General features: G+C 34.6%; 3 protein-coding genes and 1 long non-coding RNA gene across 7 annotated transcripts in view; 3 read left to right on the plus strand and 1 right to left on the minus strand.

The window, feature by feature from the left end:
* Positions 1–5,289: 5,289 nt before the first annotated feature.
* LOC127878999 (uncharacterized) lies at positions 5,290–17,827 on the plus strand. The gene is made up of 4 exons (XR_008048879.1): positions 5,290–5,467; positions 15,219–15,367; positions 15,998–16,121; positions 17,558–17,827. It is a non-coding gene; the product is annotated as an uncharacterized LOC127878999 (long non-coding RNA).
* Positions 17,828–21,072: 3,245 nt separating this feature from the next.
* On the plus strand, positions 21,073–25,721 carry LOC127879475 (putative nuclease HARBI1). Of its 4 annotated transcripts, none has more exons than XM_052426324.1 (6): positions 21,073–21,192; positions 22,057–22,158; positions 23,025–23,228; positions 23,688–23,841; positions 24,494–24,594; positions 25,154–25,721. In XM_052426324.1, the coding sequence occupies exons 3-6, from the start codon at positions 23,197–23,199 to the stop codon at positions 25,374–25,376; spliced, it is 510 nt and encodes a 169-aa protein (XP_052282284.1). In that variant the 5' UTR covers positions 21,073–21,192; positions 22,057–22,158; positions 23,025–23,196; the 3' UTR covers positions 25,377–25,721. The 4 variants fall into 4 exon arrangements, with proteins under 4 accessions (XP_052282284.1, XP_052282286.1, XP_052282285.1 ...); XM_052426326.1 differs by lacking the exon at positions 21,073–21,192 and adding an exon at positions 21,332–21,373; XM_052426325.1 differs by lacking the exon at positions 21,073–21,192 and adding an exon at positions 21,615–21,808.
* Positions 25,704–29,710, minus strand: LOC127878457 (uncharacterized). The gene is made up of 6 exons (XM_052424982.1): positions 29,232–29,710; positions 28,505–28,664; positions 27,744–27,810; positions 27,328–27,454; positions 26,391–26,434; positions 25,704–26,169 (listed from the first exon to the last, which is right to left on the minus strand). Exons 1-6 carry the CDS (start codon positions 29,408–29,410, stop codon positions 26,042–26,044), a joined length of 705 nt encoding a protein of 234 aa, XP_052280942.1. The 5' UTR covers positions 29,411–29,710; the 3' UTR covers positions 25,704–26,041.
* A 24,531-nt stretch (positions 29,711–54,241) lies between these two features.
* The window catches only part of LOC127878458 (CD109 antigen-like), a 32,045-nt gene continuing 14,197 nt past the window's right edge, over positions 54,242–72,089 (plus strand). The window contains exons 1-12 of the mRNA XM_052424983.1: positions 54,242–54,380; positions 55,302–55,451; positions 56,559–56,596; positions 64,246–64,399; positions 64,879–64,949; positions 67,141–67,269; positions 68,215–68,263; positions 68,549–68,633; positions 69,036–69,138; positions 70,354–70,581; positions 71,163–71,423; positions 71,841–71,942. Coding sequence (XP_052280943.1) covers positions 54,242–54,380; positions 55,302–55,451; positions 56,559–56,596; positions 64,246–64,399; positions 64,879–64,949; positions 67,141–67,269; positions 68,215–68,263; positions 68,549–68,633; positions 69,036–69,138; positions 70,354–70,581; positions 71,163–71,423; positions 71,841–71,942 — 1,509 coding nt within the window. The remainder of the gene's footprint in view (positions 54,381–55,301; positions 55,452–56,558; positions 56,597–64,245; positions 64,400–64,878; positions 64,950–67,140; positions 67,270–68,214; positions 68,264–68,548; positions 68,634–69,035; positions 69,139–70,353; positions 70,582–71,162; positions 71,424–71,840; positions 71,943–72,089) is intronic.

The raw sequence follows: 72,089 nt of genomic DNA on the forward strand, positions 1-72,089 counted from the left end.
CTCTGATAATTATGATCAAATACCTAACCAAGTCTTTTGCTTATTATCCATGTATGCTTGTTCATATACAAGATACAAGCATGTTTAAAATATTTGGGTAATAGAGATCTACAAACACTTGGTCTCATTCTAAATGACAGACTGTTTATTGTAGTTTTATACAAACACATACACTCAACAATAACTGCCAGAAGACAGCGCGCTCGACATTTCGAGTGCTTGTCAGTATAACGTAAGCCATCATGGGGAAATTGTTCATGTTTAATAATGTCAAGGTAATATAGTCATATTCTAACTGGAAGAGGACCATAATTGAAAAACATTGATCGCTTATGTTTTAAAGAAGTGGTACATTATAGACGATTCTGAGTTCAGGTATATTTTCCACAATCTATTGAACATTTGTAAAGACATAAAACAAACTCATACGATTATATTTCAAGGTTGAAAGCATAGCTTGGGTGGGATTATTGGACGGTCTTTCAAAAATAAAATAGTCAAAATAAAGGATTTGTGTTTTTATACCATGTTTAAAAAAAATTCTATTTGTGGGGGGAGGGGTGGAGAGGAGGAATAATCTTTTTTTTTTTTGGGGGGGGGGGGGGGTAGATTCTGGGGTGGGGGGCGTAGGGGATGGTTTGGGTGGTATGTCAGGTAAGTGTTGTTTTGTCAAAAGTATGAACCAAATTATGATCCTAAATAAAGAAGTTATGGCAATTTAAGCAAAATTCATTTATTTTACTTGGAATTCAAGGTAATTCAAAGGTGAAATTCAAAGTCAACTTTCCAGGTACAGTACCCCCATGAAAGTAAGAAAGTATTTGAAGTTTGAAAGCAATAGCCTTGATCTTTAGAAGTTAGTGCATCTAAACACAAAATGTAACTAAATATTCAAAGTATCTAAGTCGAAAAAGGGGCCATAATTCCGTCAAAATTGCCAACCAGAGTTGTGCAGGTTGTCTTGTACAGTCCTCTAATGATAGTTAGTGAGTGTTCCAAGTCTGAAATCAATAGCTATGATACTTAAGGAGTAAAATGGACCATAACACAAAAACTTAACCATATTTTCAATTTGCTAGAATAAAAGTGCGTATACCAAATATTCACATTTTCATTTTCTAAGTATAAAAAGGACACATAATTCTTACAAAATGCTTGATACAGTTGTCTGCACAGCTCTTGTTTATAGATTGGGGTCATGTTGGTTAAGAAGTATGCAAAATAAAAAAGCAATATGACAAGGTATATAGAAACTATTTGAGGTTGTACGCAAACTCTAACATAAATTAATCAATAATATGCATATTCTAAGTGGAAATAGGGCCATAATTCTTACAAAATGGTTGTAACAGTTGCCGGCTCTTGTTTATAGAGTTGGGGTCATGTTGGTTAAGAAGTATGCAAAATATGAAAGCAATATGTCAAGGGACATAGACATATTTGAGGTGGTACGCAAACTTTAACATAGATTTATCAATAATATGCATAGTCCTAAGTGAAAAAGGGCCATAATTCTTAAAATATGCTTGTTACCGTTGTCTGCTCTTGTTTATAGATTGCGGTTATGTTGATAAAGAAGTATGCAAAATATGGAAGCATATGTCAAGGGACATTGACAATATTTGAGGTGCTACGCAAACTTTAACATTCCAACGCTCACGGGACGGGAAACGCCGACGCCGGGGTGAGTAGGATAGCTCCACTATATTTATTTCATATATAATAGTCGAGCTAAAATAGCAACATATTATCAATTTATTTATTGATTTCGTTTGATAACGGACTTCGTTTTTAAATAACAATATTTCATGAATACAAATTTTCATTAACACCTGAATACAAAATGGAAACACTAAATAAAGATCTAACGAAAATAGCACAAAACCAAAAGGTTACTACCCACCAAAAATTGTCAAGTGCCAGACATTGATGCATTCATATTAATCTGCGTGTCACCAAGAAGCCAGTGCCTATACTATTTGAAAAACGCTATATAGAAAACTGCTCCTAGAAGAACATTTTTTATTGCGCACATATTTGACACTCCGTTGTCCGACGATAAGAAACATGTCAATAGTCGGGTTCGTTAGGCTATTACTGACGGGATCCACACGTCTGAAACTCAAACAAACGAACCTTTAAATATATTAAAACGTAACGTTTTCATAAATTAACTACACGCGAATGCATTTATTTCATCGTCTCATGCTGTTTCGCAATTCAAATAAAGACGCGTTGGATTGGAGACAAAATAGCTATTTCGTGTACATGTACAGGCATGTATAACACACAATTGAGATTCGATTTCCATGAAAGTTCATTCTATATTGGTAAGTGTACACAAAAATTATATCAAGCATTTAAAATGAATTGTGTATGCCAGTCCATGACACATGTGTGCGTTATATTTGTGGCAGTAAGAATGTTGATGACAGCTATATACTTTTATTGTGACAAATGACCGTTTATTAAAGCCTTTTCGACAGGGTCTAATTACTACACTAACGCGAGACAGACAGATTGCAAAAGCGACGGTTTTACAGCTATGGCATTTAAATGTCGCGGCTTTTAAATTAATCAAAACGTGTGTCCTACATGCACTTGTTTTTGTAAATCATATATAATTATGTTCATGGTGATGTAGTTTTCAACAAAAACAATATTGTTTATTACACGTTTGCAGCATAACTGACAATCGTACAAGAGTCTTGTTCTAATGCTTGATGTAGTGTTCGCATGTAAGTAGTTTCAAAGTAAAGCTTAAAATATAGATAATACACAGACGAAGTTTAAGGTTGATACTCTTATAAAAGATAAAGAAAACGGACTGTTGAGGAAATCATTTATCAGAGCCCCCAACAACATTCTACAACTGCCCACTTGAATCTTGCCGACGAGATAAAAGCATTAAAACGAGATACCGATATAGGGAGGACTTTCGAAGCGCAACATGTCGGGCATAAGCGACACAATCCGAGTGACTTGAGGTTGGGATGGCAAGTACTCCTTCATAGTCCGCTTCTTCTCTGCAACATTTTATGTCATAGTAGTGTACAATCAATCTCGCGAAAAACTGCTTCGTTACGACCGCGTCGGCAAGACGCTTGTTTGCAGCATAACTAATACTTCCAATGTGGTGGGTCATTTCAGTCAATATTTTATCGTTATAAAACAGTGGTTATGCCAGTAAAGGATGTTCAACAGGACTTAAACAATTTTGTAAAAAGAATCTAGCTACAAAATTAGGAGCGGGTGGCGTAAATCTTGAAATTTGAGAAACTTATTATTGCCTTTTTAAAACATACTATTTCTGAGACCAAGAAACGATGAAATACTAGGACCTTTTGATATGCATGTCAATTCTACATTCATTTAAATTCTAAAACACTTTATAAATATAGTAATGTTGCTTTAATATTATGCGTAAATTAATAAATGTCGCATGTTGCAGTAGTAAAAACAATAATTGCATTATGTTTACTTTTATTAACGAATGTTCGGTCAATTTTAAGGATTCAAACTATTATTTAATATACATCTTTTTTAACAATATTTCTTTATAACACAACGATACTATTCTAAAACATAGCGATAGACACAAACCAGGGTTATAATACGAGTAGAGGACCACAGTGGCGGGGCGAACACCGATTACATAGGACAACCTCCGGGCATCAACATCCACACATACCGGCTTGAACGGAATCTACACATTGATAAAGCATAGCTATTAAAACATATACGTAAAAGGAATATACTTTTTTAACATATGTGTAATGAAAACCAGTCTACATATAAATGACAGAAAAATACTTCAATTTTCGATGTACACGATTAACAAACATTTTGAATCATAACCGGAGTCGATATGAAACCCTCTAACGTAACTCGTACACAATTTAGTCAAATGACACTTAAATTATGTCATTGATTATAAAACAAGTTATGCATAATATATAAATCCTGAATAGCAAAAATATTTAAAATATCGGTTTATTTAAAGATTATCTTAAATCGATGTAAGGAAAATGCGTTTTAACGATTTTCATTGATATTTAAGCAAAACACCGTTTACAAACACAGCGTTAAGAATACCTTTTACATTCAAAACCTGTGTGGTGTAGTGGTAGAACGTTAGCTTTTGTCTGTTTCCTTGTTATTTACATTTTTAGAAAATATTCATGATATAACAAGTAATAAAAATAATCAATTAATGGAGTGAATATTGCTTAAAATTCGAAAACCTAAATTCATTGAATGACATTTTTTAATACGAAAACCTGTTCATAAGTACCCCAAGAAAACAACAACGTATATTGACACCGCAAATGAAGATCATTTTAGTTAAAAATGAACCTGCATGTGAAATTCGAAAAGGTCTTCATACTAAGGCAAAAATCAAAAGTCAAGTATTCAATTAAGCGACATATTGTACTGACGATCAACTGCATGTACATGAATATCTACCGCATTAAAATAAAGTATAAGTCTCCCGCCAGCAAGCTCATTCCCTTTAAGATTGCCTGTAACGTCGACCTTGTCAATTTCTGGTTCAAAACCGGAAATAAATCCGACGTCCATAATGGCCATATTGCTTCCACTCTGGGGAAAATCGTACCTTAGAGATCACAGGAAATGTCTGTTTTTTGTCTCAAAATTATTTGGATGTAACATGAACATGTAAGTTTATCATATTCGATTATATATTTCTACACATTATTTCACAAATCATATTTACTGTTGTAATGTTTTTTAAACCATTTTACTCACTAAATCTATGAAAAATATACTGTTTTATCTGTAAGAACGTGTGTATCAACAAAATAACACCCAAGGGGTACACGTAGATGTAGTTCCACAACTTGGTAATACAGTAGAACGTGCTTTAAATTATATAATTGTTGTGGCTTTCTTCGTCTTTGTTTCGTTTTGCATAGCATGTGGAGGTGTTATTTTGTTCGCAGTACTAAACGTTTATAATACTTGGTACAAAAAAGGTAAACCAAGTTTTGAGGGAACGATTTGCTTTGGTTTTGGTTTCCAAAGCTACGCTGACTAAACGTTTCTTATTTGAGCATTAACCTAGCATTGTCTACATTAGAGATGCAGCCTTTTACTTACGACGCACACACCTATGGGATACCAAAGGGGTCGAAACTTTAACTTCTGCTCGAGCAGAAAAAAATGCTGCTCGAGCAGCATTTAAATGCTGCTCGACCAGCAAAATACTGCTCGAGCAGCAAATTTACTGCTCGACCAGCATTTTTTTCTGCTCGAGCAGAAAAATCCTGCTCGACCAGCATTTATTTTTAGATTATGGCATTAGCCAATCAGAACTCTTGTTATATTTGCCATTTGGTGCAAAACTGGCTTGTTTGGAAAAAATGGCTGCCGCCGTGATGGTGCCTTTTTCACATCTTCTGCAAGTTTATGTGACGATCTGTTTAAAGTTTAACATTGACACGCGGTAAGTGCTTTATATTTTGGCTGCAAACTAGTCGATCAAAAAATTGTTGCCATTCGCTTAATGAGAAAATCGATCATAAATGTCTAACGGCTGTTAAAACTTTTGCGAAAATCACGACGATGACTGATAAGAATTGGTCAATGGGTGGGTTCTCTGTTTCTATCGATTTACTTTCTTAATGATTCTTAATTATTGCTTCCGACACAGGTGCCGATAACCTGTGATTGTGCCTTTCTGGTTAACATTGTTTACGTTCTCGTTCTCCCCATATATGTATATCTGCTGTCCTAACTTTTACAATTATCCAAAATATCATGTCTGTTAACCAGTTCTCAGTGCCCCAGATAAGCTGCGTATCTGCGTCTTTCACCCTATTAAAATATTTAAAAATGCAAAGAAATACAATATCATGAGTATTGAAAACGCAACCAATTTGACTTTTACGCAAATTCGTTTAATTAACGATACAAAACTTCGATTAAAAATGCTATGCTCATTTTAGGTATTTTCTCTTTTGAATTATTATCATAACGCGGTGACGCTTACACTCAGCAAGCTTAGCAAACGGTCATAGTTATTCAAACACTATGAGTTTTCAATCTGACCTAATTCGTCGCTCATTGTGCATGTATTTGTAAAGCGTCTGTAGTTTCAGTTTCTATTACGATGCGAAATAAAAATAGCTAAGAGAGGTCGAAAGACGTCCGAGATTGTTGCGCCAAAATATCAGCTGATCGCAAACTTTTTCGAATCAAGAAAGCAAGAGCCAACAAGTGCCGAATCATTCGTGTTATCGATTTTGTTAGAAACTGTGCATACAGCATTTGAGTTGACATCCAAAAAACATGATGGAAAGTCTGTGACTTAACAAATCTGTCAAAAGTATAAAAAGGCATGTCATTGGTTAGAATTTCTCGACATTTTTAAAGTTTATATCATGGACAGTTTCAAGGATTAAAGATGTTACGAAACATCAGTTAATTAAAATGTATGATGATAGTTTACAGTTCTATTGAATCAATACAAGTGTGCAGCGTCAACGGAAGTAAATCAGCAATTATTTAAAGGTATGCATTTTTATTACTCATTTCACTCTATATGAAGAATGGAATCACCCTATTTTTTAAAATCAATGGTTGAAAACCCAATTTTCCCAAATAATTATCTGGGGCACTGAGTTCTCGAGGACTTTTCTCAATTTAAATGTACATTATTTTTCACCGAGGCCTATTAGCTTGTTCAAAGCTAACAACAGGTAAAATGTGAGTTGTGTCTGAATTACAAGTTGTTTAATTTTTCATATTGAAATGTTTACAATTTACTATTTATTGAATAACTTGGCAGTGCATAATTAAGTTCTGGGATGTTATTTTCAGCTCTGAACTGCGAAAAAAATGCATAATAATTACATTGGTGGCACTATACTGTAATGAGTTACCTTTCATTACACACTCATTTTAACCATGGCATGCTATTGTACAACATGTCTTGACGGAAATAATTTCGATAAAAAATATTTGCAGGAAATAATTTTTCCATTGCGAATCGTTTGTATCTTTTTATCTTTATTCTGAAATGCCCCTCTTAAGAATAATGTCATGTATAGCTGGTTTAGAATTAAGGATGATGATATGTCCTAACAGCATTTTGTCATGTCATTTACTGTACTTCTTAACCTACATGTATTTGAATATTCAGTCCCCATGTAACTACGCCCATATGTTGTGGACATTTTCATACAAGAATACAAACAGGAATATGTATTGGAGTTTGCTGTTTAAATTTACAGTCAATCGGAGGGTAACAGGTTTGTTTTTAACCAGAAGTGAGGAACTAAACGCAATTGGCAGGGAAAAAAATATCTCTTTATACCACTTAAGTATATTTGCATCACAGGAGCTCTGGTGTCATGAGGTTGAGGAAACTAGTGTTGAATCTAAAACATTTAGCATCATGGACTCAAAAGTGTGAAGCCAAGTCAGACACCGCAAAATGTAAAATAATCTGTCAGATGTTTGGTCTGACAGGCTACAAAATTCTGTCAGACTGAAGGATAATTTCTGGATTCCACTTATTAGCATACCTGATAATAGCATATTTCTGTAATTAGCATATAGCAGTGCTCCAGATAACATGTGTAAAGGCGTAAAAACGAATAAAATTTCTTAAATAACGATTTAGATTTAAAATCTTTGCATAAAGTTACGCATTGAAAAAATAAAACACAAATTCGACATTTTCGAACGTGCGTAAAACTTCCAGTAGCAAATTATATATGGTAAACATTTCATCCCGGTTCTGACATGTCGAGGCGCTCAATTAAAACTACAGCTTTAAGTCAACGTCACTTTGCTGTTAGGAAGGGCCACACTTAAGAACGGTCGAAAGGCCAAACAGTCTCGATTCTGTTCTCCTGGTATTACAGGCGAGTCATTACTGTTTATTGTACCTTTTTAATTACACTTATCGTAATTTTTATTCACAAGTAATAAACAATATACCTATTCAAAATGTCATTAAAATTAAATGTTAAATATATATTTTTGATATGACTTTAACGGCGACCAAAATGCCATTATGACCTAAGCCGAATTGACAGTTACTGTTTTAAATAAAAAATCAAAATGTCCAACCGAAGCGGTGTATCGAAGCGTGGAAGGCAAAAAAAGCAAGATGAGCAAGATAGATGTGGGGTCTTTTGAGCCAGAAAAAGCTGTCCGATTATGGGAAAGCAAGAAACAGAAAAGAAAGCCAGGCTTTTCCAAGACTATAAACCAAAATGTTGGATTGTTGATGTGTCAAAAACAATGCATAACAATTATTTGGTAATATAGTGTTAAGAATTAATTTTATAAATAGGGGGTAAAATAAGAATTAATTTGTGAAATAGGGAGTAAATAAGAATTTGACCAAATTTTTATCTGGAGCTCTGATATAGAATGTCAAAGCACAGATTAATTCTTAAATTTTAATGTATTTTTATTAACCAGGTTTTCCGAAGGAAAAAACTGGTTATTAGATTGGCGAATGCGGGCGGGCTGGCTGGCTGGCGGGCTGGCTGGCTGGCTGGCGGGCTGGCGGAACAAGCTTGTCCGGGCCATAACTATGTCGTTCATTGTCAGATTTTAAAATCATTTGGCACATTTGTTCACCATCATTGGACGGTGTGTCGCGCGAAATAATTACGTCTATATCTCCAAGGTCAAGGTCACACTTTGAGTTCAAAGGTCAAAAATGGCCATAAATGAGCTTGTCCGAGCCATAACTATGTCGTTCATTGTCAGATTTTAAAATCATTTGGCACATTTGTTCACCATCATTGGACGGTGTGTCGCGCGAAATAATTACGTCGATATCTCCAAGGTCAAGGTCACACTTTGAGTTCAAAGGTAAAAAATAGCCATAAATGAGCTTGTCTGGGCTATAACTATGTCATTCATTATGATATTTTAAAATCATTTGGCACATTTGTTCACCATCATGGGACGGTGTGTTGCACAAAAGAATCACGTCAATATCTCCAATGTCAAGGTCGCCACGACTAAAAATAGATTTATTTTAAAACAAACTTACAAAGGGTGTTAATTTTGTTTGTTCATTTAAAAAGTTCAGTTTGAGTTGTCTCCCTTTATCAGATTTTTTTTCACAATGAAAACCTGGTTTTGTGACAATTTTGTCCCTTGTTCTTCTATTAATAGCATAATTTTTAACCCCAATATTCAGAATTCACTTAAAGTCTTTATAGCATAGAACATTCTCAGAATGCCAAGAAAATATGCTTTAAATCTGCAAAAATATGCTCAAATGCAAATGCAAATACCTTAGAATACAATTCCATTTGATAAATAGTTATCTTAAACATCAATCATATACAATGTTGAATTTAAATTTCACTTTGACAATCAATTATTAACAGATTTGACTTATTGTATGCCCCCAGTTGCTATATTTATGCTAAAATGTGTGTTCCTGTTAATAGCATATTCCTGTTATTAGCATAATTTTTGCTGACATGGTATGCTAAGAACAGGAATCCACTGTAGCAACATATTAATCAAGAATTATGGTTTGAATCCGTGAACTATTATTTTTTATGGTGAAAGAAAATCTCCATGGCGCGTTTTCAAAAATTCCTAATCAAGCTTGATAAAAGAACACACAGAATAGCAAATTTATTACAGCGCCAACTTCAGGGTAAAAATGATTGATTTTTTTTATATTCCTTAAAGACAAGTGCCGCATCATGTCCTATGGGTGATTTAAAAAATAATGAAGCCTAAATAAAAATGCATTTATTTTCTTACCATTACAGGTTTTTTTTATCTGATTTTGAGGAAAGGGCCTGGCATTTTTTTAGGGGAAAAAAATCGCGCGAAAACGCCAGATTTTTTGGGGGAAAATCACACGAAACGCCGGATTTTGGGCAAAATAAGGAAAGTCTTAAATAATCAATTAAGCATATTTTACTGTTTTTAAAACAAATTCAAGAAAACAGAAAATTTAATTATGCAATATTTTTCTTTTTTCTACACTGGATCAGATTAACTTATATATTGAAAGGTTAAACAAAAAAAAAAATTTTTTTTGGAGGGGAAAATGAAATCTAGGGGAAAATTTACCAGCTGAGGGGAACAAAAAATCGGAGGGGAAAGGGCCGATGATCGGCGGGTCACAAAGAAGGGGAAAAAAACCTGCATTAAGCATGTTTGAGTTCTTTTTCTATCTTACAGAAGTGTTTCCATGTGAATAACTTAAATGTGAAAATTCTTCTCATAATTTGCTTCATTTACAAAATATATTGAAAAATATCCTTAAAATTGCCCCAAGTGTACTGGTTTTGCGTGACATTTTATGTAAAAGGCAATTTTCAATTCTATACTTCAATAAAACTTTCAGAAATATTAGGTATTGCCATCATTAAATGAATATAAAAATGCATATGCTTTAAGAAAAATAAAACAATGCTTCTAACTTAGGTTGATATCTCTTGTAGCAAGTGTTCAAAGCAATGATGTTCTTGTCAATTTTGTGCCACAATTTTCAACTCTCTTCACGTATATTAAGAGGTGGCATCATAAAGTGCTTCAATATTTATAGGCAAAAAGTGTCCCAAGTGTACATTTTGCAAGAAAGTTATTTTAAATTTTTCATAAGATAGAATTTTCAATGTTTTACATCATTTTCTTCAAACCATTAATGTTTATCACTAGATGTACTGAAAATTTGATGCCAAAACCTTGTGAACTTTTTTTGCAAGACAAATATCGCATTGTCCCAAGTGTACGAAATTTTTATCATGTTTGATGAACAGGTGATAGCTTTTAAAAAATAAACAAAGGCACCAATTTTCTGGAAAGAAGTACACAGAAGGGTGTAATCTCCAACAGAAAAAGGTGGTTTCTTCACTATGGGGGTGAACTACTCTTATTATATGGGTATGTCTCCATATTTTGTCTTCAGAAGAAAAATATAAGCATATAAATGATAATGTGTGGGAACTAGGGAAGTATATTTGACTTTACCATAACATTATTACAAAAATGCATTTCCTCTTCTCAAATTAATGTCAATTTTAATCAAAATGTTTCTCCAATAATCTTCAATGTTAGCCTGAAGTTGGTTAACAAATGTTGTAAATGTACACTTGGGACACAAAATAAATGTTTTTCTTATAAACCTCCAGAAAGTGAAAACAAACTTACATTATAGCAGAATTAATGATTAAATTTCGATTTAATAAAGCATTCAAAAGCAACTGAAAAAAAAAGCCAAAATAAAAGTTGAATATGGTCAAATGTCAAATATGATTGATGACAAAGTCTTTCAGACACTTATAATTAAACCACGCAGACTGTCACCCTTGTGGTACAATTCCTACACATCTAAACTAAAAACCATGTTAAAACCTTCGATAAACAAAGGTACAGCACTTATTATTATTTCATTCATTTTTAATGACACATTACCTAAATATATAGAGGATATATTGTATTACAGAGGAAGGTCAAGTAAGAGGACATCGTGTTTAATGTATAAAGTATAAAAAGAACAAGGTCTAATTTATAAAGAACAAGGTCCAATATATAGAGAATATAATGTTTAATATATAGAGAGCAAGGTCTAAATATAGAACAGTGAATTATATGTGTGTTGTTATGAGAAAACTGGGCTTAATTCATGTGCGGAAAGTCTAGTCCCTGATTAGCCTGTGCAGATTGCACAGGCTAATCAGGGACGAGACTTTCCGCTTTTACAGTATTTTTAGTTTGAAGGAAGTCCCTTCTTACCGAAAATCAAGTTTAAGCGGAAAGTGTCGTCCCTGATAAGCCGGTGCGGCCTGCACAGGCTAATCTGGGACGACACTTTACGCACCTGAATTTAGCCCAGTTTTATCAGAACAAGACACATATTATAGAAAACGAGGTCAAATATTATAAAAAAATATAAACATGTATCATAAAAAAGAAACTTCACATATATTTGAAGGCCATCCTATATTTTGATAAATCAGAGTTTTTACTTTAAGATACACTGCTTTGAGGCCAGGAAAAAAACTTTTAAGAGTATAGTTTTGAAAAATATGTGTTAAAAAACATGAAAATTTCAATTCTTCCATATTGTTTTTTTAAAACACTTCTGATTTTGTATTTAAATTTTTCTTAAGAACATACTGCATGTTGACAAAACACACAAAATATTGATAACATGTTTTAATGGGATTTTATTAAGTGCAAAAGACATGTACATTAATAAAAAAAATTCAAAACATTTGGTTAACATCTTTTGTTGTGAAAAAGTGATCACATCTGACAGAGCGGCCCTACTCATTTATAAAACTTGAACCCTTTGCAATACAAACAAAACTGTTGCCATAACTTAACATCTAAAATTTGAGAAAAGTTTTCATTTAGGTTTCATTATCCCCACGCTTTTCGGAGAAAAAGTAGGGATATTGTGGTTATCTCCGTTGTCCGTCCGTCCTGGCCACTTTCTCCTCCTACACTTTAAGCACTAGAACCTTGAAACTTACACACATGGTAGCTATGAGCATCTGTGCGACCCTGCACTATTTGGAATTTTGATCTGACCCCAAGGTCAAAAGTTATGTGGGTTTAGGTGGGGCCGGGTCAGAGATTTTTACTCATTTTTATGCCCCCGGATCGAAAGAAAGGGGGTATATTGATTTTGGCCTGTCTGTCATTGTGTGTGTGTGTGTGTGTGTCACAAAACTTTAACCTTGGTCATAAATTTTGCAATATTCAAGATAGCAACTTGATATTTGGCATGCATGTGTATCTCATGGAGCTGCACATTTTGAGTGCACCATACTACACTGAATGTCTTCAAATTGATACTGAACCTCTCTTATGGCAATACGGATAATCTCAACTACCGGTATGCATGGCCCCATTACCAACCCTGGGGTGCCCCGCCCACATTGGCCACGCCCACCCAAAATTGCCTTTTACTATAATTTCTTCATTTCTACACCGATTCACTTCAAATTGATACTGAACCTCTCTTATGACATTATGGTTAATCTCAACTATGCATGGCCCCATTACCAACCCTGGGGCGCCCCGCCCACATAGGCCACGCCCACCCAAAATTGCCTTTTACTATAATTTCTTCATTTCTACAACGATTCACATCTAATTGATACCGAACTTCTCTTCAATGCGTTCAATTTCAACTATGCATAGCCCCATTACCAACCCTGGGGCACCCCTGGGTCAAACATGCGGCGTGGGGATACACGTCGGCCTCTGACGCACCATTTCTAGTTTAATATTTTTGAAATCACCCATTTTTGTGTAAAGTTTGGAGAAAAATCAAGAAAAACATATTTTAACAATGAAATACATTTAAGTTGTTTGATGATATTTTCATGTATTTCAAATACCCTATTTGTACCCATTGAAAACCTTTAAAACTTTAATTTGCATTGTTATTTTGTGTTGGGCTTGAAGAAAAAAGATTGATCTGTATGCAAATGTTTACATTAAATCTCACAATCATAACAATTTCCAATTTATCGACAGTGGTGACCGGGTTTTATCATTATTATATGATTATTAGTGCTTGTGATCATATTTCAGATGCCCAGGGGCCTTTATGGTTGGGTTAGAGAGGGGTGCTCCCTCCCTTCCTGAATTGATTTTTAGCTCCACTGGCCAAAGGCCAGTGGAGTTTATGTCATGGTCCTGTGTCCGTCATGCGTGCGTCCGTCCGTGCCTGCGTGCGTGCGTCCGTCAGTTTATTAACTTTTCCTTTAAACATCTTCTTCTCCTAAACTACTGGTCCAATTCTGATGAAATTTCTCAGTAATGTTCCTTGGGTGAACCTCTTTTAAATTTGTTCAAATTATGCGCCTGGGGTCAAATTTGACCCTGCTCTGGGGTTACAAAATTGAACATATGCTTATATAAGGCCTATTTTGTGAAATCTTTCAAAATCTTCGCATCCATAACCATTTGGCATAGGGCTATCGAATTTGGTATGTAGAGACATCTAATAGTCCTCTACCAAATTTGTTCAAATTATGCCCCTGGGTTCAAATTTGAAACTGCCCCGGGGGTCACAAAATTTAACATATGCTAATATAGGGTCTATTTTGTGAAAACTTTACAACTCTTTTTGTCCATAACCATTGGGCCTAGGGCTACCAAATTTGGAAGATAGTGACATCTTATAGTCCTCTACCAAGTTTGCTCAAATTATGTCCCTGGGGTCAAGTTTGACCCTGCCCCGAGGGTCACAAAATTGAACATATGCTTGTATGAGGCCTATTTTGTGAAAACTTAAAAAATCTACTTGTCCATAACTGTATGGCATAGTGCTACCAAATTTGGTATGTATTGACATGTATTAATTCTCTTCTTAGTTTGTTCAAACTATGCCCCTGGGGTCAAATTTGAAACTGCCCCGGGGGTCACAAAATTGAACATATGCTTATAAATGGCTAATTTAGGGTAAACTTTAAAAATCATTCTTGTCCATAACCATTGGGCCTAGGGCTACCAAATTTGGTATAAAGTGACATCTTATAGTCCTCTACCAAGTTTGTTCAAATTATGCCTCTGGGGTCAACTTTGACCCTGCCCCGGGGGGAGGGGGGTCACAAAATTGAATAAACGCTTATAAAGCGCCTATTTTGTGAAAATTTTAAAAATCTTCTAGTTGAAAACCATTCGGACTATGGCTACCAAATTTGGTTTGCAGTAACATCTTATTGTCCTCTACCAAGTTTGTTCAAATTATGCCCTTTGGGTCAAATTTGACCCTGACCCGCGGGTCACAAAATTGAACATTATATACACTTCTTTCTTGCTTATTTCGTGAAAACTTTTAAAATATTCTTGTCCTTAACTCTCGGATCTAGGGCTACCACATTTTGTATGTAGTGAGATATAGTAGTTCTCTATGTGTCCAATAATTATGTTGATGAAGGTGGCAGTGGTAATGACTTGATATGTCTGTGAGATATGAATGCCAAAGTCTTCGTTTTACATAACATGAATTTTTATGTAAAAGTGGTGGTTCTTCATAAATTCTACATGTTCTTTGTAAATGATGACCTCTACAAAGTTGTTCCAGGAGTACCATATTGCCTGACAATCTTTTGTTTTATTGTTAACTTAAACTTGATTCTAGCATGCCACTATACTTCTTTGAAGTAATTTGAGCAAAGTTCTCACTGTTTAGTAATGTATACATTGTTTAAGGTACATTTTAATTTCACATTTTGTAGGTGGACTTCAATATGTATGATCTACTTATGCTGCCACAATGTAAAGGCAACAATCACTGGGTTTTGCTGGTTGCAAGTGTTATGTTCAGGACTGTAACCATTTACGACTCGTTGGGTGGTAACAACAAGGCCTTGTTCGATTTGTTCTGGTAAGGTTCAAAGCTGTAATTCATTTTTTGTCTTACCTGCTTGATATAGCAGTCACAGTAGCAGTTGGTGTATGTGCATTTTATGTGTGTCTCTGAGCTTATCCAAACTGTGATTCGATAATTGAATATGCCATTTTTAATATAGCTTACCACATATGTTCTCCATGTAGAGAAGCTGCAGAGCATGCGTTAACAAGAGATCAAAGGTCACATTTAGGGAGCTTTTTTGGCCAGTTCCAGTTATCATTCATCAGGCAATATAGCAAACAAGATATTCAAAAAACTTTGTAAATCTTATTTGTTTTTAACCAGGTTTTCCGAAGGAAAAAACTGGTTATCTATATTTGGATTTTTATCTTAAATATTAACTTGTAATGAGCACCAACACTTAAAAAATGATATAAATATATATAAATATATATAAATTTAAGCTTGCTTTCTTAGTTCATTCTTATTTATTATTGTGTCCTATCTCTCACACTTATGTGTTTCAAATAATGTGTTAATAGATTCACATATAAATATATGTTTGAAAACTGATTACCAAAACAATTTGGTATAGATAAAGTACCGCTTAAGTATATAGGCACATGATTTTTTTGATTTTTACCAACAAAATATTTGTTGCAGCCAGTTCATGTGTCAACGAGCGCAAATTGTGAAAGATGGCTTGGAAAAAATCAGTTCAGAGTTAAAAGCGCCACCTTGCAACAAACAGCGCCACGGAAACAGCTGTGGAGTGTTTGCATTGATGGTAATAAATAAGCTTTATATTTCTATATAGGTGTCACTTTGTCGTACTGTCGGTCGGTCTGTCTCGAAATTTCATCCGATCTTCACCAAACTTGGTCACAAGTTGTATCTTGATGATGTTTAGGCCAAGTTTGAATATGGGTCATGCTGGGTCAAAAACTAGGTCACGGGGTCACTGCATTAACTTTTATTCAACAAAATAATGGGAGAATGTAGAATATAATCATCGTACCTTTCTGTTGGTGCATTGGTTTTTAGAGCCTTGCATTTTCTTATAATTTATAAAGGACATGATATTTCATATGTATTATCATAACCTGAGGATCAAACTGTGTTATAGAGTCTTTTGTCAAATAACCCTGAAAAAAGGTTAAACAAGAAGATAACTCATATTTTAATTTATTAATGTGTCATATAATGAAAAAAAAGCATTCTCTTTGCTCCATTATATTGTTTTGTATGAAAAGTTGTTTTTCAGTGTCTTAATGTGATTGTATATTTATGATGCATAAAACATGAATACTTTTCACTGTCAAACTATCGTTCTTGCAATTTTATTTTCAGAAATACTATTTTTGTTGAACACTTAATCTAGTGAATATATATGCTTTTCTTATTGCAAACAACTGTTGTTGTTTTTATGCCCCCCTTCGAAGAAGAGGGGGTATATTGCTTTGCTCATGTCGGTCGGTCTGTCGGTCCGTCCACCAGGTGGTTGTCAGACGATAACTCAAGAACGCTTGGGCCTAGGATCATGAAACTTCATAGGTAGATTGATCATGACTTGCAGATGACTCTTATTGATTTTGAGGTCACTAGGTCAAAGGTGAAGGTCACAGCGACCAGAAATAGTAAAATGGTTTTTGAATGATAACTCAAGAACGCATACGCCTAGGATCATGAAACTTCATGGGTAGATTGATCATGACTTGCAGATGACCCTAATTGATTTTGAGGTCACTAGGTCAAAGGTCCAGGTCACGGTGACCAGAAATAGTAAAATGGTTTCCGGATGATAACTCAAGAACGCATACGCCTAGGATCATGAAACTTCATGGGTAGATTGATCATGACTCGCAGATGACCCCTATTGATTTTGAGGTCACTAGGTCAAAGGTCAAGGTCACAATGATCCAAAATAGTAAAATGGTTTTCGGATGATAACTCAATAACGCATACACCTAGGATCATGAAACTTCATAGGTAGATTGATCATGACTTGCAGATGACCCCTATTGATTTTGAGGTCACAAGGTCAAAGGTCAAGGTCACAGTGACCCGAAATAGTAAAATGATTTTCAGATGATAACTCAAGAATGCTTTTGCCTAGGATCATGACACTTCATAGGTACATTGATCGTGACCCGCAGATGACCCCTATTGATTTTCAGGTCACTATTTTAACACAAGTATGAATGACTTTTACTTTATTTCCAGACTGCCAAATGTTTGGTCATGAAAAAGCATCCCACAATGTTGTGACAGGCCCATGATTCAGTTTATCGAGACTAGTCGTGAGAAGCAGACTTCTGATTCCTGGAGTGCGGCAAACATATCTGTGCGACTCGATCACTCCACTGTAAAGACCCGCACTGCATTAAAATGGATATTATCAATATGTGTTGTTGCTCGAAAATATGTTTGTGTAGCAGGAAGTGCTTTGGGCTCGATTAATCTGAGAACTCAACAAAATATTAATAAAATCCTTCTGTGCCTTTTAGTTCTAAAAACAGAAGTAGCCAGTTGGTATTACACATCTCCTAAACAAGTACAGCACAATAAAACTTAAGATGTTATAATCCTAAATTTTTATAACATCTTTATATCCACACAAAAATATTGATGATTGTGGTGCTCAGATTGCAAAACCACCTGTTTGGCAAAAATAATGCAGATGGTCAGATTATGATAAGTGCAAGAAAAAAAGAATAACTCTGGAGATAATAATTGATATGATAATCATTGCTTGACAGAATCACAATTGACCTAGATATTTATTTATGTAGTGGTGTATTTTTCAATGAGTGCCTTAAGATTCCAAAAACATATTGACTTAAAATAAATAATCCCGATGGGGTAAATGACTTATCATTTCATGTTCATGAACCGGCTTTAAAATACTTTGTAGACTTATCTGCTAGGCGGTGAGGACTTTTAGACCACCTGATAAACTTCAACTTTATTTGCCCTAGTTCAGTAACCGACTAAAGATATGCTAACATAATACTGATGACTGATGAGTCTGTTGTGTCTTATATTCTCATTGCTACTTAAAATATTAAGTCTATTTCAACGTTTAGACTAATAATAAGCAAATTCGTTAAATTGATATCCCCGCCAAATAAATTTTGATTATTGATGGGTGCAGAACTAACAGAAAAGTTTATTTGAAGGGTTGTACCCTTATCTCACTTATTTAATAGTAACAACATAAAAAAACAATTGGCAATAACTCTTATTTAAGAAAGTGCAGGGTTATAGATTGTGTGCATGACACCTCTCCTCATTGATATCTTAACGTCCATTAAATTTCATCTTTAAATCGTGTATAGTATCTGTGATATAGTCCTGTAAAGTAACATCAGACATGTACATATGTACATGTACTAGGGTTATGTTTGTTGTGCATGGCACTTATTCTCATTGACAATTATACACCCATGAAATTTCATGTTGAAATCTTGTATTTATAGTTTCTGAGATAAAGCCCTGAAAAGTTACATCATACAAAAACAACAAAGGGCAATAACTCTTATTTAAAAAAGTGAAGGGTTGTGGTTCTTATGCATGGTTCTATAAATGAGATATAGCCCTGAAAAGTTACATCATAAAATAACAATAACAAGAAAGGGCAATAACCGTTATGTAAGAAAGTATACGGTTATGGTTCTCGTGCATTGATAATTATACACCCATGAAGTTTCATGTTAAAATCTTGTATAGTATCTGAGATATAGCCCTAGTTACATCAAAGAAAAACAACAAAGCGCAATAACTCTTATTTCAGAAAGCGACGGGTTATGGTTCTTGTACATGGCACCTCTCCTCAGCAATATTTATACACCCATAAAGTTTCATGTTGAATACTTATATTGAGTTTCTGAGATAGAGCACTGACAAGTTTGTGAGTGACTGCACTGACAGACAGACAACGGTATGTTTAATTACATTTAGCGTACCCGGGGTAAATTAAAGTATACTTAAGAGTACACGGGGTACTTTAAAGCATTACCCGAGCTGAAGCGACAATTGCCAATCAAGCTTATTGACATATTAAATAAATGATGATAGTGGTAACTATTATTGTACGAAATATAATAAAATAGTTTTCCTGAATTGAGTGTACATGTGAATTAGCTAAAATAATGATAAAAACACCGATTGGGATTATATATTTCTGGAACTGAATTTGGTTCATAATAAGTTTTTAACTTTTTTAAGCTGAAATAATATATATATGTTATATAATCTGAAAATATTTTCTTCAATCAATGTTATATCTTTGTATTAAAAAAGTGCAACACTCATGACTGTAAATTAGGCATTACCATATTTCTTTACTACGTAATGCATGTACATCATCGATATATATAACATTTAAAACGAAAATCGTTTTAAAATTCAAATGTTTGCATTGTGTTAGAACTACTGTTTCGATATCTTTGTTGTGAACATTGTGTTTAGGTTCAACGTCCGAAAAAAAGATGTCCGAAAATAACTGCAAGCTGTCAAAACGCGAAATTAAGTTGAATTGAAACAACAATGCGTTAAATATTATTTTTCATCGATCTGACATTTTTCACGGCGACTGATCGGAGCAATATCACGGAGGTACTGTGAAATCGTCAGATCTCACGATCTGACAATATTGACGCTACACCGGTCTATTTCGTTTCCGTAGAGATAGCTAATGTCGTCCGTTTGTAAGCACAAATTTGATTGGCTGACGGGTTCAATGGTTTATTCTAAAAATAAATGCTGCTCGAGCAGCATATTGCTTCTCGAGCAGGAATTTTGCTGCTCGAGCAGCATTTAAATGCTGCTCGACCAGTAAATTGCTGCTCGAGCAGCAATATGCTGCTCGAGCAGCATTTAAATGCTGCTCGACCAGCATTTTTTTCTGCTCGAGCAGAAGTTAAAGTTTCGACCCCTTTGGTGCGCCATACACACCCTCATGGTGTAGCTCAGCAGCGTCTCGTCAGAGTGGTGATATTAAAATCGAACTTCTGCGGTAGCGCTTCTTGTTTAATGTTGTAAAATTGAATAATCTGTGTATTTAACATAAAAGTAATTATTAAAATGTTCGACTAACACTTATTCAAGAACAAATGCAGACTTTGTACTACGATACATATGCAATACAATATACACGCATATAGGGTAAATAAAACTTAGACATAAGTTAACAATTGTATTGTGGATGGTTTATAGATGATTATATATTTATATTGAACGATCGATAGTTGTGCAGAAACAAAACTTCTAATAAAAAGTTCCACAAATATACATGAATCAAATGAATAGGCTCTAGGGCTGAAGTAGAAAAAAACATGCATTTACCGGTATGTACACTGGTCCAGCATATATTGAGAATTATTTAAAGCAGAAAAATAATGAACGCAGCGGTTTCACAACAAAGAAGTCACTAACATCCACAAGAGCAAGATCCGTACCAGCAGGGGACCGTTTTACTAACAGAGTTACGCTAGCGTATGTCTACGATTTTCGTAATTCCTTGCGTACGTTTGAAATTTTTGCGCAAATGCGTTTTACTAAAAAATGCGTACGTAAGTTTTACGTAAGTTTTAACGCAACTTTACGAACAAAAAAAGCATGCGTAAGCATTCAGTATTTTCGTAAATATGGCCGCGTTATTTCCGAGAAGGAACGCTCGAAGGAGAAATCCAAGGATTTTTAGAGATCGACCAAACTAGCTAAATGTTCTGACAGAGCAAGAAATACAGCGAAAGTATAGACTGTCAAAAACACAAATCTACACAGTCCATGAATTAATTAAGGACGACATATCGCCGCAATGTAACAGAAGTCACCCATTGTCGTCAATGACGAAGGTAATATAGATTAACATATTTTGATTTTGTTGTATCATTTGAAATGACAACTTGTTAGAGTGACAGTTTGCCGCATTCAGAAAAGTACGTGTCAATAGCGCTTGCGTCCTTGACATTGTCAACTTTTTATAAATAATGCGTTTGCCCTTTTTGGAACTGATAACGCTATTAAAATACACAAGTATTCTTTTATTTTGTAACATCTATGATTCATTTTCGAGTGTTTCTGAGTTTGTAGAACGCAATATTAACTGGATACATTTTCGAGTGTTACTGAGTTTGTAGAACGCAATATTAACTGGATATGGGGAACTACATATGTATTACTGTGAAAAGGATTTTCATCCGAAATCTGTATCCAAATAGTGAATCTCATCCCCCTTTGTTTGGAAAACATTCTCTGACAAGTTACCTATGGAATATGCCAGAGTTTGGTATATAACCTTGTTGAAAAGATATTGATCTCTTTGATCAATTTTACAAAATGCAGTAAGGTTATTTTATCAGATAATGGCATGTTAATAATGTAGCTTGTTGTGGCATCCAACGAAGACGATTTCACAATGAAATGGAATTACTGCAGTATGGTTTGATTCTGTGTACAGCAATTGAATTGGTATTGTTCAGATATGTTTTTAAATATATTAAGTATAAAACCCTACTATATCCGTATAATCATACATTAATTGTATTGTCCAGCAATGTGATTTTGTCTTAGAGATAATTTAATTTGTTCATTTGAAGCATAAAAAAAATCTGACACTCATTGTCATTTCAAACCATAGTTTATTAAACTCATCCAGGAAATTCCTTAGTAACTCTTATTTTTTTCAAAGTATATCACTATCTGTTACAATTTTTCAGTTGCTGATAACACTTCAATTTCTAGCCAAATCTGAGTTCTACAGTGAAGGTGGCATGACTCACGGTGTCTCAAGAAGTTCAGTTTGTAAGAGTATTTGGCAGGTACAATAGTTGAACATATTTAAAATCAAAATTGCTTTTTCGACATGGAAAATATATATGTTTTGCAGTAACACATAGTTTAAAAATATGTTCTGCGTACTCAACAGCTCCCTTAACACTTCACACATTTTTGTGTCGCCTTTTATTATTAAGTAGATGCGACATAAATGGATCACTTCTCCATCGTCTTGTCTGTCCGTCCGTCTGTCATAAATTGTTTCCGGCGCATAACTAATAAAGTATTGAAGATATCAAATTACAACTTTTTACAGTGATACAGCTCAATGAGAGGAAGAGTAGTGACAAGGAACCATAACTCTGGGTGGTCCCATTTTTTAGTTATCACCCATCGTTTGAAAATATACTCATTAGGTGAAACATCCGACTCGCGGAGTTCTTGTTTTTAAATTTTATCTATTCCTCAGCTGTTTCATCTTGTTTTCCATGTTGCTATATATATTTTCACATAGTTTTATCGTAAACATGTGCTATATAACTTATGGTCTCATCAAGTCATTCATCAACATAGCTCATAACATGTTAAGTGTCAGACCAAATGAAATATTTATAAGTTATGTACATTTTATAGAGAATATTATTAGAGTTTCGGAAAGAGATTCAGTGAGGCTGATAAACATGTTTGTCTGAGATGTTAACAGAATGTATGATCAAATTTTAATTTGTACGACATTGTGGCTTAAAGGCCCTACAGATGCTTTGCATAAGTCAATCCGTTCACTGCTTTTAAACAATTAATATTTAAAAGGAACAATTTTTATTATGTAGCTAAATTAAGTGTAATGTCAATTGGTAAATAAATTACTGAACATTCCATCAAAGAGTTATCACTTTATGTTTTGTTAAAGGTGCTAAAAGCTTTAGACCGCCGCTTGAATACTGTGGTATTCCCTACATCAGAGAGAGAACTGGTCCAAGTGAAACAAAAATTTTTCGGTATAGCCGGAATTCCAAATGTGATTGGAGCAGTGGATTGCACACACATCGCCATGTTAGCCCCAAGGGAGAGAGAAGACATATATGTGTGTCGGAAAGGATACCATTCCATTAATGTACAAGCTGTTGTAGATGCAAACATGAGGGTACTCTTTTTCTCTTTGTATAAGTTTGTGAAAGAACTGACAAAAAAGCATATCTAATGATTATCTCCAAAGGTGGAGGGATAATGCTTTGGTGTTGTCTGTCTGTTCTACTGTTTATCTGTCTGTATCACTTTTCTGACAGGAGATGTTTCTCAGTAACTATTTTGTGGAATAACATGAAACTTAAAATAAATGTTTCACTTTTGTAAATTATTTGAATTATAATGCATATAATATCATGTCAAGAGACGAAACAAATTTTAAATCTTAAGTGAGATTATAAAGCAACGCAACAATTTATTTTTGTTAATCCTTTACTCTGCTAATCTCTGCTCATTCGAACACAACACTACAGTGTACATACCCTTTATGATTCATGTTTTCTGATTTTATGCGTTTGAAAAGAAAAGCTGAAAACTTTTTTTGTAGATTCACTAACATTGTGGCAAAGTGGCCGGGATCCACACATGACAGTGTAATCTTTGACAACTGTAGCTTGAAGGACTGGCTGGTGGATGGAAGCAAAGGATGGCTACTAGGAGACTCCGGCTATGGACTGAAACCATATCTTCTTACTCCAAAGGTAATTTTTCATCATCATTGACAAACCATTAATGTACATAAACATGTATGTTAAAGAGCCACAGGATATTTGTTGCATTCTGTGCATTATCGATTTTAATTCACGAGTGATCATAGAAAATAATATTTTCACGAGTGAATTAAAATCGATATTTAACCGAATCCAATAAATTTTCCTTTTATTTAATGCTTTTGATTACAGTTTATATACATTGTTAAAGAGTTAAACTAAAGAATTTTGCTGGGATAATGACGTCATTTCGTCAAAAAAGTAAACAGTGAAAATTATCGATAATTTTCAGTTAATTTTCACTGTTTTAAACAGTGAAACAATCAGTTTTAATTCACTGATATTTCTCTATAAACCACCGGAAAGCATAAAATAAAGTACTTATGGTAATTGTTTAGTTAGATAATCTTGTATAAAGATTGTTAATAATCATGATATAAAATGTATTTATGAGAGTGAGCAATAATACAATGTACTTTTGTGTACAAACATTCCTTTTGTTGAAAAAAACAATTTCTCTTATTTCCTATTCAACGGTGATTCATATCGTATTTACCAGTCCAGTAATGTTCAATGTTTTTCAATAACCTTTTTAGCTCGACTATATCTATATATACATTGTTTTTTTTTAATATGCTGGTAGCTGAATCCAATGAGCAGAGCTGAGATCGCGTTCAACTTGGCCCACAGTCGTTCGAGGATGGTAGTAGAGAGGGCGTTTGGACTGTTGAAGTCACGTTTTAGGTTATTAATGTTATAACAAATAGATTTGATTTTTAGCTCCACTGGCCAAAGGCCAGCGGGGCTTATGTCATGGTCCTTTGTCCGTTGTGCGTGTGTCCGTGCGTTTACTTTTCCTTTAAACATCTTCTCCTAAACTACTGGTCCAATTCTGATGAAATTTCTCAGGAATGTTCCTGGGGTGAACCTCTTTCAAATTTGTTCAAATTATGCCCCTGGGGTCAAATTTGACCCTGCCCTGGGGGGTCACAAAATTGAACATATGCTTAAATAAGGCCTATTTTGTGAAAACTTCAAAAATTTTCTTGTTCATAACCATCCGGCCTAGGGCTATCAAATTTGGTATGTAGTGACATCTAATAGTCCTCTACCAAATTTGTTCAAATTTTATCCCTGGGGTCAATTTAACTTGTTTTGCAACTCTTTCTGATGAAACTGTAAGAGAAAGTACATTGTACTTTACTGTACTTTATATCTCCAATGAAAGCAGGCCAATAATGACATAATGGTATATCTACGTGTTTTCTTCCAGTTAATATATAGTATGGTATATTTGTTGTAGGTGTCTTCACAAAACTGGAGGCTATCTACAATTTTCGCCTCAGAAGATAGCTCTGGTTGTGACTGTATGTGCCAAGCTGCACAATCTGTGTCTGAGTGATGGTTTCCTTGACATTGATGACATTGACGTAGAAGATGATGATGACAATGTACAACTGCCACTGGAAAACCCTGACCTGAATGCGTTGCGTGCACGGGCCTTACTGATTGAGAGATTTCACTAAAAAAGGATTCTATATTAATTTAATATAGAATACCTTTTTCAGGGAAATCGCTCAATCAGTAATGAATTGATTCTCAATAGCATACTGAACTGTTTAATGTATTGTTTTGTTCATTTCACTACTAGAGTATTGTTTTATTACTATGTGATACTAGGTGATATTTAGTGTTAAAATATAAGAAGTAGTTCTAACAATGACACAATATTTTTTGATAAATTGCAGAGAATTGTAATAACCTTATTAATTTCACACCATATTTAGTACATTTCATTTATAGCAATTTGCTGCTAAAATTGTCATTTGATTTATAATATGAATGTTAATAAATGTTTAAAGCCACACACCTTGAAATGAAGTACATGTTAATAAATACATATAGATGCAATTTCAAAATGTGCAAAATTGTCATAAAATCTCTAGCCTTGTTAGCAAGTTATTTATTGTTTTTTTTAATTTAAAAACCAAAAGTAGGATTTCTATACATATACATACATTTCGACAAACGCAATTATTTTTAAGTTTTAAAGCGCAAAAGAGACAGATGTCTACCTTGTAACCACCAGATATATTCTTATTGGCATAGATCAAATATGTTTCTCATTTATCCTTAAACTTACTATGCCATGTATTTCATTTCAAGGTGTGTGGCTTTAAACAATGATTATTTATTGTTCATTAAGAGGAAATGAAAACAGTTTTGCAAGAAGTTCTCTGGTTCTTCTTTGCTCTAATAAAATTGCATCGAGTGTGTCATTTTGCTGTCTCAAAAGTTGCAAGACATCTTCATGGTCATCTGAAAAAAAAGGCTTATTTTTAGTAATAGAAAGAAATTCAGGCAAAATGGACTTTAACAAAGGTAGGAATAGGTAACGACTCGCCCCATTAACAACTCGCCTCATAACGACTCGCCCATTGTTAATTGGGCTAGTCGTTACAATACCAATAGAAAAACAACATGACTGCGAAATTTAAATAAATTAACATAATTCAACAGTTTATTTCTTGAAATATTACCATCTTCACTTGTCTTCCGCCTTTTGTTTTTCGTGCTTGGACTCCTGTAATAATTCAAATTAACATACATTGAAATAATTTGTTAGACGATTGTTATAATAATTGGAATAAAACAAGGGCTGTTTGTAAAACACACATGCCCCCAAAATGGACTGTCAATTGTAGTTGTTTCAGGTCACTGTGACCTTGAACTTTGACCTAGAGTCCTGAAAATCAATAGGGGTCATCTGTCGGTCATGACCAACGTCACCATGAACTTTCCTGATCCTAACCCTTAGCATTCGTGAGTTATCATCCGGAAACCATTTTACTGTTTCAAGTCACTGTGACCTTGACCTTTGACCTAGAGTACTGAAAATCAATAGGGGTCATCTGTCAGTCATGACCAATGTCCCTATGAACTTTCCTGATCCCAGGCTTAAGCGTTCTTCAGTTATCATCCGGAAACCATTTACTGCTTTAAGTCACTGTGACCTTGAACTTTGACCTAGTGACCTGAAAATCAATATGGGTCATCTGCCAATCATGATCAATGTACATATGAAGTTTCATGATCCTAGGCGTAAGCGTTCTTGAGTTATCATCCGGAAACCACTTGGTGGACGGACGGTCCGACGGAACATGTGCAAAACAATATACCCCCTCGTCTTCGAAGTAGGGCATAAAACACACCTTATGTTGATTGGCAATAATTACATTTTTATTACAGGGATTGTGTGGATATTAATAATATGTATTATACTGTTGAAATGTATTCCAAATTAATTGGTTATCTTGTTTCAGTTTAACATTACTGAATGTATCGTATTTATACTAATAGCATATTTTTGTAGTGTTTTGTCACATTATTTATATGTTTTAGATGCTTTGCTGAATACACACTGTTGTTAACAAATAGATGAAATAAAAAGAATTTGTTATAACGCACTGCACATACATTTTTGTTTTTTGGTTTGGAGTTGCGACTCCTCCTACCACCTGGGGTTCTAAAGCTACAGTGGGCTCCACACACATCGTACTGCATGATTGACCATGTTGCTCTGCAATCATCGGCTGTTGTGTTCCTGTCATTATTGAAAACAGACAAAATGTTTCTTCAACTCAAGTGCCTTTCAAAACAATGAAGATTAGAAGCACAAGTACATTTAGCGTTAGCAGCGGGGATAGCAGTAATTTTTACTGTTTTTGCGAAAACAGTACTGTTTTCGTTATCTAGTCATACCGGCAGCGGGGTGTCATTAACTGTCACAACGGCGACTGTTTTAGTGGAACGGTATGGTAAATAATATAGCTAATGACAGTAAGTAAAGATAACTTTTTTATTTGATCATTGCAATAAGGTATGTTACTCACGTTGCACAGCAAACGTGTCCACACCACCGAACCTCACAATCGACTCTTCGCCAATAACCTCTATCATCTATAAGAAATTAGATCTAACTGTACGGTAATCAACAATATAATTTGCATCAAACTTAGGCCTAAAGAAGTTGTATGTTTCCGCTAACCCGACAGACACGAACTTTTTTACCGACCCTTAACTTGTTTTGCCATTTGAAGTCAAGTTTACAGACAAAAAATCAGTTTTTGGTTACATTTGTTAAACTGGAATATTTTATCGATATAATAATTGTGCCATCTTAGAATTATATTAAATGATGTTTGCATTGATGTTTTGAACACTTTTGTCAATGGACTTACCTTGTTAGTGGAACACAACGTGTAAAAGTCAAACAAAAGTTCAATGAAAGTTACGAAAACCTACTTTTTTTATTTTTGGTGATGTTAGCGGAAGTAAAACACAACTTTTTTACGCGTTCAAAAGAGTACAAAACACTTTAATTCTAAATTATATGAAAAGACACTTATGAACCCTATTAATTAATCAAGCAAGTATTTTTTAGATTTCTACGGTAGGAGTATTATTGATTTGACTTTAATGATACACTGCATTACATAATTAATTTCATCACAGCTATCAGTCAGATACAGTAATTTACATTTGATATCATTGGTTATGAATAAAAAAACAATATTCTAAGGTCACTCATCAAATGGAGATATGCTTTGATATAGCTTTCTCTTGGAATAGTCGTGAATACAAATGCATTTACTTTCTCCTCCCACTTCTCCAGTGTGATTGCTGGCCCCCCTCCAGTTTGTTTCATTGATAGGCGCCGTTGTCTTTCTTTCTTTCTCAGTTTTGTTTTCGTGTCGGAAATCTTTTTCCGGATCTCTTCCACTGTTCTTTCTTCTGCTCCCAGTGCGTTTATTCTGCATGAGATTATGTTTACATACGTCTAGCATGTTTAGTGACATTTTAATAAGCTATATCCTTATTTAACAAGAAGCCGTCGGAGACGGGTTATGATCCCCAAAGTTTTTTTGTCACAATATTGCACTATATATTCAGATAAAAGGAAACGTCTAGTAGTTGGGGGGACAAGAATTGCACTATATGTACAGTTAATGGAAAATTTCAAACGGCCATATCTCTGTGAAAAATCATCCGACCAGAACCGGCTGATAATATGCACATCTCCTCTTGGTAGTGAAGCTTCCCATAAAGTTTAATTGAATTCCGGTCATTAATTGCTGAGAAATAGCCCGGACAAAAATTGTGCACGGACGGACGGACACACGCACGGACAAACGAAGCGGCGACTATATGCTCCCCCCCCCAAAAAAAAAAAAATGGGGGGGAGCATAATAAATTATTATGGTGTTTTTGAGCGTTTAAACTACAGTAAGCACATGTCACGTTGTGTTTTTTTCTAATCTAAAATTGTGTTCATTGTTATGTTTCAAAGAAAATATAATAGTGCGCTAGATGATACTCACTGTTCTGCATTTTTTTCCCACGCAAGATCCTTATCTTTTCCAGACAACGTCGATGAAAAATTGCCGTTTATCAACGCATGCTGCTCGATGTAAGCAGCTGCTAACACCTCCGTTTCTATTTTGGTCCAATTCAATTTCCTTTTTTCTCTTTTCTTCTCATTAAGCGTTACCGCATCCATTGTGACAAGTTACAACTTAAACAAGTGCAGACGACACTAGGTGACAACACACTTACGAAAGCAGATGGGTTACATAAAACAACAAAGTAAAAATAGTATAGTTTAACCGTCAGAGTTGTTGTTGTTTGTTTACATGTCACCTCCAAGTTGGAGAGTTACGATCATTTTTTTCACTTACGTACGATGTCAAACTTACGCAATGTTAGTAAAACGCACTTACGAAATGCGTACGTTATTCGTAACTTGTCAACTTACGCCAATACTTACGCAAAACTTAAGTATTGTTAGTAAAACGGTACCCAGCTCCTCGCACAATTATCTCATCCACCACATCCGGAATCTAAAAAAAGAAATATACATTATTGTTGTGAACATAAACGTGGAAGCCGAGTCCTAAACTTTTGCAATGAACAATTTAGAATAGGTTTATAAGACACTTTTCATTTTCTACTGGATATATATACATTTCATCATAATTGAGCTGACGTTGTACAGTTTTAAGCCTATTTCATAGTTGTTGTTCATACTTCTTGGTTAATCATCACACATGGTTGAATAGTCAAAATGTGCTATCATACCACAGACTGCCAAGGACCTTAACCAACAGTGGTCGAATTTTTATTTCAGCGATTGTATTCGCGTGCTTATTTCAATAGGGTTATTCAAATAAGAGAAACATACATCGACATATTGAAGATCATCGTGGTAATCAGAAGTAAGGGTAAGCCTCCAGTTTCTCTACGCCATCTGTCTTGCTTCTGATGTTGAGCGTCAGGTCGACTCTTTTGGAGTAGATCAGTCTGGCGAACTCCGTCAGAGCGTGAAGGCCAACGCTAGTATCCTGAAATTTATATTGAGGTTTTGTTTATGATTATAAATGTCTTAGCACAAAATTGCCCATAAAAAAGTAAAATGCCAGTAAAAGCGGATTGTACCAAGATTTTACCTTTTGGTAATGTTAACGTAGTCATCACACCATCATACCTGCATTAGAAAGATGTGAACAGATGTAAAACATGTTAGTTTATTTGGTACTGTTGATAAAACAAACACGCGTAGTATCACGATGCCATTTTCCATGGCGTCATGAGCTTGTTTAGTGCTGTTCTCAGCGATTGGCTTTTGTTTACTTACGACCAAAACAATAAAGAAACTGATATGATAAATAGTATAAGTGTTAAATACACACAGGTTTGGTTGGTCGGCACGAAGACCTGAACAGCACGTCAATGCTCTTGGTTTGTTTTCTAATCCTCGCTAAATACAATTACAAGTATTCAACACTATCCTAGTAGCCTTTATAGACACATATCGCCTATGTATAATTTAGAAGGTATCAAAGTATTGTGATCCATAAACAATTTTAATTACTTGGGTTGAAAATCCGTCGAAAGCATTGCGTTGTTTCACAAGCTATAGCAAGACAAGCAGACCGTTAGCCCTGTCGTTCTTGACGCTGTATGTTAGGAGGACGTAAGCGGTCGTCTCTGTGGTCAGGGAGCTGAACAGGTCATTCTTCCAGTACTTGCTGTTGCCTGAAATAGTTGGTAGTGGGTGTCTTTGAATGTTTAAAGTGTACACATCAATAAGAAACAATAAAAGCATATTCATAGCGTGTCCTAACCGGACGATGGCGACACGTGCTTCTGCCAATAATATTTAATATACTGAGCATGCTACTGTCAAAACTTGCGGATCGTGATATTTATAACAATGTCTATTTGTTTGTTGTTTTTTCATTAGAATATGTTGATGGCTGTGTACTTGATGTAAGTATAACCTGATTAATAGCAGATCCTGCAATTCGGAACAGATCAATTAAAATGTCTACATTTTGCAAATAGAAACAATCATTACATTCCTCTATGTAATTAAGACAGTGCACTGGCAACACTACATTGCATATAAAACATATGCTAACAATGTGTAGTTTTGTTGTTGTTTGTTCACATATATGTCTTTTGGCGTTGCAGTAAATGCGGTCCAAAGCGACAACGATCAGTCACAATTTATTTAAGAACGTAAAGAGATACAAATGTGAAATTTCACGTGAATGCATTCAAAATCTCAAATTTATTCGAATTATTGCTATTTATGGTCAATAATCAACTCTTTGTCATTGTGGTGGGGTGTTTACTTACTAACTCAAGCTAATACCCTCTAGGCTAATTGAGGTATTTTTCACACGCATCATAAATCCACATCGATGTTTATTCACTTATATTTAAGTAACGCTGCATCGGACATATATTATTGAATATGGTGTACCCTCTATGGTTAAATTGGGACTGGATTCCAGTTGTGTAAGTATTGTGTTTGGCTTGGCCACGTTGTTTTTCACTAAAGCATAAGCGCAGATTGCTCTTTCGTAGTCTGTAGTCTAATCGGAATTCTTCCCACAAGGAACGATGTCGCCGAACTGATAGATGCAATTAAACTTGCAATTGTTGAAGGGTCATATAACATAATACATGTCTATTAATATATGCATACTTAAATGTTTATGTTTATACAAGTTTAGATACACAATTTTTCATTCGCCTTTCTTTTTTCATCATTGCATCATTCTATAATAATTAAACTGAGCAAAAAGACGTAAAATAGACCTAGACCAATAATCATATTGAAGTGTCGTCAGTGAAAAAGCTAAATTTAAATGTAATGCACTTTTTGTTTATCTTAAGAATATATGTGTAAAGCATATCATCATTTTCCATAATTTACCATAGCCAAATTGGAAATACATAGAAAAGGGTCACCGTTTTGCATGTCCAAAATTGACGTCAAGTTGTAAGAAATAAAGAAACAAAACAAGAATCCAACGGCTAATATTTTACCAACTAAGCATTAAATCATCATGATAGTTAATTCAATCATTAATTTACAGACATCGATTTTAGAAAAAAAGGTTTATAATGTTGTGAATTAATTTATTTTTTAAGCGAACATTCTTTATATCATTTCGTAAAGTATAATCAAATAAATCATGGGCACTTCCTACCGTAAGAATATCCGCGGTTTTAACTTCATTCAATGCAATCAATATGACGCTTGAGCTGGAACCTCCCTGCACACTGGGATTGGCAAGTGTTCCTGCGGTGACAAAGTTGCCGCTCGTCGTTTGCTGGTTGATGATGTACTTGACGGCAAGATCAACGACTTTGGAATCGATCGTGATCATGTCCAGCTGAGCGGCTTGGGCAAAAATCCTCACAACAAATGATGTCAACTTAGAGAGAGTTCGATAACCGAATCATGTGATTGATAGTTTTCAAAATTATCAGCTTTGAATTGAGCTGGTATTGGTATAATTTAAGGGCACAATGTGTTAATGTGGTAACTGCACAGTCACAGTTTTATAGAAGGCGTGCTTAATTATCATGTAACGGAAATCAAACAACCAAATGCTTTATAAGACATAGAAAAAGAATCTGGTTAGACACACAATTCAAACGTCAAATTGCTAAAAAAGCAATAACCTGTATATGTTGTCAAACGTAGTCTGCATATCTGTATGGTGATATTAATAAGAATATATGATTTATAGATTTATATTAGATGGAGTTAAAACAGTATTGCAACCAAATCATGTATAACTATACAACGTAAACTATTTTGCGAATGTGAATTCAACTATGTTCTCCAATGTTTGATTTTCATTGATTATATATTGAAAAGTTTTTTGTGGATTTTTAATTTTATTTAGTTATTTTTACTGTATTCATAATATTGATTCCAAGCATGATAAATAAGAGGTATATATTCGGAAAGTACATTTAATAATAAAATGACTAAATTTTGCAAGTAATAAGTTTTGTTATGACATCCGTGCAAGCGAATTGTGATTATTTATATGTTGATTGGTGGGGGGTTTTATAAGACGTTTTCTAAATCATTCTTTCATATGACGGCTTTCAGATAACTTACTTCAACTTTTCCTGAGTAAGTTGGTGTACTAGTACATATTTCACATACTAATGTGAGCAACTGACAGCTGCCCTTTTGAAATAAGAGCTGGGGAAATTATATCCGCAGAAATAGTTATTGACATATTGTATAATCAGGTAAAAAATCAAACCGTACGTTCTTGAATGTGTTATTTAAATGTCATATATAACAATAAGCTAACTATAATCTTGAATTAAAGTGTTTATTTTTTAGACTTAAGTTTATACTGTTTAAAAGTTGCACCATACGTGTCTAAACATTGAACACTTAAATGTTAGTTAACTTTGAACTTTAATGTTTTATGTCATTTTGTAAACTCGTGTGCATGAAAACAAAATCATAATTGGTTTTGTGAGCGTTGAACACACAGCGTGAAACAAATTAAATTTGACAGTTCAACCAAGTAACCTTATGATATAATAGTTGTTTTGTTTCTCCGCAATTAATACCATAACAATAAGATACAACCGCAAAACCATTGTATATAGATTCTTTTACATAAGACCTGACTGGATACTCTTTAGCAATGCTAATACCGATTAATCATAACCGGCTTAACCGCATAACTAAACTGTTTTGCGATTCAATAAAAACATGCGGATTTTGTAAATTAATAATGCCATGGATTATCAGACAAATTACATGTTTTACTTTTTGTATGTACTTTTTACTTATTGTTTTAAACTTGGAGATAGAACAGGCGCTTTCTAACAAGTAATGCACATATTACCTTAAGACTTGTTGCGTTGGTCATTTCTATTTTTAGGAACACATCATTCGGGATGCGGAAACGGCTAACCTCCTTGTACACAACTTCGTCCTGAAATTCCGCCTTTTGAAGAACAAAGAAGATATTTAACAATTCTATTGAACACTCGATCAACGTTTATTTAATCAAGCTTTCGATATCGCAGTATAATTTCGATGATAATGCCTCCGTTGGCAGACTAACGTTTGCCCTTTAGCAAAAAATGTCGTTCTGAGATTGTGCTATTTTGTTTCTGTTTTAAGTTCATACCCTGGTTGATGCTTCGGAATAAACACATACTATAGCTTAAACAGGAGACTTTTTAAGAATTATTTAATGCCATAAAGATTTTTTTTATTGTTGACAATATGAATGTACTGTGCACCCACCTTATCCACATGTGTATGTATCCGTATGTGGCTGTCTACTTGTATATTTTGTGACGTGAATTCATATCGTTTACATATTTCTTGTTGATTTAAAGTTTTTATGAATTAAAATAAATAATCAAACCCAATGTAAACATTAGATATGCAAGGTACATGTATCAATAGTTACCTTTATGGTAAAGGTTGCGGTATTGGCAGGTATGAGAAGATCAAATTCGACGATACCTTTCTCATTTAAGTCATATCTTTTTTTCCTCCATCATGATGGTATCTCCCAAAATAAATGGGCTTATGACGTCAACATTTGGAAACTTTAAGGCACCTTTTTGCATAGGCCCTTGGATTGGTTTGTCGGTGAAGAAGTTCGTTGTTACCTTGACCTTTTGCATGGGTGAAACTGGCGGACGCTCATCACGTTCTTTTACTCGTATCTGTGAATTGTATTATATATTGCAATAAAACTTCATAAATATTATCGGGAGATATTTGTGTTGTTGTCATCTTCTAGGCTTTTATTTTGATAAGTGGTCAAAAACGTGAAAACAAAGATAAAACTACAAAACATAAAACTGAGCAAATCTGGGGACTCGTCTTAAAACCTTGAAAAACATTAAAATTGTTAAGATCAGATCACATTTAAATACCAAATTAAGTGACACTAAGAATTAGATCAAATGAATGACTGCAATTTAACTATATATATTGGCATTGTTTATGCCTTATTAATGTCGTTAACGGCAGTTTAGGCTACAAATGCTTAAGGAATGCTTTAAGAATAAGCACCCATTGTTGAGTGTATGATGTTTAATTGATAACGTTTTGTACCTATTTAAAGGTATATGTGTAACAAACAAGAAAACATCTTTCTCCGTTCTTGTTTTGTTGTTTCAAAGCACAAATATTTGTGGTTTTTTTAATGTACTAGATACAGTTCTTACATAGCCCCAATGCTTAACAAATGGTAAAATGATACTAACGTTATTAATTTGAGTAAGAGCGTAAATTTCAAATGATGTTTATTCAAAAGATTATGGCCTTATAATTATGGCAAACCATGTATGGTGATATATTTACTATCTTGATCATGGTGAAAATTGACATCAAACTTGCAAACATGGTACAGAAAAATGACGGAAGTTATTTCCGTACGCGTAACCTTTATAGTAACTTTGTAATGACGAAGTCATACCCTAACGGGATATTGACCGAATCCTGGTTTGAAGTTGTCGGGCATGTTTGGGAAGAACTCTACCACATGCGGGCTCTTATAGACCGTTATATACGCACTGCCCTGTTGTGTGATGCCTGTAGCCGTCTCCGTTATATTGGAAACCACTTGAACGGTATTCGAGTCAAGAAAGCGAACCAGTCTTCCAATGAGTATCATGGGGATCTTGAAAGGGGCCTTACCGTCAATCTGTGGTATACGTTTTTATGTTACAAAATCAGGCCGAAAACAGGTCATGACCAGTCATTTAAGACACACTAGGAACAAATGAAAATACTTCAAATTTTACATATTGATGGCTTGTCAAGTTGCGTCCATTATTTACAAATTATTATTCTGAAAGAAAAACGGTAGAATTGTACGGTAGATCAATTTATTTTTAACAATGATCGTTCTGATTTGCAAATATTTCCAATTAGAACAGACTTATAGGCAAATTTAATATTTAGATTTCAATAAGATCAAATTAGTATGTACGTATTTATTATATTTTATTGAACACTTTTGCTAATTCTGGCTGGGCAGCGGCTGGATCATAGAATCCTCAGCCGTATCGTTGTTTGACTTGTAATTTGACATTGCCGACCACTGGTTTACCAAACGTGTATCTGGAATATGAACGACCCTTTATACCGACTTCTTTATATTGGAATAATAAAATTTAATAATAAATATAAAACACATGTTAGGGAATAAACCATCCAATAATAGTTTAAACTATTATTTTTTTCAGAATCATAATGAACTAAACAAATCATCATAATGAAATTTTACGATTCACAAATGTACATACAACTGCATGTATATCCTTTACTTTACTAAGCTGTTAAATAATGTACACGAAAAAATGAAAACAAGACCTCCTTTTTGGACGTGAGTAATAGGCGGAAATGTGCACTGGTTCGACATGGACCGATTAAAATTTAAATAAGGTTTACTTGTTTCTTTTCCAGCTGTTGTATCATCAGCATCACAATCAAGTAAAATCACGCCATCTGTGCACATTCTAAACCGAATTAAGACTTATTGCTTTTGTTATATATCGTTATCAAGCGCAGAATCATCAATCAGAACTATTAAACAATCGTAGATTACATACACAGCTTTCACTTCCCCAATGAGTTCGGTATCCGAGGTCTTTTTGTACGATGATAGGGCCACGATAACTTCAAATTTGGGCAGTACTTAAACAAATCGAGTGTTTATATTGAATCATTATTTGTTTCAACTTATTTCACAAATTCGTGTACAATGTTGCAATGTGTTAAAAGGAAGTCCAGACATCGTGTTCTGTTACAGTTCAGTCACTACGTTGATTATCCGATTACTATTATCAGCGCTGAATACAAACTCAGATACAAGAATGGTCCTATGTAAGTAGGTATAAAGCTCCTCATATAGCTCCGAACATTAAACAATATTTGTAAATCCTTCAGAAAACGAGGCCAAGACACGTGTCCCAGACATTCAAATAAAATCAATCATGGAAATTCATAGACACATAGATCTAGTTATTTTATCGTAAACTATCAGTCGTCCAAAACGTCCACATCTTGTAAATAGTTTTATGCGAATTTTCTCACAAGTTCTTAATTCTGCAATTAATATAAACAACATGGCCATTTGTGAATTATCATCACATAACCATCATAGTTAGTGTGGCATTGGATTCGAAACTTATTATAGAATTCAAGTATCTATGATACATTCTTAATATTTATGTTCTCGATTTCGACTCGGCTAAATAGAGAATAATAGGTTGGTGACGTGGATGGAGAATGGTTATCTGGCAAGTCGAGGGAATTCGGCGAACCCGACAAGATCCTCCGACGATCCAGATAACCATTCTCCATCCACGTCACCAACCTATCATTCTATTTATCATTTCACATTTATTTATTATTTATTTTTTATTTCATTTTTTTTCACCGTTTATTTACACTGTAAAAGAGTTTAACTGGAGAGTTTCGCTGAAATAATGACGCCATTTCACAGTAATACAGAGCGACTGACGGATATTCGAGGTCACGTTGTCAACTAGCCTAATAACTATTGGGTTATTATGTTACCTGGTTATCAGGCTGATTCAAAGGCATGTGACAAGATAAAAATGAAAACGGTATGTTGATGAATCTCGTGTTTAAACATCATAATTATAAGTATGTGTGTGTATAGTTTTAATCATAATATCTAAAAAAAAATACGTACACGAAGTATTAATGTTTACATTTTTAAGTGTGTGTAATAGTCTTCATTTCCATTCTCCATCCCCTGTGAAGAGTAGACCAAACACATGAATAATTTAGATTAGAATATGCACTCAATCACTGGTGTATTGGCTTCTCATGCAGATACGTAAAAGCAATCGTGGCCCCTATGTTTGTTTTTAGTAAATAACACTCTTCAAATAAGTCAGACCAATGTTTGCACATTAGTAATGCATGTTAATTATATATTACGAGGGGACGAGATAACGTTTAAAGTAATATATGTAAATAAATGACGACCTACAGCAACTTGTACTTGTATCCGATAGCTTCCCAGCACGGGCATATCAGACAAAGGCAGACTTCCTTGTATCCCATCCGGTTTTAAATTATCCTGACCCATTTTCTCGTTGATTTTGTCGCCTCGTGGATTCTGCGTAAATATTTTTGAAATTGTATATTCTATTTCTTGATTTATTTTCGTATAATTATAATATTCATATTATCTATTTTATTTATAAATGTTGTTTTGGTGTTATAATGTATCTAAATTTTCTCCATTTTTGTAAGATTTTCAAACAGAATTGTACAATGAGATTAAAAGAGAAACTATAGAATTTAAATTAATACAATTATCTATATAAACAAACATGGAATGAATCAATTAAGTGCACGATGATATTTCACGATTACGTACATTACAAAATTGTAAAGTGTATTGGAAGTATTGAATACAATATTTATCATATTTGTAATAGTTACCGAAGCAGCAATTGTAATATTAGTTTACTTCTTACAATATTTAATAAATCAAATATACAGGCAAGCATCAGAAAACAAGCAAACATTATATATTTTACAAAGATATACATTTCATATATAATTGTAAATTTTAAAATGGTATACATTTCATAGATCCGTATGATATAATGAACTCATGAACATTACAAAATGAGAAATGGCTGCGAAGCGGGTTAAAAAGTCATTGTGTGTAGTTTGACAGAATGGAAAAAGGAGCCTGTGACTTATGCTAAATATCACTTGTCAATTTTTGAGCTGCTGATTAGGTGAAGACTACAGGATGTAACATAATATCCTAATGTCAAATATATTGGTTAGACTAAGATAAGAAGGGTTTTACGTACAAATATTTCAATATCCAGAGAGCTCTTGGATGGTTTCAGTGAACTATGTATGGCGAAGACTCGATACAGAACTAAACAGGAAATACTAATAGTTTGAAATTATTACAGGTCGCAATGTCGCATAGTTGTGTTTATTGAAATAAACGTCAACATGCAAATATTACGATATTATGAAAGGGTATAGTTAAACAGGATTTTACATCGGTGCTTTCATATTCAACAACATATTATTGGCAAATCGAATACGTGATAGTAAATAATGGTTTACAATCTTTTTGGAACAAAGATATGTTATATGACGATTGATATTAAAAACTCATAAGGTTTGAAATCCTGTCTTATCATATTCAACTTCAAATAGAAAACTATCTAAAGTTTTGCTCCACAGTGGGGATCAAAGTCGTTATCATTTGTTTAAACCTATACATATATATCCGGCTGATTCCATTGAAAGCCCAAGTTAATTAAGACGTTCACAAGATCTTTCCACTATATGATCATGTGTATGCCTATCGAGGACATCAATATAATGCTCCCACAGCCGAGATCGAACTCGGGACTTTCCATACGCTAACTCCACTACACAGCAGCGACCGTTTCATTGTTTGCGATACATTATAGTAGCTTTAAGGGGCGTGTATTAACGTTACCTGTGTACCCTGGTTTGTATGCAGCCTTGTCCGTCTGAACGAAGATGGCCAAAGAGCGCGTATTTCCTCTAATAGTTGTTTCGTTTTTAAAGTTGACAGGACCTTCACCCCATACTTTCACTCTATACTGCCCCAGGTGATATTTAGTTGCGCCTGGTGGAAAAAAAGCACGCTCTGTGTAAGTACTATACATATAAATGTGGTAATTTGCATCACAATATGTCACAACAAGACCACCATAATAGAAAAATAAAGATGGTATTTTAATAAATTATGCCCCATGATGGGGTTTTTCTCGAATCTGATAACTTTTAGAAGATATTTGTAAACTCGGCATATTGAATTGATTGGGTGCTAATTGCTTAATGTTTTATTTACTGAACAGCATACAATGTGTAAAAATCAATTTGTATAGGCTTCATATATCTTTCATAATAATACCAAAGTTTCGTTTCGACAAGTATATTCACTAAATCTACTTACTGTCAACTCTAAAACAATGTCTTGAATCGCGCCTCCAGACTGTAAAATGACAACGATATGTAATGTATATTAAGAGATAATGTTATCAAAATTAAGACGTTTGACCATTGATGGATTTGTGCAGGTCTTAAAATTACCTATTGAATATGAGTTTTATTTGCGGTAATAAAACGCCTTATATTTCACTTGATGTTATAAATCCAGAAATGTCATTTTAGTGTATAATGAACGTAACGATAATTCGCCATGCTGTTATTTATTGAAATCGATTGAATATTTAATGGTCAAAAGAAGCTGTTCGCTGCTCCTTTTGCTTACCTGTAAAGCATATACATGTTTTTTGGACTTTAGGGACTTGTTCGCATTTTGCCATCTGTTCATGTTTCAAGTTTCACGAAAAAATATGAAGAACTTTTAAAGTTATCGCAGGATCCACCATTTTCAGCAATATTTCTAGTCTATTTGTTGCCATAGCAATCAGACTTCTTGACGTAGGAACAAAATGAAATGACGTAGATAATCTCCATATTGGCATCTTTCCATGTTTCAAGTTTCATGAAAAAAAATATGAAGAACTTTTAAAGTTATCGCAGGATCCAGAAAAGTGTGACTGACTGACAGACTGACAGACAGAGCGCAAGCCATAAGTCCCCTCAGGTTTAACCGGTAGCGGACAAAAAGTGTCTGCATTCTATTCAAAGAAGCAAAATAACACTCCTTTAAAGTACACCGCGAATCTAAAACGTATGCTCTGCGAAGTGGCCTCTATATTTTCGAAACCATTACTCAAAAAAGCATGTCGATGTAGGTTTTGTTCAAAGAATTTTTTTTTATTCCGTAGCGCGTTTTACGAAATCGGATTTTGGACGGTAAAAAACTCGGGTACAGTCTAAATTGGCCGGGTACGTGTAACTATACTTTTCGTACCCGGGGTACATTAATGTATACTAAAGAGTTAACTGTTTAAAGTCACTTTTATTCTTTTTTTTAAAGTTTAACTTTTTTGTGGTTACCGGTATACATATTGAGTTTTTTAGAATACCGTTTTGGAGAATGCGAGCTTGGTTTGTGGTCGCCATACCGGACAGGTGCCCCTCTCCCCTATACTCCGGTACTAGGCAACATACAGAACATATGAGTGAAGGATTTTCAAATTTTGGAATTAAAACTTCTCTGACGTGACGATGCCCCCGCCCAAAATATATGACTGGTTCAGTCTTAGTAAGGGCATAACTCTTCGCAATACGGAACGGTTTTGGAATCCATTTGTTAAGTTATTGTTGCGAAAAACTGAAATATTTTCGTGGTAAAAGTGTCAATTGCCGAGTTTGGTTAACATTATTTACAACACAATTGTAACTCATCGTTTCTCAGCGTGGCTTTGATGCTGATTTCAAGTTTTATAGAATAAAAAAGAAATATTTTTAAACAAAGATATTCGGCGTATATACCGCCTTTGAAATAAAGTTGGAAAATGTACATTTCTTAATAATTAAACTGAAACCAACGTATTTTTTACTTGTTAGTCGCCTATCCATCGCATGAAACGTGTGTTATTAAGTACACGCATATTCAAATCACGCCATAGTATTTGTAGATAAATATTATACTACGGGGGACCACATAATACATTCTAAACGCTGTACACGGACGCAGTGATGTCACCAAAGTTCTGGGGGATTTCTCTCGAATCAGCCAATGAAATATCCGAATGTATTCGGGTCTGCCGGCGTTAAGGTCATGTCAGGTGAAAAGCTAGATTTAATAGCTATGCCGAAAAACTATATTTATGTCAACGTTCGGTTTGCGCGCTGAATAGTATATGAATTCCACCCCTTTTGCAAACCAGTGGGCGGCGTCTCAACTTGCAGGTGTGTTTGACGTTATTCGTCAACTCGTACATATCAGAGGGGTCATGTGATAGTCAAGATGGCGACGTCCATGCCGAGGCAGGTATTTTTCACCGTTTAATACCCTTTATTACATGTATTAATTGTTTAAATGCCGCTCACTTTCAAACAATATCATGAAGAAAGTTACTAGCGTTTATTTGGGGTTGATATTAGCTCTTTATCTCGACTTTAGTCGCTGCGAAATTTCTTAGACGGTTGACCTAATTAAAGCTCCACTAAGAAAATTAAAATAAAGTCGATATACACGTATAAAGCGAATTTTAAAACGAAATAAACACCTTTTTACTGATATGGCTGGAAAGTGAGCGTTATTTAAAAATCAAACAAAAATAGTATAAAACGGCGAAAAATAACTGTCTCTGCATGGACGTCGCCATCTTGACTATCACGTGATTACCCACTCTGATATATCATGATAGGTAAGTTTATAATATTGTATATCATATTTAAAAAAAAATCAAAGAGATTACCCTTATAGTCGTCAACTCAAATAGGCAAATATTACACGCTTGATTAGTATAAAATTTTAACCAATCGGATTTGTTCCATCACATACCCGGTACATCACAAAATGTTTGACCTTGAAAGCTATGTCCCTTGCAACGCGTTTCATATATTATGATCATACGATTTCCCCACTGAAGTCTATTTTTATTCCAATCTCGACAGTTGACTTAATGAATATTGAATTTCTTTAAAACTAATCAAACTATATTAATTAACTCACGTAAACTAACCACGTTTTGTGCACTCTAAAAGCATTATTATATAAATTAAATTTATAATTTTTATTTACAAACATCATGCGTGGTTGTAAATGAACAAATGTCATGAACAGAGAGGTATTGATGTATTTTGCAAAGAAAGAATTAACTTATCCCGATATGTACTCAATGGACATGTTTGTCGAATTTCAATTATTGACATCCAAACCTGTCACATCTAGAAAGGATTATGTCACATATGCGTGATAAATCGAAATCACACATAACCCATTAAACCGTTTATTAGTTCCTGGTTCAATATTATTGAAGTAAATGCGGCAATCCGATCTTATTTGTCATTGTGTTTCCTGAAAAAATAAACATTTATATTTTCAGATTTTTAATATACAAACAGTTTCAATTCCCAATCGGAAGAGCTTCATCTCAAATACACTCGTTCCAGCCAATTCCAATGCTATCAACAATGCTAAGATCACAATCATGAAAAGTTGAATTATGCAGGAAAGTGGATCATGTCATTTGGTTGATAAATGTAAGACGATAATGCAATTTCTGCAATTTCTCGGATGCATGTGTCATGATGCATAGATGTTGAATAATCATGATAAAATATAGGAAAACTGTTACTCGTGAAAATTTATCAGCAGTAAAATTTTAATCGAAGACCGTGAGACACTTGTAGGCAAATGAACGTTTGCCAATACAATTGAAAAAAATGCATAAAACACTAAATAGTCTAGTAGGAGGTCCACGATGCATGATTGGAACCTTTTTCAAACATGCTGATGATATTCTACATTGTCTTGGGTAAAAGAAAAAGTTTATTCCTTCGAAAAATTTTATGCCCACGGGGTCTAAATTTAAGATGGCCGCCAAGATGTCCGACATATGAAATAACGTTTTTTCGCAAATGACATGATTTTGGTGAGCTGTTTAATTTATGCAATTGAGAACATATTATTCTTATTAAACAGATTAGTTTTTTGGTGCAATTATTTAACATTTTTGGCGAAACAATGACTATATCAATGAAAAATATTTACAAAAACACACGTGTTTTTGTGCTAATTACATGTTACTATTTGTACCTGAAAAACAGTCTAGATAAAACTATCATCCTAACTACATTTATACATACCTATGGGACCTAGGAATATAATTATATAATAGCTCATGTAAATATGATCAATAATTGTGATATAAAAGAGAAGAAAAGTGGGTGGGGTAAATGACAAATATAATGAAAAATGCTAAATGTGCATATTAATATATTTTGAGATATACTAGGCTTGGTAACTTGATATGTTTATGTATTTGAATTTGTTTGTTTCTTTCAGTGCATGCTCATTGTTTTTAAACATAAAATACAGTTCTCTTAATTATAATAGTAAAAGTAAAGATAAAACATCATTTATTTATAAAGGGTATACAATTCTTTCATATTGAGCTCTAGAAGTATCAGGGGCTCACGATGCATGATTCTAAGATTTTATTTGAAATGCTGATGATAATCTATATTGTCTTGGGTAAAAGATTATTTTTGTTCCCACGAAACTTATTGATCACATGGTGTCTAAAGCCAAGATGGCTTAAAGGGACTGTCAACCACGAAGACGAAGAAAAGAAAAGTTGTAAAATACCGATTTTTTAACAATTATTTTTGATTAAAATATCACGACTGGTTTATAACATTACTTGAAAAAAGTTGTTAAGTTTTTATATTTTCAGTATATTCGGTAATAAATTTTACTCGGTATGTCTACCAGGTTAACTATAAATAACGCCGGTAGATAGATCATCATTGTCACGTGGTAAACCCAGGAATGCAAATTGTTCATATGTAGTGAATTGTTGATATTTTATATATAAAATGATCAATGTACTTGCGTAACTTATAGTGTGTGTATCGTTATGTCACCTATTTTCGCGATGTACTTTCGATTTCACATCGCGGAATTTTATTACCAAATATACTGAAAATATTAACTTTTTTCAAGTAATGTAATATACCAATCGTAATGTTTTAATCAATATAAACTAATAATTGTAAAAAATACGGTATTTTATAACTTTTCTTTTTTCGTCATTCGTAGTTGACAGTCCCTTTAAGATGGCTGACATTAACCTATAAAATTCTGTGTTTGCACAAATTGCATGTATAACATCTAATTTCCATCATTTTGGTTAGCTTTTTTAATTTAAGCAATGTATTACATATTATTAATAAAAAAAGAATCAACTGTTGTTGATGAAATATAATGCATGTAATGAAAACATGATTAAATACACATTAAATCGGTACAAAAATGGATGTTTTTGCGTAGGATATTTTTCATTTTTTTCCTGAAAAGCTATTTGGATAATATTTACATGTCAACTACTTATATAAACCACAAAGAGACGTTGGAAAAATATATTATTTTATGTGAATATATCATCCGTTAGTATTATATACAAAACAGAAAAGTGGATAGGTCAAATGGCAATCTGAATAAAAACGCCTTATGTGCATGTGTATATATTATAAGATAATTGATCCATTTTATACGCCCGTTCAAAACGGGACGTATTATTAGATCACCATTGGCGGGCGGGCGGGCGTCATCCACAGCAGTGTCCGCTCTCTAATTCAAATAGTTTTCATCCGATCTTCATCAAACTATGTCAGAAGCTGTATCTAGACAATATCTAGGTCAAGTTTGAATATGGGTCATGACGGGTGAAAAACTAGGTCACGGGGTCACTTAGTGCATTTCAAGGATTGAGCATGGTGTCCGCTCTCTAATTGAAGTAGTGTTCATCCGATCTTCACCAAATTCGGTCAGAAGTTGTGTCTAAATGATATCTTGGTCAAGTTCAAATATGGGTCATGCCGGGTCAAAACCTAGGTCACGAGGTCACTTAGTGCATTTCAAGCATTTTGCATGGTGTCCGCTCGCTAATTGAAGTAGTTTTCATTCGATCTTCACCAAATTTGGTCAGAAGTTGTGTCTAGATGATATCTAGGTCAAGTTAAAATATGAGTTATGCCGGGTCAAAAAATAGGTTACAAGTTGTCCAAAACATTCAAACGGGCGTATCTTGTGACAGTTTGGCACTCTTGTTAAACTTGTTATGTTCCCGGATATACGGATTTGTTTTCATACTGATTAGTGCATGTACATTGCATGTTATTAGAATCTAATTCCACTAACTCCTAACAGTATTTTTAATAAACATAGGAAAACAAGATCATATAATTGTATGCACTTAGCTTAACGTTAATATCCCCCAAATAACACACACTGTTGTAAGAAATCACTTAAATTATCAAATAAAACATAATTGTTTCGAAAGAAACATTGTTATCTTTAAAAAAAACTGCTAAAGATGCCTTTTTATGAATGTATTTATTTCTTTTTTTGGAGTGGGTGAGGGTTAAATGTCAATGCTGTTTACTAAAACTGATGCACTGCATAATACACAATTGTGAGACAAACCCTTGGTCTTTACTAAATAATGAAGTTTCTATATTGTTCTTGTAAAGTATACTTTTTTCTATGTGTTTATAGGAAACATATTGCATTCAATCACGTTTGTAGATTAAATCTAATTACGTTGAGCAACCAAAACAGTTTGTATGGCGTGTGTATTTTGAAGTTAACGAGGTCTGAGGCTGAATAATGTGCGGAAACGGAGTCGGTTCAATAACTTCTACTAAATTAACTCACTAGACTTTTTTTAATCAAATAGGAAACTATTGATAAATTGTCAACATACATAAAGAGCTAGAGTTTAATATGAAGCTATTGTGTATCTCATATTTAGAAATATTAAGAAGAAACACAAGTTTTACATTTAAATCCGAACGAACAGTATACTAATACTAAGCAAGCGGTTAATACTGTATCTTTTAATGTAGAACAACACATAGCGACAATATGTTTAAAATATAATTAGGGTTGAGAGACATTAAAACTAGGTTTGTTTGCATTGATCTGTCAGACCCTATATTTTTATGCGTCGTGAGTGAAAAGCGGTCATCGTGTCAGAATGTTCAAAACATGCTGTTAGCGTCAACATGCACGTTACATCGAGCACATGTAAACGTTTCCTTGTAACACAGATTCCCATCTACCACATGGTCGGTCAAATGGTTCAAACATATTTCGAAAAAACGTGGATATTGTGAAATATTTCTTTAATTTCTGTCTGCAAAACCCATGTTGCAGGGAATGGAAGTTGTTGTAAATGTTGCAAACTCTTGAAAGTGATTATGTTTAATAAGTTGGTTTTATTTTATAAGATCTTGTCTCAAATTTAAAATTAGGCAATTGAATGCAATTTTATGAATATTAATTTATCAATAAATGTACAAAACCATACAATCACCTTCAATTTGGAAATGTGAGCAGTTTTTTAAGATATTAAATAGTTTAGTTTTGGACAAAAGAATCGCAAACCAGTTAAAAACGTGCAGACCTTTATACGTTATGATGAACATCAAAGCAGCGGATCGCTTTTGTTCCTGTGTGAAGAAAACAATCCACCCAATTATATCAGTGATGACATCAAGCAGTTTCTTTCAAGACATTCAAAGTGTAGAATTAACTTAGACATTGGTTTATTACCGACCTACAAGATATGTTTGCATTTTCCAAAAGAGCGGGATCAAATGCAAAGGAGATGATGCTTAGAACAGAAAACGAAAATACGTTATTCCGTAATTATACAGATTATACATACTTTCCATTTAAATAAGCGAGTTTTAATAAACAATGCCCCTCTCAGTCAAACCAAGTCTGCATCCTGAATAAAAAAAGACTGTTCAATATATTTCCAAACCGTTTACCGGTAAAACCCTATACACCCAATAACTGAATCCCGAATATTTTGAAAATATGTTATTATCTCAAATCAGACGGTTTATGACAAAAACATGCAAAAACGCGATGAGTTTCATACCTTACTCAAACGGTTATTTTACGAAATGACACGATTCGACGAATCATAATTGAGTTATTGGTACAAAACAACATTGCAAAACAACTTTAATCATAGGGTGAAAACTTCATTCTTTCAATAAAGACCTATATTAAGGCACATTTACCATATATTTCGTGGTTTTTTAGTTGGGAGGGGTGGGGTTAGGCGCAGATTTGCCCTATCAGTACATTTAAATTCGTGCACAAACCATATGATATATAAAGTCTATTGTTGAAAAGTGTTTGATGATAATGAAAGTTAACACAAAACTTACATACAATTTACTCGGCCAAGTAAGTGTTTTCTTGATCATCTTGAATACCGGAACAGATGTGCCATGAACATGTTTTTGTATTATTTGCGTTATTAACATGCCTCAGTGTATCTTTCTTACTGCTTTTTAAGTTGTGAGATCAAGATATCTTGCTCAAGAAAATAAGTTAGTAAGTACCGGGAACAACATAGCTAACTCGTGGTAACGACATTAAAAGTAGTGAAAAAGAAATAAATTGTTCCATCAAGGTATTAATGTTAGACAGCTAGACAATCAGCACACTTGTAATTTGCTTAACGCATGTATAAAACGACTGATACAAGCAAAAAATGTTCATGAGTCTGTATGAAATGAATGGGATACGCTCGTGCATTTTAATGCTTTTATAACTGCGTGTATTCTGATTGGTCTTTACCACGAATATGTTATCATCAGTGTAAGATATATCATTCCCAAGACTTAAAGTTGTTCCTGTGAGTCAGCTATGTCGTCACCACTACTTAGGTACTCATTCCCTAGACTTGATTCACAAGTTAGTTATCTCCTTCACTCGAATTATTATTGCAGCTCATGTCTCACATTATTTCATGTATTGAAGCGTTTGAAGAAATATACTTATAATCGGAAAGGCATTGATTTGTTAAATAGTATTAATAATCTCGAAGAAATAAGCCGTACACAATTTGCATTCTCAACTAACCACTCTATGTACTAGTCTTTGTTATATTAGAAATCGCTTAATTAATCCCGTATTAATACAAAGCGACATGCGTTTATTGACTGTATTTGGAAATGATTGTCTTGTTTATCTAATTCAATAAACACCCGTTCGAACGAAGACGCCAGACATTGTGTAATGTTGTCCTCTCTTATCTATTATAAAGAATAAAGTTATGATCAATCTAGGCAGTTATGGCAAAACACTTGGTTTGAATACCTGTATGGAAAAAAAAAACAATTGGCTCAATAAACAGTTTTGAAAACACACACCAACAACAACATGGTATTGAAAATCCTGTAAACATAATAAGTAAAAAAGTAGATGATCTAAAAGATGTAAATTTACCTCAGTTAAGTTAGACATGTGTGCCACCTCCGAATATAAGCGCTACATTCATAACACGGGCTAGTCTTTTGTAAAAGATGCAAACATCTCTAGTGCATTGATAAAAAACATATTTTGTTGACGCTACACATTTTATATTCTGATGTAATAGGTGGGTTGTACTTTCATATTTATGTGCACTCACTTCTGTGCACTTAAAGGATAAATTCAACTTCGCTGAATCGCATTACATAGCCGGATTTTACAAATAAGGTGCCATATGTTTTAAAAACAAAACAAGAACACTACTCATCTCATTGATTTCTGAATTACATTTAAAAATACTCCCAATCTTAGCGACACCTTGGAAGTATAATTGGCTTGTGTATTAATAAATCGCCCAATCGAATCGGCGCCCGTGAACAACGGATGTCTTAGTAATCAGAATTAGTTCATGCACACCATTTTTGCGTGTTATCAGCTGGGAAGGCTACGATTGTTCAAAACGTTAACGCTGAATTAAGATAAACTTTTGTTAGCATAAACTTCAGTACCAACAAAATTAATAAAAAATTTAAAAGCAATGCAAATTTTTAAACATTTGTTTAATTATTCCAGAAAACAAATTTGCTTACAATTCACATATATTGAAGGGTTAACAATTTAGTCACATTAATTCCTTGATGGAACAATCAACGGCTATTAGCAAAAATGGCCGTAATATTTTATTAAGCAACCAGCCCCTGCATAGGGAGCAGAGAAATGCAGGATATGGCATCAAAAACTTCAATGGAATGCAACGGGTTAATTTGGGGGAAATTAACAGTGTTTTTTAAAATTTAGATGAAATATTTGTTGTTGTTTCTTTTGTCAAAAGTAATAATTATTAATTGCATAACGACCGTTTTGTACCGTTTGGAAACATTGAATTTAGTTATATGTACATGCAGTATTTTTTAAATTTTGTTTTGGTCATTTTGAGTTTTTCTCACAATTGTGTATTATGAAATGTACAAGTTTTAGTAAACTAAACAAAAATACAATAAACAAAACATTCTAAGCGATATAAATGGCACTGTTCATGTTTCAAAACAAGTATGTTTTATTAAACAATTAAACTGATATCTTACATGAGTGTTTGTTATTTGCCAAATGGGAGAAACTTTAATGCGTTACCTCAGTGTATATATAATTTTATTTACCTATTTTTACATTAACTTTTCTGTTACAGTATAGTGCATTATAATAACATATAATTCATAACATTCACTTATCAGTATACAAAAATCCACAAAATGTACAAACAATATTAAAAGGCAATTATATCTTAAAATATATCAAAAAGCACATTAGGCATGTTTTCTTCGGATCTGTCATTTACCCAGTTTTCCTGTCGTATATACAGCAATTATATTCACATTAAATAATATAACATATTATTCGTCAGTTTCGTTGTTGTTTATGAATTTGGTTTGTTTTATAATTACATCCAAATTGCTTTTCGGGTACAAATTGAAATATATATGTGGCAAAATAATTTATTGTGTGTACTGATTATTGTGTATTTAATCATTTATGTGTTCGAATCATTACATTTCATAAAAAAGCTTATTTGTTTAAAAAAAATCTATGTTATTAATTGCTTAAATTGAAAAGCTTACCAAAAATGTGGAAATATTATTCTGTTTATGCCATTTGTTAAAAAACAGTATTTTCTTGATTTATGAGATGCCACCTTGGTGGCCATTTTGGATTTAGTCTCGATTGGAACAAACAAAACTGTGGGAATAAAAATAATATTTTACCACAGACAATGTAGATTATCATCAGAATATTATTCAAATAAAACCTTCCAATCATGCAGCGTGACCCTTTTTCTTCTAGAGCTCAATATGAAATTTGCTATGCCCTTTGTTAATGTTTTCTTTTTATATCTTTACTTTTACTATTGTAGTTAAGAGAAATGTATTTTATGTTTAAAAACAATGTGCCTGCACTTAAAAGTATCAAAAAGATCCAAAAACATGAACATATCAAGTTAAAAGACCAGTAAACATGTATCTCCAAATATATCAATATAAACGTTATTTCCTAGATTAAAGGTCGGCCATCTTTGTGGCCATCTTACATAAAAAATTGTATTGCGAACAAAGTTTTTCTTTAACCAAAGACAATGTAGAACATCATCACCATATTTTAAAAAAGGCTCCAATCATGCACCGTGGATCTAGACAAAAAAACAAATACGATTAAAGCTGGGGTCACCTCAATGGAACGGTCAATGTAAAGCATTGGATCACAAATTGGGTAATCACAAAACACAAATCATTATACACCTGAATGTTATATGATTGTATTTTAAATTTAAAACCAAAAAGTGTATATCAATGTTATTAAATTGAAATTAGACTACTCAATAATTAAATGTTAAGCAGAGCAACACAAGTGCAATTTTCTGACTCACGATGAAATGAAGTAAATATGTGTAGCCAAATCGAGAAAAATGTAATAGACCACTTTTAGAGTAACGCGACTTACCGAAATACGGGCATAAAAAAATGAAGCACAGTCTGTATTCAAAACATAAATATCACGCCATTAACTGGATTTTTTATTCTACTAGAGTATATATACTATTAGAGTATATATGCTACTAGATTATATAAAGAGTGGCACTATTTTGGATGCTAAACGACCCTTATCTGTGTTTGATAAAATGTGATATTACCTACGTTTATACAAGTTGTGAACAGTTTCATCATTCAAATCAAATTCTAACGCAGATAATACATATGAAAGAGAAAAGGGGAAATCTGTTGAGTTTTTTAGAAAAATAAATCTAATTTTCAGATTATATATATATATATATATATATATATATATATATATATATATATATATATATATATACAGTTATATATAAACAGTAGGTTTTAAATAATGCAACATGCATCATACACAAACAATCGCAAAAACAACAGATTAATTGGGAAGAAATACACACATCACCTTTGAACAAACATTTATTGTAAAATAACGATTTCTTGACAGAAATTACAAAAATAATAATAAGTAATCCTTTTACAATCCCACAAAATCAAAGACCTGATACAGTGGGCGTGTGATATCATCAGATGAAGATGCAAACATGCAAAATATTGAAATATAAATTAGGGAATTCAATATAAATGTTCACAATTGATGATCAGACAACTAAGGATGTTCGGTGAAAGAAAGTCACAACGTGCACTATGTTCACATAACATAGATATGTACGTACTATGTGTTGGTGTTGGTGTTGTATAAATTATAAGGTGTTAACAGCTACACAGTATCATCACGGCATTCATAACAGCGTGTGCACTGTGTTTGTATGAGTCACAACATAATTATAAATTTCATAAATTTACTCAAGGATAGGTTTGTTATAGTTGTCGGAGAAAAAACGCTTAAATACGTTTCCGCGGTCATATTTTCATCAACAAATCATTTGCCACAAGATTATTGTCGTAAGCAACGTTTTTTTTCCCACAATAAGGTGATCTTTTTGTAAAAAAATAGAAAACAGATAATCCCGGATTTTCCGTTAAATTACTTTGCCTCGTTTAATGAGACTCTTAAGCAGGTACATGACAGGCAAAATGTCCCCAGTTTGCCATCGTATCTTAATACATACCATACTTATCGTGTAAGCATGATACATGATTCGTAACATTTGTATCCAAATCTTACAGACGCGTTGTAAAAACTCCATGATGAGTATTTTATTGGACGGGATAAGTTGCAACATGTTTCTATATCCAATAACATTCTTCGTGCGTTTAGACTGGCGATGCGTTAATCATGTAATTCTTAGAACGTAATAGAACCGACTCGAGTTTTTCCTGGTTTCATGGTATAAAAAGGTAGCGCATTTCATTCGAGCAATAAGTTTTGCGACATTTCCTAGCAGTATTGTTAGTTAATAACAAACACAATCAGAAATGTATGCATTGATGATATGGATCCTTGCGGCTGTCGCTCCGGGTTTCTTCGCGAAAAAGTAAGTTCTTTACTTCTTTAATAATTCAAATTATTTTTCGTTTTTATTCCAGGTTCATTATATACTACATTAGAAATGTATGAGCACAGGCACTAATTATTACACGCCATTAAGTTTAGTAGCTGTTAAAGAGATGCACGTTCCATAGCGAAGCAGAAATAAAAAAATACATTATTGTAATAAGTGAAATCTTTTCATAAAGCGTCTGCAAAGGTTTATTAAGAGCTATGCAATATCGGAAAATGTGCATTATTGAAAATGATTATTCAATTGTTTGGGACAGCAGGCGCAAAGAAAGCCTCAATTAATGTTGTAACGAACATGAAACTTAATCACCATTCCAACACGGTACAGTGGTACAACATTAATCAATTCTATGATATCAAATACCGGGAAACATACTTTTGAAAGTAATAAAACACATTTAAGTTTACAATTTGTTCTGTTTATATTAAGGAAAAATAATAAACAAATGGTTGTGAATACGAAGTCGTCAAGACGTGATTCGAGAACAAGCGATGGATCAGTTTATAATGCACGTTTTCTTCAAACATCGTTTCTCGTGGAGATATGTTCGGACATCACATACTGTATAATATGGTTGTAAAATATTTCTTAGATTGAGCAACTAAACAAATATATAGTGCTTTAAACAGAGAAAAACCTTACAACCGCGTGAAATGTTATTATCATTTAAACGATTCATGATGCGATGGTCTCAATGATAATGCATATATTCCGATGTAAAATTTAATGCAACACATAGCATAACGCGCTGTTATGGATCACAAATAATGACAGCTTAATTTGATATCACTAATAGCACTAATACAAAATATGCATGTTTTGTAGACGTCATTATTATTTCGATCGAATCAGTCTAACCTGTTTAACAGTGTTAAGGATTAAAACAATATGACATCGGTAACATTTATCACAAATTACTCCCGCCTTTTCAGTGATATTCGAAACATGTATCTCGACTTAGTTAAGTATCTATAATATGTATGTCCACTATAATAGAAGCAAAATAATGCTGATTTCTACAATTTACTCAAACAGCACGTACATGGTACTGACTACAAGCACTGTACGACCAGGGGCCGTTCTGCGCATTGCCGTTCACTTCCTGTCGCCCGTTTCCGGCGAGACCGTGACAGCTGAGCTACTTTCCGACACAAATGTAACGTTGGTGAGAACAAAATTCAGTAAGTGATCTCGCTCTTTTTATGTTGTTGTCGAGGTTGTTGTTTGCATGGGCTTTCCTTAACGTATCCCGGATGCGATGTATTGAGTTTGCATCAGTTATGTTATATTGTTATTTTGTGCATGTTAACATTTTCCAATACATTTTAAGTCGGCTTTTTAAACGAAATATCTTAACTAATAGATCAGCCGTCGTTTGAGCAAATAATTTCACACATATTGAGGTGGTCCTGTGACGATACACAGTTTTACTGCACACAATACCAGCTAAAAATAGAATGCGTATCGCGCGCACACACACGCACACACAATACACCACATTATTTTCTTCTTATTTAATGGCTAGATTAAAATCTGTTTACAAATATATTCATTAGGCGGTACTTTGCCAAATTTTTGGAATGGCTTAACAGATTCTGGGATTGTGTTTCCCAGTGTTTTTCCTGCCTACTTCACAAGTTGAAAACAAGTTGTTTAGGAGATGCATGAAATAATGTTTTAATTTTAAGGATTTAAGAACACACAGGAGTGTTATTTTTTTCCGACCATGTATTTATTAATTCCTTCAAACTTTGATATAGTCTATAGTAACAAACTAATTAAATAGTGCACACTTCTTTCTTTAACCTATACATATACAATCAATGTAAAAATAGGGTTTAATGCGGTTCTGCATTCTTTTTATAGTAATCGTTTTATATTATGATCAACGACTCTCGATGGTATCGGCTGCTTTCTGCCTCAGCAAAAGTACTGTTAAATATCTTGCATCCGTCATTGATTATAATGTTTAGTAAATACACTTACACAAATCCCTGGGTATTGTACAAATATCCACTACATGAACTATGAAAGTAACAAATTCCGCCAAAGGTCGTTACCCATGCCTTAACATGCGATGCGTTCTATACCCACGTCTCTAGCTATACAATCCCCCGGCCGCCCACGGGGCAGGAGGGAGGTATCAGACGATCAACCAATTAATGGAGCTCTTGACAGACATTTAATGGTAAAGCGACAGAAAAGACCAGGCAAAAAGATCACTTATCCTGTAGCTACTTCAGCCGGCACAAGTATGTATGAAGCCATGTTAAATGTTTTCCGGTTAGCTTTATAAATTAAAAGTGCAACATATTCGTGCTAGTTTTTATAAATTTTATATATTGATAAATCTGCTGGACCAGTATTGCACACATTAAAGTTACCCATGAGCAAAAGAAGTACACTGTTTCCACTAAACGCTCAAAATATATTTGACAGCTAGTTTGAATAAACTTTTCTTACTTATTTTAATAAGTTATTTCCCACTTAAATAAACGATGTCCAATAACTGGCATATTCCATATTTCGTTGTAACATTTATTTCTTTATAAATACATCTAAAATGATTTTGAAAAAAAAACACGTTCAGTTTGAGAATGCAGTCGAATGTAGCAAAAAATGTTCGACAACTCACCCGGCAACACAAATCAGGGTTGGTCAGGTTATGGGAAGGGAACATTTTTTCTTCGGTTATGTCTCATATATTCGATCGGAGCCTTACACGTAATAAAATTGTACTTTGTTTTAACAGACGCTAAGGAAATCAACTTAAATTTACACAACGCTATTCATTTTTCGATCACCTTGAGATATGTTCCACATGTTTTCCGTGTAGAGGATTATTCAGAAAAATGACACACGTTGCCTTTTATTTTAAAGAAAACTGCAAGATTATATTAATCTTCAAGCATATCAATATTTGGCAATATTATTTGGCATTTATTGTATTTGCATACGTTACATTTGTGGTATTAATGCACGAATCCATGAACACTAAATTATAAATAACACACAGCTGTTACCATGCTTTATCTAACATTAAACTGTTCTGATTACACAAATAGTTTCGACGTATTAACAAAATACACACAACCAAGCGAATTATTATGTATCATACAAAAACACTATGTCTTGAGCCGGATTTTTGAGAATCATATAATTATTTGACATTTTCTTAAGTACGGATTTCCGCGGAGTTATATTATTCGCAAAAAATGCTTTGACATCTGTTACGCTTTTACATCTGTTAATTATCGTTTTGTTTAAACGATCAAATTTTTATAAAATACTTTTGTTTTTATTTTGCTGCTTGATGCAATATCTTACAAAATCATCTGGGTTGCTTGAATACATTTCAGCCACAGGCCCTACGCAAGACATCGTCATCGATCTGACCGTAAGTAAGAAAAAAACAATTAAGAAAAATACAACAAAACTAATTTCTCATTAGGATGTTGCTCATCAGATTTCTTTCCGCCCTATAAATGCCAGATCAACACAGGTAAAATCCGGCACGATCCGGCGCGATCCGGCACGATCCGTGTAGCTCCGCTTCTATCTATGTAGATTCTTGAACGCACGGGAATGTTCTTGGGGATCCGCGAAGCAAACACGTCAGTTTTAGGAAGTTCAAAACTGCGTGTTGATTCGTGACGGCCCGCGAAAATGACAGCATATGGGATGGTCAGTAAAGCTGCCATATAGGGTTCGGGCATAGCCGTTTTTATGCCCCGAATGCCCGTGTGCGTCCTTAACAGTCAGGGACCGAATTTCAGACCCGGACCATCAAAGAGTATGACGGCAGTTGCACAGCTGTCTCCGGAGCACGTCAGTACAGTTGGATTGTATCGTTACCAACAATGATCAGCACGAAGCTATTAAGGAGGCAGACGGTGCAATCACGGAAAAACACGGTGCAAACACGGCGGATACATGGACTATCATTAAAAAACACGGACGATGCCGGATAGACAGGGTGCTAACAAGGACCTTTACGGTATAAACACGGTGAAACCACGGAGTATCAAAGAGAACAAGAAATAACACAGACGATGGCGGATGCTCTTATTTATACGGGCACTTTGATAATCAATTAACTTTATTCTGTTTTACCGACGATGCAACTTGGGTTATGAGATGACGGCTTTGGTTAAAGCAGCTAAGACGGAGAAATAGATAAGTCGAATGTATCAACGATTCGATCAATTTTCAAATAAATATGTGAAACTAGGAATTTCCCGAAATTCCTTAACGATTTAGGATTTTCATGACATAACTGTTTCACTTATATACTTCAGAAAATGCCTAATTTATGCAGACATTTTGCGAAATGACTGAAAATATTGGCACAGTTTTACTCAGTTGTATTAGAGGCCTTTAAGAGGATTTATAAAATGTGTGAAATCTCCTTGTTTGCTATTGGTGGTTTTTATAAAGTTTTTATAGATTTAATGGTCTATTTGTAATCCCTAGATTTAACGTCTATTTTTTCTGGCATTGAAATTCAATAATGTGTATATTCATCCTTTTTATCGCTATTATAATTATTAAAAAAGTATTCAAAACAATTTATATTGCCATTTAATGATTTTAATCTGTGAACGATTTGCTGTAAAAAGTACTAGGTATAGTCCTATCGAGTTTTAATTCTAATAAGAAATTAACTGTTAAAATTAGACTTAAATCATAAAACATTCAACTTTTATTCGACTGAAATTAACGACCATTACTGTATTTACGAAAATTAAACAATAACTCAATAAGATCACTTACTAAAAGAAATTTATTTGTTCATGGGATCCCAGATTTAGGCCTTCTTTTCTAAACAAAAATTAATTAAATCAAAAGTGACTGGATCTACCATTGGTCAAGCCAATTTCTCAAATTTAAATTTCTATTTTCTTAAATGTGGCTCGTATTACAATTAATACTCCGACGGACGGTGTATTCATTTTACAGATAGGTAATTAATATGTCCGCTTTTAACGGAATGCCTTTGATCTAAAAATCCCATTTAACGTGTTATAAACGCTTCAAGTGTTGCTTATTTACCACTCTTTACAATTGTGAATAGGTGAAGTTTTTCAGGCGATATAATTCCACTAAAGGAAGAGACCATCATGTTAAACAGCATCTTTTATTAACAAATACACATGTTGAACTTCAACGAAAGGAGTAACATTCTATTGGTGATAGTTATTATAAGGGCAGCGAGTGCGTGGAACGCTTTTAGTGTACATACTTCATTATCATCAGAAAAGTCAAAGCGTGACGTAACAATGTCGGCCAGCACGGACGCGACCGTACCAGGCTTACCGGAAAATCTTATATGTTGTCCGATCTGCAAGAAAACGCTGAAGGCTCTGAAATGCCTCCCGTGCTTGCATTTGGTCTGCCTCAAGTGTCTCAACGTGCACATTTTCACATGCGAGCGGAAGAAGAGTCACAGCTTTCCATGCCCCGTGTGCGGGGAGCCGACGCAGGCGCCCTCAGAGGAATTGAAACCGGAAAAATGGGCGAAACACTTTACGTCGAATTCGCTTATAGATTCTATAGACGCTGTGCAGTTGAAGAACGGGGACCGGAAGTTCGATCCGTGCCGCAACACCAGGAAGCGATCCCTCGCTTCACGTGGTGCTCATCTTGTCGTTAGGCACTTTGCGGCACGTGCACTAGTAGTCACCGCGGAATGAAGATTACACGCGGTCACGCGATCATAGATATAAGTACGATAATGTCGCAGCCGGTCGCCGCTATTATTAAGGACGAAAACTGCCCGGAACACGAAGAGCAGTTTCTCGTGTTCGTCTGCGTGGACCACAGGCAGCCATGCTGTCCGGCGTGCGCCATTACTTATCACCGGCGCTGCGAAAACGTTCTTGAAACGTCCAAACTAGGGAAAGAACTTTGCTCTCAACAGAAACCGGAAAAGCTGCTAAAGTGAGTCAATGCTTGTTTAGAAACACAGAGAAATACGCTGGTCGCCAAGGGAAATGCGAAGGACGCGCTGAATACAAAAAAGGTTGAGACGCTAAAAGAGATCCGAGACTTGGAGACTATAATTGTCGAATTGCTTGACGATATGGAAGCAGCGTTCATCAAAGAGTTTGATGCCTTGCACGAGTCTCATGAAGATGAACTGAAAGTATTGCGGAAGGGGAGCGTGAATCAAATACAATGGCAAACACGGCAGCCATGCTCGAGGCTGCCATTGCGCATGCATCGGACTCTCAGCTGTTCGAAACTTTCGAAAAGATTCAAGACGAGTGCAGAAGGTATGAGAAAATTGCCACCGAGAACAACAAAGAAACGCTTGAAGTGGTGTATACCTTCAGAATGGACGAGCGCCTGCGTTACGTGGTGAGCACAGTAAGAAAATTTGGCCATCTCTCAGTTGAGAACGACGAAACACCTGTAAAGTCTCTCGGAAAATGGTCGGTCAGGGAAACTGGAATTATCGGGGCAAGATCACCCTTTGACGACTTTCGAGGCGTGGACGTGTTTCCAAACGGCGATATAATTATAGCTGACCAAATCAGTAAATCCGTTTTGTTGTTTCATGGAAGCGGGGAGTATGCTAGCCACGTGAACTTCCAGACTCGACCCTGGAACGTGGCTGTTCTTGGCGTGCGCACATGTTGCGTGTCACTTCCTGAGATCCAGGAAATCCACGTGCTGAAGTCCTCATACAAATCTCTGGAGGACTACAGGGCCATAAGTACCGGAATCAGCTGCTTTGCCATGACTAACTTTGCAGGGGAATATTTAACAATTCAGCAACGAGAAGAGCAAGAAGAAAAGGGGCGTGTCCAAATTGCGCAATCGGAACAACAGTTGTCTCATAAAGTAGTCATTGATATAACAGCTAACAACAAGAACGTTCAGGGCCTAGCGTATGACGAGATTACAGGTAAACTGTACATAGCAACGGATTTCGAAGCCTTAAAGTGCTACAACATACGAGGTCGTATTGTTTCCAGAAACTCATACCCGGGCTTTGGCGACTTTCGCGGAATGTGACTGGATAGAGAAAGTCACGTGTACGTAGCCTCATACGGCGGAAAGGGAATTCTGCAGTTGAGCGGGGAAGAGGAACGTATCCGGATGATTTCGACGTCGCCTTTAGCTCCTCTCGACGTCGCGATAACCCCTAGGGGTTACAAAATGGTGGTTTTGGGAAGAAGTGACCTAGTTTACATAAATACATTTCAATGATGCTGTCATTGCTATAGAAATGTTTTTAAACGTAACTCAAAAATACATCATTACATGTACATTATAATTATTGTTGCAATATGTGCCTTTTCTTTTGTTATTTGTTATACATGTTATGATGTTTTGTTATGAACTGATATTATTAACAATACCATTATCTCTGATAGGTAAGGTTTATTGTGCATTAATAGAAGTTTTGAGCTTTATATAGGTGAAGGTGTTCTTACAGATTGATTTAAATTCCAATAAATGCCAACATACAAACGTTGAATTATTTTTAATTAATCCGAAGTATACGATTAAGTGTATGCATAAGTTTGAGTTTATTGTTAAATAAGGGGTTTTGATATGAAACGGTGTATGGTTTGAAATATAATTAAAAGGAGAACCATTATGGGTAAAAAATGGCAAGAAGACCAGATCCGGGTGAATATGCACCGCTTATGAACGAACTAAAAAAAGAAGACGCGAAAGGTTTCTAAAATATCCGTCGCATTTCCGTTGAGTTATACACAGCGATCATTGTACACATGGAGCACAGATTCAAACAGAACAAGTCAAACTACAGGACGCCATTGACAGCAGGCATTAAGTTGGCAATAACTTAGCGGAATATAGAAATATGGGACATTTACTACTCTCTAATGTATGGCTTACGAGTCGCACTCAACATCATCTCCAAGATCATACGTCTGGGGTTCGATATTTGTAGAACTTGCTTAGAAACTCATTTCCTGTCCTTAAACGCCAGATGAATGAAAAAACGTCGCCAAGCATTTCGACAGCCTATTGCATCTTTACAACTATGTGGTGCCTTGGACAGGAAGCACATCTCACTATATTATCCTCAGCGTGTTGGCTCCTTCCACTAAAACTACAAGGGTTACCATTCCATTATACTCATGGCCGCGGTCGCGGACTACAGCCTGAAAGAGACCTTCGACAAGGGAGTGATGACTGATGTGCTTACCTGAGCCTGAATCTTTACCGATGTCGTTCGACATCGCAGCGGAGAACGGATTCGCCTTGATGATGTTTTCATGAAACATTTCGCTAAGTAAAGCATGTCACATTTCCAGATATCTTTAACTACCGACTGTCCAAGGTGTGGCTTATTGTGGAAACTGCGTTTGGGAGTTTTGCTCATCGCTTTCGATGTCTTCACACTACAATGTTTCGGTCTCCGAGACGGTTACGGACATTGATCTGTCTTGCATACGTTTGCACATGTTTTAGAATGAAATAAGCATTTCGGTGTTGTTGACCTGGAGGACCACAATCAAAACATGATGTCAGGATCACAGCAAAACGACAACCCGCGCATATCTCTGTTGTTGTGGCTCTCATCCAACTCAACCACAGATGCCGAAAATAACCCTCGACGGATCAGTGCCCTGTCAGGACGACATAATACGATCACTGTGATTTAAAGGGACCTTATCACGCTATGGTTACTTGACAACAATAAAAAGCATTGTTTCGGATTCGCACATTTTCGTTGTAGTTATGATATTTGTGAGGAAACAGTAATACTGAAAATTTACCATGCTCTGAAATAGCCATTATAGGCATCTTTAGACGATTGAAAAACCTGAAAATTATAAAGCGTTGCAGCGCGAAACGATTGAATAATTTGGAGAGTTCTGATGGTGTCGTTATATTTTGTGACACTACGAGAAATTGCTTATATAAAGTATAAAATACATAACTTATTGTATGAGCACGAATGGCCGAGTGGTCTACGCGTTAGACTTTTACTCCAGGGGTCAATGGTTTGAGTCCAGTTGAGGGTTACTTTTTTCTTCCTGTATCTTATTATTGTTTTTTAATGGAGCTTTTTAAATCCAATGTTTACAATTAACAATATAAACCATTCAATGACAAACGTCAACACATGCCAAAATCTGTGAAAAGGTCCCTTTAACGAGATATTCTATGGGCATGCAATAGCATGTTGTGGAGTTATAATTATTAACAATTGTATTAGGTGCCATATTTTGTAAAGCTAAAGAAGTAAAAAGCATGTGAAAATAATATTGCACGATTCTGAGCTGTGTAATAGTAGTCAGTTGAAAAAGCTATGTAATAAAGTGTCATATAAGAATAAAACTTTATTCGTTTCAATGTGCAAAAACAGAAAGCATTGGGTATTCGAGATCCGATTGCAGAATGACGGGATCATCGAAAATCGACCTGCTTCTATACAAGTTAATGTCGATCTGGGAAAAATTGTGATTGTCTCTATTGTTGACATGTTTGACGCTGTCGTTGTCGTGAAGGTCAGTGATGGTCATGTATATGCCGTGTTGGACCGCGTTTATCCGGGTCTATCCGTGTCTCTGCCGTGTTGGTCCGTAATAGAACGTTACTTTGACGGGACAATCCATGTGCGCGCCGCGTTGACTGCGTGCTTCTGTCGGGTTTATCCGTGTGGATACCTGTGTTGTCACCGGAATGATTGTCTCTGGAGGGCCGTCGACGTTCAAAAATCCCCAAAAGGCGACGGGTCGTCACGAAAATTGGATCCGAAGGAAACCGGGACGATCCGGCACCGCCGTGTCAATTCTTGCTTTTATGAGCCTATAACATAAGCCTAATGGGGTATTTCTTGGATATTTAAAACATGGGGCATATAACACTGTTTGCTTCAAGAAAACATTCTACCCCGGTATTGTGAATGAGGGTGTATTTTGAAAAGAACCACACGCTAATATAAAGTAAGCGACCATATAGCATACACCATGATTTATGGTAAACTTTCATTTGAATTATATCATTAGAAAATTCATTAATGTTTAAATGCATTTTGACGGCGGTTACGACGGCATAAAAGGTGAGTCCGATGAATGATTATTTACGGCCGCACGTGCATTGTTTTTAAAGTGCGAACGTACACGTCTCCAAGAGTACACAATCGCCATGTAACTTTTAAGTGCACACTTATACAAGGGAGATAAGAAATAAATCAGGTAAGGCTAAAAATAAATAAAAGGCGAGGTTTGTCGCTGATATTTGTTATAATCGGCATCTATGATATTTATTAGTATCATCGGAAACTATTTTTTGATTACGAAATACATTAAATTTCGGAAAACTTCATTGAACACACGCTTCCTATGAGGTATTACAAATGATGTTTCAACTACTAACTTAGTCGATCGCAAGACTTATTAGATTAGGTCATACCCACGGCCAACTAAGTCAATCCAACTTGAACTATTAACAGATCCAATAACTTACTTAGTCGTTAATTCTATTAAAATGAAGACATGCATAACATCTCTACATCAATTGTTTATGTTCGTAACCGATATACATGCGGGTTTTGGGTTTTGTTTTTAAGTATTTACGGACTGTGGCGTGAACAGCTTCCTGCAACGCCAAGAAGACTGATACATACGCTCTTTAATATTTGAAAAAGCGCATAAGTATACCTGTACGTGCGCATGTTAATCCTTGAAAAAGCGCACTTGAATACTTATACGTGCGCACGTAGATACTTGAACAAGCGCACTTGAATACTTATGCGAGCGCACGTTAATACTTGAGCAAGCGCACTTGAATACTTATACGTGCGCATGTTAATCCTTGAACAAGCGCATTTCAATACTTATACATGCGCTCGTTAATACTTGAACAGGCGTACTTACAAACGTATACGTATGCACGTGAAGATTTGTACAAGCGCTCTTGGAAACTTCTATATGCGCAGGTAATTACTTATCCCGGTGTACGTGAGATATGTACGCGTACAAAACCTCAATTGTTTGATAAAAGATTTCCAGTCTCAAGAAGTCCCTAAAATAAAGATGCTATATTTTCCCACGACAGGCTCCAGTTAATATTACGTGGGGAAGTTACACACTGAGGGTGTCGGGCAAAGGTCCAATAAAGTTCAAGAACGAGACGAGCATATACGGTGATCCCAGATCACTGGCTATCTTCGTACAGACGGACAAGGCGGCGTACAAGCCAGGGGACACAGGTTACATATAATCTTAAGTTTGACTGAGCCTTTTTTGGTACGAATATTTCATTATTCGTCCAAGCTTTCGTCAGTCTAGTAAGTTCATATGGTAAAGAAACACTACGGGTCTTCACATAAGTCAGCCCATCGCGCAGAAGGATATCATTAACTTTAAAATACACTCAGTGATTATAAGAAGGTACACTTAGTCCATTAAATTTTATTTGCGCTATCATCATCAGTTCGTATGAAAGTCAGTATTGTTCTCTCTTTTTTAAAATCGTTTTTTCTTATGAAAGTAATTGTTAAGCTTTTATGTTCGAAAATGTTTGGTTCAAAATAACGTGTATATTTGATATTGAAGATAGTCATTGTTTAACTAATTTAACTAATGTTTATTGGTAAGATGCCCATATGAAATAATTTTCGCACAAACATGTGTACTGTATCCAAATTAGTTATATTCTGTACTAATAAATGTGTTTTATGCATTACAGTGCGGTTCCGGGTGTTCGCTGTCAACAGTTCTTTAAAACCTGCAAACGTTACACTGAATATAGAAATAACAGTGAGTATTTACAACATAAATAAAAAAAATTACCAGACGTTTTAGCTCAACTGTGTACAACGTGCTCAAAAGGAGCTTTGTGACCGCCGTTTTTCCTTCGTGCGTCTTGCGTTTCCAGTTAACGTTAAACATTTCATTAAAACGAAATTTTCCTCCTTAACCTTTAGGCAGATTTTAATTAAACATAATGCGGTCAAAATTGGCTCACCCTAGAGGTTACTGGGGGTAACATGTTTTCTGTAGATAAAGGAGATGAAAAAACTTTTTGATACCGCAATGTCCAGAGGTTGTGTGGTCCTCTACAAAGTTTGTTAAAAATAGTACCCTTGGGGTCAAAACTGGCCACACCCGAGTTCATCAGATTTATATATGTATTTATATAGAGTTATATCACCAAATACATTTTACAATCTGCTTCGTTAAACCACAAGGCCCATCTTTTTTGTTATATCAGATAATCTCAAAATAAACAACAAATGATTAAACTATGCCTCTAATGTCAAATCTCCCCTGGAGTCACATGATTTATATTAAATTATTTTGCATATATATATAGACATTGTTGTAAAAAATAGCGTCTTATATGGAAAAACACGTCCAACGTGGTGTTATATTTAAAATATGTGAGATGACATGTTTTATATTAAATTATATTGCATAAGAAAATTAAATAATATTTGAAACACACAAATCACACAACTTTGATATAGCCATTCAATTAAATAAATATTAAAAAGAAACCTGTATACTAAATGAACACCAATCGGGTTATAAACAAAACCACTCATGGTAAAATTGTATGGACGATGGTTATTTGATAGGAACTTTTTTGTGGACTTCAATAAAGCATTTGACTTAGTAGAACACACCATGTCACATGGCAAAATGCAAATACTAGAGACATAAACAGAATATCAAAACTTCAAAAAAGAGAAATATTACGTAATGATTTAAATATCAATGATTATTATTTATCACAAACATTTCAATGGCTATCTTTTGAAAACAGATGCAAATATTTCACAGATATAACTTTTTACAAATCTCTTCATAATTTAATGCCCACATATATTGACGACCTGATAAAACTGGTGAAAAACAATAATTACAATTTAAGATCGATATCAAACAATGATTTGACGCACAAAACACCTCACTCAAACCTTAAAAAAAAGTCGTTTAGATACTCTGTAATGGAAATATGGAACCACATACCGGTACGTATTCGACAATCTCTGCCTCTCACTACTTTCAAACAGGCTTAAGAAATATTTCCTAATTGAGGCGCAAAGTGAGTTTCACGCGTAGTAACATTTTTGTGTTTTCCTCTTATTCAAAAGTCAAATACTACATAAGTCGTAATGATTACTGTAGATTTAATTCCTGCAAACAAATATATTCATATTGCTTTTTCAAACTATTTATATCGCAAGGAGGTGCAGGCTATTCTTCATAACAGTTGTGTAATTTCATATCCTATTGTGAACACTGGTCATGAATATTGATTTCTGTAATTATAATATTTGTGTATATCAGCCACTTTTTTGTCAATCGTAAACTATTTCAAGAATAATGTATTTCAAGTTTTTAAACTCTTACTTTGTACAATTATGTACGCGTCTGTTCTTGTCATCTTCTTGTTATTATTATTGGTCGAGTTAATTAAGATATGGTAATTGTTTGTGTGTGTGTGTGTATATGTGTGTGTACGTGTGCGTATTTGTGCGTGTGTGCGTTAGAGTGTGTGCATATGGGAAAATGTAATCAACAATAAATTTATATTCTTAAATACTTTCTGTTAATAAATAATTTTTCCTAGAGACCATTTCAATATTGAAAGAGAAATTAATAATAAAAGAGAAGTCATATAATAAACTTGCTTTATATATCATTTCTATTACACTGTTACAGTAATCTTATGTCCGTCAAAGTCTGCATGTTTGCATTATAATGCAGAAATGCATTATACATACAATAGTTGTTTGAAGGCCTCATTGAAAATAAGATTGCCATTGTCAAACTGTTTGCATGACTTTGTATCAATGTGTTGTCTTAATGAGTTACCTTCGGAAAATAAAGAGATTATTATTATTATAATTATTATATTATATTTGGTATCAACATTTTTTTATTGAAGCCTTGCTTAAGTTATAACCAAATACTAAATTTCACTTGGTTTACATGCATATAGAATCCACGTAGCGATAAAATCTTTGAGATGATGGGACAAAGTAATTTGACGCCTGACGGGATACAGGGCAGCCTCCCTTTGTCCGATATGGCTCTACTGGGCAATTACAAGATCGAAGTACAAGATGCGGTAGGTTTGTGAATACGTATTTATTAGTAACACGTCTCATGTTTGTAAACGTTTTAGAAATGGTATGATGGATAGAAAACGGTCTATTTTGCACAAACGAGGTGTTTGTTACCACCAACCCGACCGATCCGATTTCTTAATGCCAGCCCTTAACCTGTTTGACATTTTTAACCTGGTTGAGTTTTCGATAACTTTTCTAAAGTAAATCATACTCACGTTATTTACTCTTACGTTTGCGATATTGTTTGATTCATTTTACCGTATTCGATACATTTACTCTTTATTAACAATAAAAAGCTAAAAACAATGTTAAATAGATTGTGAAGATATCTGAATTGCACATTCTTATCATATTAAGTCGTGAAATCGTAAACAAAATTAACAAAAAACGTTCAGCCCATCACGTATCATAATTTTGTCTGGAATTGTTAGTGGAAACAAATTACTCTTTCAGGCCATAGGGGCATTTCTGTTTGAGTTTTAATTTTTGTAAACCTATTTATTTAAGCTCTATTGCGTTGAAAGCCTAAGGCTTATTTCAAACGCTCTGGAGTTTCCTGGGACTAGAAGCAGTATTTAGTGTCTATGAGAGAGATCTAAAGAACTCTCCCACAGTGAGGATCGAACCCGTGACTACCCGATCGCTAGGCGGACACAATATCCACTACGCCACGGCGACGTTGCTTGTGTCTTTATGTATTGGTATAGCATGTGCTTCCTTTAAAGAAGTAATTATATTGATAATCATGTGCAACACTTTCTGAATTACTGGTTGTTCGTTTAGAGGAGACTTCCTGCAAACGAAAAATCCTTATAAGCGGAAAGTGTCATCACTGATCAGTCTATGCGGACTTCACAGGGTAATGTGGGACGACACTTTACGCACATGCATCGAGCCCCGTTTTCCCAGAACGAGGCTCATATAGTCCCTTTGGTTTGTTTTAGGGTGTCGACGCCAACTCAGAGTCCTACAGTTTTGAGGTTCTGGAATATGGTAAGTAATAGGTTTTCTAAGAACTTGAAAACAGATTGCAATCACAGCCTCTCGCAATGCCTAAAAGGTACAGCTCAATACACAACTCAATATTGATTAATGCTTGTATCTCAAATGTCCTTCTCTATGCAAGATTTTATTTAAAATGCGATCATTCGATCGAACAATGCTTTTACCATTACAAGGAAAACAACAATTCACGGAAATATATAGTTTTGCATTGCTAACCGTAACTTATTTCAGTTTACATACCAACAAGGCCTTTGTTATTTCCAATGATTTTAGTTCTACCGAAGTTCGAAGTTATTGTGACGCTACCTTCGTATGGGAAGACATCCGACACCGAACTGACTGGAAAAGTTGAAGCTAAGTACGTGTAAATACTACGAAACTAAATACCTGTTTTGGTACGGTACCCCATTATTGAGTTTCACCCAAGACGATGTCCCACGTGGATTCTAATTATACAAATTCTGCTTTAAAATGTACTATATATTTTTGTTTGATTTATTTAGTGTTTTGCTCTTCAGTATTTTTTATTTTCAGTTAATGTAACTGTAAACAGAGTGAGAATAACAAAACGCAAAAGTATGCACACTGATTAAATATACACTGGTGTTGGTTTATTTACGAAGAAATGACATAAACGACGTTTCTTGGTTGCAAACCCAACCCGAGCCGACCTCAATATTGATTTTTGTTTTTTCGTAAATATGGATCAAATGAAAACATCTACGCGTTAATTTCTGAAGAATTTGCAATCTTTTTACAGATACACGTTCGGCAAGCCGTTGGTGGGCAACGTGGTTTTGCAAGTCAAGGAGCGCTATGGCGGCGGATTCTTTCTCCCTTCGGCTGCGCAAACAGAGTTTCCGGTGACTTCTTTAACCTTTTTTTATGAGTCTGTCTCTTGATGGGGTATTATTGCGTGCGGCTTTCTCTAAGCCGTCAAGTTTTAAGGGAATCATCACTTAACTTTATATAAGAATTGGTTTTACATCAAATGGAGACTAAGATCGATAGGCAGCGTATTCGCAAAAGCTCTTCAAAGTTTTTCCCTTTATTTCTAGAATAATGTACAATTCGCCGTTTCCGGTCGTACACCTTTCATTTTATCTTCATAAAACTTCATTGAAATGTTTTTCGACACAAAACCAAGGCCAAGTTTAATTACCAGTCAAATCGCGCCATGAAATTCAGAGTTTTTACCTGTTGTTATTTTGTTTGCAAGATTCACCGTTTCAGCTCTTTTAGCCCATTAGCACCTTATCTTTACCGATTTTCCAGATACGTTTGTTCAACAGAACGGATGTCAATTTCGTTAACCAGCCAACACAATATCATCCATTTGTTGGGTTGAATTGTTAAAAACGGGCGTGTATACCTGTCCTTGTTATATTAATACTTAACTTAATTGGTTATTGCTTCTTTAGAAGATTAAACAAGTCAAGTGTTTAACGATTTCTTAATCCTAAAAGGTACTTATTTGTTAAAAATAGTTTGAATAATAATTATATAATAAACACTGGTGTGTCGTTATAACGCACACCATGAAATGTTCTTTACTTTAAATAAAGGAAATATCAGTTTGATACTAAAATCGTATAGTGAAAAGGAAAATATTTTTGTGATGCTTTCAGTTATACAACTTATTATGTTTTCCGAGCCATGCAATACGTTTACTCGCCGATATCAGATACATATCCTCTGAGTACTATTGTGATGGATTGCCTTACTTTCCGGTCATAGGAGGCCTCACTGTCCGGTTATTAGAGGGCCTCACTTTCCGGTTATGAGAGGGCATGGTTTCTTGCCTAAAGATTATAAAGATCTTCTAAATACATTTGTGTTAAATTTACTCTGTGAACATTTAACCTTTCCCGACCTTATGGCGGACTGGGAAGCTCCTCATTAGACGCTGATCAAGTCGCACATAACATAAGAACCAGTTTTGAACATCGCGTACTTTTCAAGTTCTCGATTCTGTGATGCACTGATGTGCGCTCAAGTACTAGTAAAATATTAATATGGAACCCCTTTTGGTCAACTCAATCCAAGACAAGTATTCACCGTAAATTATTATGACACAGATTAATGGCCAAGCAACGTTCCGAATACCAATGACTGTCCTCGAGAGGGTGACTCGAAGACTAGATTTCAACAAATTGCTAGTGGTTGCAGCAGTGACGGAGACGGCAACTGGCTTCATGCACAAGGGCGAGGCGGAGATCACATACTATTCAAACCCGTATAGGATTGAGTTCTTTCCAAATATGCCGGATAACTTTAAGCATGGCTTTGGCTCATATCCAGTCAAGGTATTTATTTGTTACTTTCGGTTATACAACTTATTCTGTCTCTCGAGCTATGCAATACATTTACTCGCCGAAATCAGATACATATACTCTGAATACTATTGTGATTGATTCCCTTACTTTCCGGTAATGAGAGGGCCTCACTCTCCGGTTATTAAAGGGACTCACTTACCGGTTATGAGAGGGCCTCACTTTCCGGTTTTGAAAGGGCATGTTATCTCGCCTGAAGATAATTAAAATCCTCTAAATACAAACATGTTTAATTGTCTCTATTAAGACTGGTTATGTAACGCGTCATAAAGCCGAATTCAAAAAATATAATGAAAATACTACCATGTTTGTCTCTTTAACCAGTGAAACGATGCATAAATATAATCTTAATTATAATATTTTTAATTATCTATCCCTCATGTCAAATAAAGTATATTTAGTCTAAATACCATTATGTTCCATAGTCGCCATGATCGATTAATAAATGTCATCTAAATATTATTTTTTTCATGTTCTTTTTTACCGGTGAATATTTTACAAATTATTTTACATCTATCAATCATACAAAAATTTACTGTTTTGTTTGGTAACAGATACGTGTCACCGAGCAAGACGGCCGGCCGCCCGTTACACCAAAAGACCAGGTCAAGGTCACTACGAACTTTTTCACCGATAAACCAATCCAAGGACCCGCGCCGCCAAACTCAATAGTGATACCGAACTATGACGTCCTTTCCCCGTTCCTTTTGGGAGATACAATAATGATTGCCGTGATGAGCTACCCGTTAAGCAATGACGGGACTGTTGAATTTGATCTATCGATACCCGCCAATACAGCAACGTTTGCATTAAAGGTAATGACAGATGCGACGATTGTAGTTCGTAACTTTACGCATATATCCATAAAGGCGTGGTTAATTATAAGACCAAATATACACCTACTTAATGCTTGGAACAGAATAACTGTAATTAAATGTGTTGCAGCTTTGCAATGATAGGCGTTTACAAATATGTTTGTGTTTTAGTGTGTGTTTTTTGTCGTGTGTACGTTGTCTAGAATTCAACATCGTATAAACTTGTGTCGTCTTTTTAAGTAAAGACATACATTGATTATGGTTTGGTCAGTGATGAAGCCAACAACTGACATTAAGAACAAAACACATCATACTAAATGTTTTAAACTGCAAGACAGGAAATATACTGTTAACGACAGGATATATTTTAATTTACATGTATTTAACAGGTTTTAAATTTCCGAATTTTTTTTAAAGGCAGAGTTTGGTGACCAAACAGCTTTTAAGGACGTGAGCCGTTTCCGATCACCAAATGATATTTTCCTGAAAATTGAAATGGGCTCAACTTCAAATCTAAAGGTATTCGCGATTATTTTTAATAAAGCGGTTTATAACATTTGTTTTTAATTAAAACATGCAGTTTCCATTCATAGAGTAAAGTAAATAATATATGTCTTAAATAAATTTAGTATAATAAGGTTATTTAGCAGAACGCGCATTGCAAAC

The sequence above is a fragment of the Dreissena polymorpha genome, chromosome 4, assembly GCF_020536995.1.
Source record: "Dreissena polymorpha isolate Duluth1 chromosome 4, UMN_Dpol_1.0, whole genome shotgun sequence".
Lineage (NCBI taxonomy): Eukaryota > Metazoa > Mollusca > Bivalvia > Myida > Dreissenidae > Dreissena > Dreissena polymorpha.

Coding starts and splice junctions, on each gene's coding strand:
- LOC127878457 (XM_052424982.1), bottom strand. CDS start 29,410: ATGGATGCGGTAACGCTTAATGAGAAGAAAAGAGAAAAAAGGAAATTG. Junction 27,811..28,504: donor TGGAGAAGTGGGAGGAGAAA/GTAAATGCATTT, acceptor AATTTCTTATAG/ATGATAGAGGTTATTGGCGA. Junction 26,170..26,390: donor GCGGAAGACAAGTGAAGATG/GTAATATTTCAA, acceptor CTTTTTTTTCAG/ATGACCATGAAGATGTCTTG.
- LOC127879475 (XM_052426323.1), top strand. CDS start 23,635: ATGTTTTCTGATTTTATGCGTTTGAAAAGAAAAGCTGAAAACTTTTTT. Junction 23,842..24,493: donor CATATCTTCTTACTCCAAAG/GTAATTTTTCAT, acceptor ATATGCTGGTAG/CTGAATCCAATGAGCAGAGC. Junction 24,595..25,153: donor CTGTTGAAGTCACGTTTTAG/GTTATTAATGTT, acceptor TATTTGTTGTAG/GTGTCTTCACAAAACTGGAG.